This window comes from Melozone crissalis, unplaced genomic scaffold, assembly GCF_028551555.1.
Source record: "Melozone crissalis strain CALT ecotype California unplaced genomic scaffold, PUWL_Pcris_2 ptg000005l_1, whole genome shotgun sequence".
NCBI classification, from domain to species: Eukaryota; Metazoa; Chordata; class Aves; order Passeriformes; family Passerellidae; genus Melozone; species Melozone crissalis.
In genome coordinates this window covers 49,174,878-49,246,966 of record NW_026535783.1, presented here as the reverse complement: position 1 = coordinate 49,246,966, position 72,089 = coordinate 49,174,878, and the positions used below count along the sequence as shown (strand labels likewise).

General features: G+C 40.7%; 1 protein-coding gene across 1 annotated transcript; it reads left to right on the top strand.

The window, feature by feature from the left end:
• Positions 1-27,243: 27,243 nt before the first annotated feature.
• Positions 27,244-40,357, top strand: ENC1 (ectodermal-neural cortex 1). Its single transcript, XM_054287751.1, has 3 exons — positions 27,244-27,370; positions 32,014-33,827; positions 37,275-40,357. Exon 2 carries the CDS (start codon positions 32,026-32,028, stop codon positions 33,793-33,795), a length of 1,770 nt encoding a protein of 589 aa, XP_054143726.1. The 5' UTR covers positions 27,244-27,370; positions 32,014-32,025; the 3' UTR covers positions 33,796-33,827; positions 37,275-40,357.
• The last annotated feature ends 31,732 nt before the right edge of the window (positions 40,358-72,089 follow it).

Sequence of the window (72,089 nt, the reverse complement as noted above, 5' to 3'; positions counted from 1 at the left end):
TTGCCTGGTGTGATTGTCTCCTCAACTGTTGATTCAACTGTGTTGATTCAACTATGTTGATTCAACTGTTCCTGCTGCCTACCTCTGTTCATCTTTTTAGACATACTTAGAAATTATGGGTTATTTCATAGTTTCCTTTGACATGCCTTGATCAGTAAACTCTCAGGGAAGGAGAGGGTAAGGATAATTAGGTGCAGTTGAAGGGGGCCTGTAAGATACTGAACTAAATCTTCTGTTAACCAGCTTGGCCACCACTAATGTAATTCTCAGACACACTGAGTATTTTTTCTTTTAGTTGTTTTCAGTGGCTGTATTTTCTGTAGAGCAAGTCTGTTTTTTATACCAATGAAGTGCACCTATTCATTAGTCATCTAATAGATATTCACCTAATAATTTATCATAATCACCCTTTGAAATACTTATTCTGTGCACAAAATAATAATTAAATGAAGTTTGCTTTTTAATCTTCTCTGGGTAGATTTTCTGATGATGAATAAAGAGATCAGGTAGTCTTTCCTTGTGTAAGTCCATGAGTATAGTTTCTTTCTTTTACCCACTGGTATACTGGACAAAATTGTAGAAACTTGGTATCTAGGCCTCTGGCATTTAACAATTGCTGGGTGGAGTACTCAGACATAAACATGCTATCCTCATTTTCTGAGGAAACCTTGCTGTAGTGACTTTGGTTACCACAAACAATCTAAGTCTGCATTGACATTTTCAGATACTTAGGTTTGAAGTGTTATGATGTAACTCAGTTTTATGTTGCATCTTAGGACTGGTTCTAAGCTCATAGTAGAGGATAAGCAGGATGTAAAGAATTGAAGAGTATTGTACTGCAGGCTATACTTGTTCTTTTCAGGGACCAGGTGATTTCAGAGGGATTTCCACCAAACACAGCAGAACAATGAAACTGCGCAGCTAGGACTGTAATTGTTTCCAGCATTGTGCGCAAGTAAAGAAGACATCAGTGTGCTTCACGCTCTTAAAAAAAAAAAACCAACAAAAAAAGAGAGCTCCAGTATCAACTCAAAATCTTGAATGTGAAAATCCACCATACTGTATTCTTAGCCTGTTCTGTAAGTTTGATGTTGTGCTTCTGAGAGGAATGGATTTTGATCTTTATTGTTGATGTTTTGCCTATATTGTAAACTGTTAGAATGGAAATGTACTCTTATCTAGGCTTGGAAAGATTTATATGATTTTATAGGTTACACATACCCATTGAATGAGTACTAAAGTACTATTTTGCATTTTTTAGAAAAATTGAAAAGTGTCATCATGAGTTATTCTGATAATGAACTTTAAACCCCTGCTTCCATTGAAGATGTGTTTTCCATTCCCCAAGGTAAAAGTTATGTGTTGTTTAGTTGCAGACTAATCCTTTCTGTAAAGGAGAAGAAAATTGCTGCAGTAAAAAAACATGGTAAATGTAGCCGAGCTTGACTCCTACACAGAACTGTGCAGATTCTTTCATACACATTCCTGTGTTAAATAGGAATTAAAACAAAACAAAACAAAAAAGGCAGGCAGTTTTGGGCATTAGGAATCTCAAAAGTTCATCTTGCTAACCAAAATGGTGCAATTGGGCTGCACACCAGTAACTTTTACAGGACGAAGGTCTTCCATTTGTGTAGCTCATTTCTTGCAGTTATTCTGTGGCTACAGCAGTCACTACAAAGTGGCAGGAAATCTCTCAGCAGTGTTTCCTGGTGTGGCAAGAAATGTTCCATATAGTTTTGCTGTTGACTCCACGAAAGAGATGTACCATATAGTCTCTGCTGTTGATTTCTTATTTGAGAAATAGCAAGGCAGCATAGAGGAAACAGTGACTTACTGCCACTGAGTAATATTTTGTGGCCACTGTAGTCTGGTCAACATATGGGAATGTTACTACCCAGTAGACTAGGGTGTGAATTGAGACCTGACTGGGAATTGCCCATCAGTGTCTCACAAAGACATTTTTGGACTATGTTAAAGGTTCATCCATTAAATTTTAAAAGACATTCACCACTGATAGTGAAAAGTATGATTTCTCCATTATTTGGAAAGCAGGTGATATTTTATTTGCTGCATTGCCAAGCTAAGGTAAATTCTTAAGTTACCTGAAACTGACAGATCACAAGGAAGTGTTTTTTACTGTGATTGTAGTAAGTTCTGCTGTTCCACTATCTGGATAGTAGAGTAGTAAGTAGTAGTAAGTAGTATGAGTAGTAAGTAGTACATATCTTTTGTAGATGGGACTGAATCTTTCCATTCAGCTGATTACTTGCTAGGTACATAACATAGGGTATCTTATATGAAGGTCTTGTGTACAAGGGGGTGTTGTGACTGAATAAAGCAGGAAGATAATTTCATATTACGTATAGCTGCTGACAAAAATTTTGTATAGGGAAAGATTGTGAAGATTCTGCAGTTTGGAAATGAAATAAACTTCTGTTGGGGGCTGCAGTTTCGAAATGTAATGAACTTCTAGAAGGGAGTTGCTGCACTGTAAGTTCATAACCTAGCTTGCGCACAGTTTTCTGTATGGTTATTGTATGTCCACATTTTTCCAAATATATGTTCTTTTTCATCCTGGCCACTTTGTATAGATATCTTTATGGATGTCTTTTATAATACCAGGAGTATCCAGGCACTAATTACATCTAGAAGGCTGGAAACCCTGACAAGCCTAGAGATCCTGTGTGTGACCAATAAGTGCTTGAATGATGGGTTTAGACCCGTCTGACTTTATGTATGTTTGTTGGCTGAAGAGAGCTTCCAAATGGATCATAATACATGAGCTGTCTGTGAGCTACATGCTGGGAATGTTGGTATTGATGTTGACATACATAATTAGGGATAAGAACTAATGAAAACAGGATGTTTAAATGATGTAACTTCAAGGAAACTCACAGGCTGAAAATATTTCAAGCAATAGCAAGGGCAGTTTGTGAATGGATGCACATGCCAGATGTATGATTAGTGTAAGTAGGTGAACCAACTAGAAAGAAACTGTGGACACATATATGTAATACACACACATTTTTTTTGTAAAGGGGATTGTGGTTTAGGCTGCCAGCCTCATTGTGTGCTACTGTCTGACTACTTTTAGTCTTTATGTTGTTTGGATAGAAAGAAATTGGAATGAATCTAATACTGGGTCAGGTCTGTGGCTTCAACGCCTAAGCGCCTAGAAACTGTGAAAAACATGGTGGCAGAAAGTGCTAATGTATGCCAGATGCAGAAAGGTTCTAGGCTACTGGGTGGCTATAAAACTCCTCATGGTCTTTTGTTGATTTGTCTTTTTTGTTTCACAGCTGTCTGGGAATTCTGTGAAAGTGAGGTCTAGAGTAGTGCTGCCTCTGGGCTTGGGGACTTCATACTCATAGAGCCTCCTATTCTGATAGAGATCCACTGGTCACAACCACTGGTCTTTAGCTTCATCAGCACTATTTCTTTGGTCTGCAGCAATTGCAATGAGATATCAGAGGGAGAAAAAGGCTGAATAAAGCTTTTTGTACAGTCTTTTTTGAGTAATGATTTGTGCCTGTTCATTAACTGCTGATGTCTCAAAGTGCTTTGGTCCTCATAGCACAGTTTGTCAAGTAGGACATAATAGAGCTGTTCTGGATTAGAAGTGTGTGGAAAAATTCACAACACCAGAGATTTATGTCCAGAAAGGAAACAGAGGAGTTCAGTAACTTTATAGAACTTTATATAAAGGGAGAGACCATGGGGCATTCCCCTGGGATCTCTCATGTCGTTGGGGGACACAGCCCTCTATTTATCCTGAGTTCCTGGTCACGTCACTCTCTTCATTTCCCCGTTGGCTGAGGTTCTTGGAAGATATCGACTACCTGAAATCTACTCTATGCCTCCTTTTAGTATACACTCAGGTTTTTTGGTTGGTGTTTTTTTTTCTTTCTTTTATAACAGAACACTAGAAGTGTCCACACAATATCTGAGGTGCAGAGCCCTTGCAAGTTTTAAATGTTGGAGATTTCTTTAATAATCAATGAGGATAAAGTCTATACAGAGAGGATTGATTGATTGATTGATTGATTGATTGATCTCTAACTACTATGGGGAAAATGACAAAATCCTTTCCTCCCTTCTGAAGCCAGGTGTTCACCAGCAGGTGGTGCTAAGCTCTCACTGCACCGGTGTCTCTCGCTCCTGGGGCCTTCACCCTGAGAGTGCAACTGCAGGCGTGATAACAACAACAATTGGTCTCTTCTGTGCATCTCGTTAGCTGATTACAAATCATCCCAGGATTCCATGCGCATAGTTTTTTGCGGAGTTCCTCCATGCTGTGCTTATACGGCAAAATAAATATTGCTGCATTTTGTCACTGAAGAAATCCATGCAAATCAGATGCCTACTTAACAACTATTTGTATTCTGTGTATTTAACATTCAAATATAGTGATTACAGATTACAGGAAAATATGAACCCTTATTTTCCTGTACCCCCTGTGTACAGGGATAAGTCTGTCCCATTTTTAGGGACACTAGAAGAACTTTCCAATGGCAAAAAAAAAAAAAAAAAAAAAAAAAGGTGAAATCAGCTATATTTAGAGAGGCAAGAAATAAAATTATTATTTCTCAGGACCAGAGCAGATTTTATTTTGTTTCTGCTTCCTTCCTTGCTGTCACTGAAAATGTTAAACTTAGAATGAATTTAACTGTTGTGGCCTTGGAAAAGTTTTCATCTTTTTCTCCTAATTTTACTCTGAAAACTAAGTTCTGAAAACTAAGAAAACTAAATAAACAGACAGTGTTTTCAAGTGGAGACCCATTGGCCTGCTGTGATGAAATATCCAACTTAGGGACAGTACAGTTTAGTCAGAAAGGGTGACATGCCTGCAGGTACAACTTCAGAGAGGTTTTGAGAAAGTTAAGGGTTGGACTAACAGAAGGCTAATTAACTTCAGTGCCCTGTGCATCGGAACAGGCTCGTTGGCAACTTCTTCAGTGCAGCACTAAAACAAGCTCTCTGGAGAGGCAGTGGTGTTTCATCCATAGGACATTTGAGCTTGGCCAGGTAAGACTGACCTCATCTGGTGTTGCTGTTAATCCATTCTGTGCAGAAGCCCTTTCCTGCTAGTACCCCTTCAGCTGTGTTACTTTGGCTTAGTGCCAGCTGCAGTAGATCTATGCTACACACTATACTTAAATTACAAATATGCACTGATTAGTGTGGGAAATTTGTATGACATAAAAGATTCTAGGAACAGTAACCTAATGATATTGTCTTCTGTTCACTTTGGATAGTTGAAGCAATGTTCATCTGCTCTATGTCACATGGCCATGCTGTGCCTCTCTCTGCTGCATGGGAACAGAGGGACCCTACAGCTTCACTGTTGTGTGCTGAGGTAAGGTAGGGTTTACTAAAGCTTATCTGGACGTGGAACAAAGCTATGGCTGCAGTTGTGTTGTCCTGAAAGAGAAGTAAGTTTTGTAGGAGAGCAAAAGAGAAGAACAAAAGAGAGTGCATGTGTTACTCAGTGCTCCAAAGTTTCTATTGAGATAAAGTCCCATACATCAAACTCTGGCTCAAGGGCAGTGAGATCACCTAGCAAGAAAAGGGTAAGTAAAAGGTAAAAGGAAGAGGTGCTCCAAGAACGAGGTGCTTGTGTAGCTCCTTCTGTTGTAAAAGACTCTGTCCTATATGACCTTTGTCTCTAAACTGGGGAGAAATGGATTGGATGGGTGGGTCACTTGATGGATGAAGAATTGGCTGGATGGTCAGACTCAAAGGGTTGCAGTTCAATGTCCAAGTCCAGTGATGTGTGGAATTCCTCAGGGATTTGTGTTGTGACTCTCCCTGTTTAATATATTTGTTGGTGACACGGACAGTGGGATTGAGTGCAATCTCAGCAAGGCTTCCAACTCTGCACCAAGCTGTGTGTGTGGTGCAGTTCATGTATTGCAGGGCAGGGATGCTGTCCAGAGAGAGCTTGTTAGTGTTGAAAGCTGGGTCCATGTAAATCTTATGAAGTTCAACAAGGTCAAATACAAGGTCCTACATCTCATAATCCCAAGCACAAGTTACCAGGGGAGAGGAGGAAATGGGGTAGAGAATGGATTGATAATAGATTTGAGTCAAAAGACTTGGGGGTGCTGGTGGCTGAGAGGCTGGACATGCCCCAGCCATGGGCACTGCCAGCCCAGAGAGCCACACGTGTCCTGGGCTGCATCCAGAGCAGGGTGGGCAGCAGGGCAGGGAGGGGATTCTGCCCCTCTGCTCTGCTCTGCTGAGACCCCACCTGGAGCACTGGGGCCTCCAGTATAAAAAATGCATGGCCTTGGAGTTAGTCCAGATGAGGGCCATGGAGGTGATAACAAAGCAGGAACACCTCTCCTCTGTAAGACAAACTGAGAGAGTTAGGGTTGTTTGGCCTGGAAAAGAGAAGGCTCTTGGGATATCTTAGAACACCATCCAGTACATAAAGGGGGCTGACAAGAGGTATAAAGAGGGACTTTTTACAAGGGCACGTAGTGATAGGACAGGAGGGAATAGCTGTAAGATGAGAGAGTCTAGGTTTAGATTAGACATTAGAAATAAATCCTTCACTATAAGGGTGCTGAGACACTAGAACAGGTTGTCTGGACAAGTTGTGGACACCACATCCTTGGAAGTGTTCAAGGCCAGGTTGGATGGAGCTCTGGGCAACCTGGTCTAGTTGTAGGTGTCCCTTCCTGTGGCAGAGGATGTGGAACTAAATGATCGTTGAGGCCCCTTCCAGCCCAAACTATTCTTTGATCCTGTGATTTGGGATTTTTACATCCAAAAGGTCAGACAGTGTTGCTGACCAGTAGCGTGAACTAGTACATTGCCAAACTAGATCTCACGCATTGTTCACTGCTGGCAACTTGTTACTGATTTTTTAAAATTATTTTCATACAACATTATGATCCCAAAGAGCAGCAAGCTGCATGCAGTCTGTCAAGAAGAAAATAATCCAACCCTTTTTTTTTTTGCAGTGTCAAGTACACTATTCTTTGCAGATGGCATGGATGGGGAAATATGGAGGAAGGAGATATAAATTATCCTCCTTAGGCTCATTTAATTTTTAACATGAACTTTGATTACAGAAGAGTCATGCTTTATGGAGCAGTAAAGAAGTCAGTGCATACAAACTCTTCCACTGGTCCTTATAAAATGAAACAAGAACATGTGTTAGGATTACAGCATGTATGCAAACAGGACCCAGAGTTCATACAAGGAAGATGCATTTTCTAGACCAGTAAATCAAATATATATGTATATCTTTTTTTCCTTGGCCTTCATGAGAACTGTGAAAGGAATACCCTATGTTTTAGACTGTAATATAGGTAACAGTATTTTAAAACTCTCCAGAGAGGAACACTTTGAGGGTACTGGTTTGTTTTTAACAACACTTGTTTTTCTCCTGGACAATAGTGTTGCAGTGAGAGCTTGCAGATGCTTTCAATAAAAACTGATAGTAGATAAAGGTGAATGCATTACTCTAAAGGGTGAGGATGAGGCTAATTCTACCTGCCATAGATTTTGCATCTGTTATAATTTAGCTTGTGATAGTTCTGTCTCTGACTTAGTGTGGTTTTGGGTAACATGTTACGTTTAGAAAGCATTGTCCCCTTTGTGAGGTGTTTGGAGACCTCCTAACAAACAGTACTAGTAGTATTTAATATATTTGTGTTCTTAGCTTTGAAGAAAAAAATAATTTGAGCATAAATGTGTAACATAAATGTATGTAACAAGGTGCTTGTTTTGAATTTTTTTGTTATGTGTTTGTACTGCTGTAATCAGTCAATTTTAATTTCATTCTGTTGGATACATTATAGACATATTCTAAGTGACATATTTGATCCCTACAGGTGTCAGGATATTTAGCAGTGCAGATAGTCTGAGTAGTTTTTATTTTCAATAGCAGGAGTCATGCAGAATCTCAAGATTGATTTAACCAGACCTTCTTTATGGGATCCAAAAAGGAATAATTAATTTATGTTTCCAACTCAGAAACATTACAGGGAATGTAAAGGTTATTTCCTTCCAGTATTGCACAAGTGCACTGTTGCTCTCTTCTTGCTGGTGTTCATACACAGAATATTTCTGTGTACTCTGTCTTCCTTGAGCAATCCATTGTACAAGCAGTATCAGGTGTACTCTTGGTCCAGATTGTTTTCTCTTTACAATAAAAGAACAAAGAGTTTCTAAGAGAAATGCTTGGCAATTCAGCTAATACATACAGTGAGAAATATTACCTCCTTAGTCTTGTCACAGCTATCTCAATCATTATACACAAACCTTTAGACATGGGATGTAAGTAGTCTTTGGTCTGAAAACCCATTCAGATGGCTATTCACAGCAAGGCAAGTGAATAGCCAGCTTTGTGTTTACCAAGGATAATCTTATGTGCTGTGCTACTCAATCTGTAATTCTAAATGTCCTTGTCTGTAGTTGGCAGTACACTAAGCCCCAAGTTTTCTGACTGGTTTAGGGGGCCTGCTAATGCACAACACCCAGAATGCTAACCAATCAGAAAGTCACTGGAGCTGTCCTTGGAGAATAAAACTGATGGCTGCAGCAGGACAGGTCTTAACTTGAGAAGTAGGGTAAGTTATTGATCATCATCTTAGCTCAACTTCTGACAAATTATCAGTGATGGTGGATCAACCATCATATTTTTTATAGGCAGAATGATGAATGTTTTCCCATCTTTTAGCGCTGTCTAAAACCTTGGGACATCTTTGTAGTCTTTGTTAGGTTTCAGGAAAAAACAACTCACAAGGTATTCACAGGGCTGAAATGAATTATACCCTCCTAGCCATTATGTATTTCAGAAAAAATGGGGGGTTTATGTTTTTTGTGGATATAGTTATAACCCTGTTTTAAATATTGGTATTTAGTAAATTTGAAGAGAGGTAAACAAATTAATCATTAACTATGAAGTCCACCCTAGACAGTAGCCTCCAGGTTTTTCTGAGACCCTATTAGGTCTGCCTCCTTCACCTGAAATATCTGGGGTTTTTTTAATGGCTGTGCTCCTGCTTAGGACTTACAAAAAAAAGGCTTGATGTGAGAAGTAGTAGGTAATTTGAAACAGGACTCACAATGAATTGAGCAGAGGAACTTTGAGCTTTTCAGTGCCAGTATAGGAAATACTATGGGACAGAAATGACCCTGGGATTATGTTACTTTTTAGAAAAGAGAAGTTAGGAGATCTCTACATTTTGAATAAGATTGTGACGTATATTCTCTGTAGTCATTCTAAGATTGTTGTTTTTTTGTTTGTTTGTTTTCAAGGATGAAACCAAAAGTGTCACACTGATACATCAATTATTCTAAAAATGTGTGTTTTCACTTGGTAACCTTCATATCTCTGTATATCTTGTATTTCATTAAACCAAGCCCTGCATTTAATAAAATGTACTTTCATTACAAGGAAACTAGTGGTTACTGCCCAACCCCTATGTTAGTAACTCTTTTTTAGTGGCATTCTTACAATTCTTCATTTCCACTTTGCTGTGCCTAAAGTCTTTTGTGTCCTGTGTGTTCAGACATCTTGGTGAAACAACATTTTTATGACATAGTGTCTGCTGCTTTTCTTTTATATGCTCACCTACATGCCTTTTCACCCCCTTCCCTACCTCATACTTTAACTATTGCACTAGAAACCTGGCTTTTGTGAAGGACTCAAACAAGCTTTTCAGATGCCATATGGTTCTTTGAGAACTGTCACCCTAATACATTACCAAATATATTTCATAATGTATTTCTGTTCTTTAGAGATTAAAAAAACCCCCACAAACCAACACCCTCCCCAACCCAAGAAGAATCTCACATCCCAATTTTAAATTGGAGGAATCAAAAGATATTAGTTTTCAATGTCTTCAAAACTTTTAGTTAACTGCTTGATATGTTGTTGGACATGGTTACAGTTACCAGCAAATTTTGTACTAATGGATTCCATTTCATTTTTATTAGTTTCTTGCTCTGTTTTTTGTTAATATTACCTACAATTATGTGCCATTTACTGCTGGAAGAATAAGTAAGTGCATATTTAAAATGCAGTCAAGTGAAATCTTAGTCTGAAATTGAATTTTTAAGTGCATTTCTTTAAACATGATAGCACTGATAATTTAGTCACATGATTTGCCATTAACTGTATCACAAACATTTCCTGTAGCTTAACTTGCTAGCCCTGTCCCTTGCCCTCTTGAAATAAATGGACTTCGAACAACAGATTTGACAATACTCTTGTCTACAAATAACAAAACATCTGGAAATTAGGCTAGATGGATAAAACAGTTCCATGTAATAATACGTATCTGGCATTCATACAACCTTTGTATAATGCATGTTTTTTATGGGCCAGATGTGGTATTTATGTGTTATGAGGAACAGAGGCATGTTCAGTCATGCTTTTTATTGCATTTAAATGCAAGGTATATTTTAATAACTCTCAAAGGGAATTGTCTCCTATTGATTAGAAACTGTCAGTGTGTTAGACATAAACCTCAAAAAGCAAATTAATCTGTCAGAAAACTGTAGATGTAATTTAAGTTGACACTAAACTGTATACTTATTGTGAGCTGGCTTCAAAAAAAAAAAAGGAAAAGAAAGCAACTAATAAATTTTTACTTGTTCCTCCAGTGAAGGTGATCTATGAAGTCTTTGATCCAAGAGTTGTTTATTTCTTCTCTAGGACTGTGTTCTGTTAGATTTGCAGGTCTATGAAATTATTGTTCAGCCTTTCACATTTTCTCATTAGGACAACAGCTTTGCATAAAAGCCAGCTGGAAAGTCTCCATTTTACAGTCTTGCATGACATTTTCAAGTAAAGTGAACTGAACTCCTATCAAGTGGAAAAGGGATTCCACTGAATCATGCCCACCTTGCTTTTGCCATTGTTAATTTCCAAACAACTCTGAAAAGCAGGTAACTGAGCAGTTCTCTCCTCTACACCTTTTCTTTGTCTAAGGTTTTACTATTTTCACCCTGAAATATCTCAGCTTTTTCAAAATGCTACTTTGAACTTTCATTCATTTACAATCGCCATTTCTGTTGAGCACATTGAGCTTTGTTTACTTGGCATTCTGCATTTCTTATAATCCTTTGTTCCATGCCTTTTTAACACATTTATTATCTGTAGAAGAGCTGTCAATGTCAATATCCTACAGTTTCTTTAGTTTGATTTTGTATTTGTTTTTTTTTTAACTCCGCAGAATCTCCTCAAACAAATAAATCCCCTACATGTGTATTCCCAAATATGTTACAGATTGTTTAAAAGCAAGTGCATTAAGGTCAGCCTTTGTGGGATCTCAGTCTCTCAGAACTGGGGTGCAGGGTGAACAAGACCCCCCCTGGGGGGCTCGGGAGTCCTGGAATGCTGCCAGAAATGTCTGGTGGCTGGACTTTGATCCCACATGGGAGATGACATCAGTATGAGGACGGGAGGATTTCACTGGGGTGAATGGTGAAGGGACAAGTTAATTGGAGTGTGAGATACAGGGTTTAAGATCCCTGTACAGGGGGGTCTAGAGAGGCAAGATGGAGGGATTGGGGCGTGCCCTTCTCCTTCTTCTTCTTCCTCTAAGCCTCCATCTTCTGTGGTGATGTTGGCACTCCGGGATTGGACCTTACTAGGGGAACACTGGTTAATAAGGGAAGAGGGTATTGGAGAAAAATGATAAATATTGTATACGTAACTCCGGGTATAAAGATAGGTGACCGCCCCAGGGGCTTTCAGTGTGTGCCCATGGCTGACTGCTGAGCAGAACTCTGTCAGGCCAAGAGAAAATCTTTTAGATAAGCAATTAATAAACACCAAGACCAAGAACAAATCTGAAGCTTCCTCTCGTCCTTTCGAACCCGGGGGCCCAAGGCCATCTTTGGGCTTTTCCCCAGACCATCTAAACAGCCCAGAAATCCAACAAGCCTTGACAGGTGTCAGTACCAGAACCCCATCAGAACCCCTACTTCCATTAACTTTTATTGAAAGGGGGCAAAAGTCTGTAGGGATGATGGTTTGGCAGCAATGAAATATGTTTTGTTTTTTTAAACTTTGTAAGAAGACTGCAATTATTGCAATCATTTGCTTAATTATTTTCTGCAGTAGTGAAGACAGGAAATCTTGAAGCCATCCTTGAGTCTGACATGATTTCTAAACCTTCTATCCTCCTTACAGTTTGCTTGTGTGTCACTGACCTTTTCCAATCCCTACAGCTTGCCAGGCTTCTTCCTTGATTCAGCTCTGGCTCTACTCAAATTATTATTCATTCTTGAATCATTTCCCTCTCAACTTTTTCCAGCTCTTCTTTTTTTATAGTTCTTCTAAATCCCTATAATTAGACTAAATCCCTATAATAGACTTCAGGAGACACAGAATTCTGTGCTTACATTACTTTTTCATGTATATTCTCCATCTATCCCTCCAGTCAAGCATCCTTGAATTCAGGTTCAACATTAAGCTCCTGCTTTTTAGAATTCTCACTGGATTTGTATCTCATTTTCCACTTTTCAGTCTGTGATGAACAGAATGGGTATATGTGCTTCATTCAGTAACAAGATTGATGAAGGCAAAAGAAAACCATGGTGTAGAGAAAAAGGCCTGACATTCAAGTGCAAGATCCAGTGTTCCTGTTAACCCTTTCATTACAGTAACAAATAAACTGTCACATATGGATTTATTCATAGTCTAAAGCCCTGACAGAGAGGGATAGCATGTCTCAGTCTTAATGTATAGTTCAGATATGAGAGACATGGAGTGGTTTCACCAGGAAAAAATAATTCTAAGCCAAAATATTAGAATGCTCTAAAGTCCAAATTGGAACTTTTTTTTTTAAATTTGTCCATCCCTGTAGACACAACCTGCTTTGACTCAATCTTTATTGGTGACTGATATTGCACCAATATTCAAGACGTACAGCGGGCACCACAGGAAACCAGTGCGGTCAAACAGAGATCATGTGGCTGAGCTCAAACACAAGAAAGGAATGTATGAAAAGCAGAAGATGGGACCTACTGCCAAGAATAGAAACACCATATGGGGATGCAAGGATGAAATTAGCAATACCAAAGTTTGGCTGGTATTGCAAGGCATGTGAAGTGCAACGAGAAGGGCTTCTGCCATTATATTGCAGCAAAAAGAAAACCAGGGAAATCACAGACCTGGTGGTGAATCAGGTAGGTGATCTACTGGTGAAGGGCATGAAAGATGCTGACATATCTAATGCTTTACTTATTTTAGTCCTTACTAGCAGGATCTCCTGCTAAGCCTTCCAGGTTCTGCCAGTTCTGTTTGATCTTTTCATCAGTGATCTGGATGCAGGAGATGAATGCACCATTATTATGTTGATGATACTAAACTGGGAGGTGCTTTTGACTCTCTTGAGGGATGAGAGGCCTTGCAGAGGGATCCAAATAGAGCATTAGGCAATCATCAAGGGCATGGAATTCAGGAACAAATGCTGGGTTCCGTATGTGGGACAGGATAAGATTGAACACAAGTACAAATTGGAAAAGGAGTGGCAGGAGAGCAGTCCTGCAGAGAGAGATGCGGGATGCAGTTCGGCAGCAGATCAGCGTGAGTCAGCAGTGAGCCCTGGCAGCCTGGCAGGCAAACAGCATCCCAAGATGCATCAAACACTGCAATGCCAGTGCAAGAGAGGTGATCATCACTGTATTCAGCATTGGTGCAGCCTCTTCTAGAACGTTGAGTGCAGTTCTGGGCCCTGTGATTTAAAAAACCTAGAATCAGAGAAGAAGGATGTGGCAGTTCTTGAATGTGTCTCGAGGAGGGTAACAAAGCTGGTGAAAGTTCTGGGAGATGTCATTAAGGTTTTGGGCTTCTTTAGTTTAGAGAAAAGGAGGCTGAGGGGTGACCTCATTGCTCTGCGCAGGTTCCTGAGCACAGGGAGTGAGAGGAGATGTCTCCATTTCTTCTCCCTGGGACCCAATAATGGAATGTGTGGGAATGGTACAAAGCTGTGCCAGCAGAGGGTCAAACTGGACATTAGGAAGCATTTCTGTATGGACAGGGCAATCAAACACTGGAATGGGCTTCCTGGAGAGGTGATCAATGCCCTGAGCCTGTCACAGTGTTTAAGATGAATTTGAACAATGCCTTTAACAACATACTTTCACTTCTGGTTGGCCTCAGTCAGGCAGTTGGACTGGATGATCACTGTAGTCCCCTTTCAAAAGAACTGGGCTATTTTATAGTGTTCTGTTGTATATTATTGTAATTGCTCAAAGGAGGGTCGAGTTAAACGAGCTGAAGATATACGAACCCATGGAACTTTGCAACCATGGAATAAGCAGGAACAAGTTCAACAAGTGTAAAGGCTGCACTTGAGGCAGAAAACCTCCATGCACTGGTACAAGCTGGGTACTGGCTGTCACAAGACCAACTTTGCAGAAAAGGACTGGGCCTCTTGGTGAACCTGATCAGCAGCATGACCTCACAGCAATGATGGTGAATGGCATCCTGGGTGGTATAAGCAACTCTACCAGGGGGTGAAGAGAAGTCAATATTCTCCATTCTTGAATATTTTTCAAAATTTGTCTGGAGATTTTCAAAAGGGCCATAGGCAACCTGATTTAACTGCAAAAATAGCCCTCCTTTGAGCAAGAGGTTAGACTAGAGGCCTTGAAGACCTTTTCCAGCCAATTATTTATGATTTTGCCATAATACAGAAAATAATCTGATATACCTTAGTCATGATAGGAATCTCAGCTCTCAAAAGTAACTTTAATTAAGCACTTAATGGGTAAGTGCAAAGTAAATTTGATGAAATTGATGGAGTTTAAGTGCTTTGTTTATATGAAAGACTTTAGATTTGAATTATTTTAAATTTTCTATGTATGATTGAATCTTTAATATATGATCAATATAATTACTAATATGCACACCTCCCCAAGCCCCTTATCTTTACTGTGAATATTTAATTTATTATGACAGCATTTTAGGAATACAGTGTAGAGTCTGGAAATCTCAAAGAAAATATATCTAAACACTGATTTACAAGAGAAATCCAAAAAAGCAAATCCAAAGAGCTACCACAATGTAACTAAAAGGCTTCTGTAAGCAGTATTGCTCAGTATACTTAGACCTGTTGAAAAGAATTTCAAGATTTATTAGGAAATTTTTTGCAGAAAAGCATTTTTTAAGCAATAAAGAAAACCTTACAAAGTATCAAGTTTCAAAAAAAAAACCCCCAACAATACATTTAAATTGAACTGTGGATTTTAAGAGCTACAGAATGGTTTTGATTGCTGTTAAATAGTAATATTTTCTTTCTATAGACACCGGTAACAGATGTTGCTTTTTTTTTTGGCAATCCACAAGTAATCTCTTTTGTTCAATGAGCTCCAAGGTTTGCGTATTGTGTTTGCAGTTTATTTTGCCAGAAGTGGTCATATCATGTTATTTATCTCCTGCTTCTTTTGGTCCTTAGTATTTGTATGACTTGGATGCTTTGTGTAAATGTTCCTCTTAGGACTGCTATGAATAAGTGGTATCAAAACTGGACTGTACTAATCTAAAATGTCTTTTATTATTTATTTCAGCACTTTGTTTGGTCAGCTGAAGAGTGCTTAGAAAGCCAGCTTTGTTCAAGTCAACAGTGTAAATAAGGGGAATGTGCAGTCAAATGGCACATGGCACTTCGAGCTGCCGCGACTGATGCTGACAGTGCAAAATGGCTTTAAAGCAACCCCCTGGGTGGAGGAGTCTTGTGTCACTCCCATTTTGTGTTCCTTAGGTAGTGCTTGTGTACTGCCATCTTTCTGCTTTCCCTCCCCAAGGGCTATTGAATGTTTAAAGAATCTTGGGGGTGGCTTCTTGCCTTGACTGTAGCTGGAAGAGGAAAAAAGGAAACAAAGAAAGGAAGACAATTTAAGCCATATCTGTCTGCTGCTTTCAGTTCTGCCAAGAGCTGCTATGCTAACATGCCCATATTTTAAGAAGATTGCCCAATATTGTTAGGCATATGTTTTGTTATATGTAGACACTGTTTTTAAAAATAATCACACAAAAAGATACTTCAGTCAAAAATAAACACCTCTAGATAAAGAATCTGAAGTCGTAATTACACATTTTATAAAGCTCAAGTTGATTTTCTGATGAAAAACAAGATTTAGATCTATATGTTATGTTTCCTTGACTCTTTGTTCTAGTTGCGCAAAACTGTATCACTTTGATTCTTCCAATGTCTATTTTACAGTCTTTACTATTCAGGAAGAAATAGGAAAACACTTAGGTTCTGAAAGAGAGGAAAAAATGTCAGGAAATAGGCTTGCAGATATGAGCTTGATACTATATATACATGATAGTATAATGTTTTGGGTTTTTTTCCTTTCATAAGGCAGAATGGTTTGAAGTTTAGAGTTATGTCTTCCAAGAAAAGAAACATGTAGAGAATGTGGTGGTTTGCTGAAGGCGCCCAATTCTGTAGCCAGCAAAGGCAAACGGTAACTTGTCTCTACTTCATGAAAGCATGATTGGATGCCTAATAAAATGACTGTGTAATACGGTATGATTGGCAGTTCCTGCTTAGGAAGCCAAAAATAAAATAGCAGAGGTGTTGACGTTCACTGACAAATTCCCTCTGACTTCACAGGAGCTGGGTTTGAGTCCTAAATAAATAATGTTGAAAAAAATGTGCTTCAGAAAATTTTGGTAAATCTGTTGGTTCAGATCAGGGTAGAGTGGATAACTATGCCTGCAGGAATAAACAGGTCAGGCCTATCTTTTCATGGTTGTGGGATTCACTCAAATAAGTGGATCAGATAGGGCATGTGGTACCAAAACCTATCAGGGTGGAATCTGTGCAATCCTTCCAGAATCTGTCCATTCCCAGGGTGTGACTGAGTTTATTTTGGCTGTGCAATTGGCAGGCTTCTCTCTCTGCAGCTCCTTTTACCTTTATGGACAAATACTGCTAAGCTAGGAGGGCAGCTAAGAGAAATGTATGTTTTTAACTGTTAAGGCACATGATTGCACTGTGCAAAGACAAAGCAAAACAGGAACTGTGCAAAGAAGGATATATGCAGAAAAGAAAGGAAAAATGCCATCATAATGAGTTCCTTAGGAATGTGTTTATCTATAAAGAATAAGTAATTCTACCGTAAGTAATAAAAAAGGGGAAAGGAATGTATTTAAAGAGGGAAGGGTGGAGATTGTTTTACATTAGTGAGCCTAGGTAATATAAATGCATGTTCATTTCACTAAGCGTTATTGCCTAACTCTATAATAATTAGGGAGACATAACCACATCTCCAATCATCCACATACTATCTTCAACAAAGCCAGGATGTACTCATTCCTTTTTCAGATGTCTAAGTTTGGTAATGGATTGACTAAATAGTGAGTTTAACATCCCTTCTCATGAGCTTTGGGCAGCCTCGTGCCTTGCCTGGTGCCATATAGTTGTTTCCTAGTCAGGCAGGGAGGATGTTCCTGTCCTGCCCTGCCTGTGGAGGTGCTGACTTGGACAGGCCACTTCACCACAGGGAGACTGGGGAGAGATGGCTGCAGAACTCAGCCCAGATTTAACAACTATCACAGTTTAAAAAGTGGGGTCTAACTCATTATACCTAACAAGTATATGGCGGAAGATGATGTTAATTCAATGGTAGTAAGTGCTGTAACTAACAGTGGAAGAAGAATGAAGGTTTAAAAAGATTTCCTCCTTTTATAATCCTTGTTGAAGTAATACATGATTGAAGTATCTTTTTTCTTTTGGTTCCTTAAACAATGGACTGGATTTTTTTATTTTTTAGCTAATTTCTCAGACAGGAATATATTGGGACAGGTTGAAATATAAAAACATTTAGACTATAGTAAAAGGAAAAATTTGACAAGATATCTAAAGATTGCTTCCTGTTTACATTTTTTCTAAAGATCATGGACAAAATTTTATGCTTTGTATTTGGATGGGCTGGGAGTCCTGTGTTTTAAATGTATTTTCATTTCTAAACTCTGTTTATTGAGGTGCATTAGCATGAAAAAGCTAAATCACATCACATTACTTGCCACATGTTCTAGAAGTTCACACATTAATGCTATTTGGTGGAAAATGAGATGAAGAAAGTCTAGAAAATTTAAAACTGTTTTGCTCTCAGGCGATACAACTCTTTTGCAGAAACACATCTTCACTACACTGCTCAGAAAAGCAACATAAAGTAATGATATCTATTAATTTTATTAGAAACGAAATGAAATCTGCTGTGTCAATCATAAAGGAGAATTCTAAGTTGTTGCAAGTTTTTTTTGTTTGTTTTTTTAACCTATTTTTTTCTTTTGATCTGCCTATGATCTGGGGTGAACAATGGCATCTAATGAAACCATTCAAGATTTTTTTTCAGACATTTTGTACCTCTAAGATTTTTTCCCATTTAATGGAATGGAATCTCAAAGACCCTCAGCAAACAGAAAGCTTCTTCAAAAGTACTTGAGCAGAAGATAAATAGAGGCTTTTTCCGAACTATCTTAGTCACAGAAGCTCAGGTGATACTCAAACTAAGTCTTAGGATTCTGTTTGCATATGAATGCAGCTTTCATTTGCATTAACATCTGGTTGTTCTGTTAATGCTTATTGAGTTTTTCAGTTATTTTTAATCTTCATTTGAGCAGTGATCATGCAAAATTTGTTCGAGATAATTTTGATGTTAGATTTCCAAATCTGGTGAATTTTCATATAATTGATAATCCATAGATTCCTTTTTTTAGAGTTGTTTCTAAATAAGAAAATGTACAAACACAAGTTCTGGCTGGGCTTGTGCATACAATAGTTTCTATGTATGTGTGCATGTGTACCATAAATGTAGTGGCATGTGACAAGCTACTGAGATAGCTATTAAGCACTAGAAATACCTCCCTAGATACTTTAGTTAACTATTACTTTTGAACTACTAAATCCATTTACAAGTATTTGGCCACGGCTGTGTGTGTACCACAGTTTCAAGGCTGTCAGCCTCTACTCCCATCTGCTTATTGTGATATGACAAAGCTTCAACATATTTTTCTATCCAGAATACTTATGATATGTGTGGTTTATCACAATAAGCAATGAATTTCAGAGATGTCTAGAGAATATATGACTGGAAATCTATTCTTCAAGCCATCACAGCATAAGATTGTTTCCCCAGCTTAATCTACATTCAGCCTTTGAGGAAAATCCGAGATTCTTCCAATCAATTATTTTTATGTGGTGAGTCACTAGGCTTTGTTATTCTCTTTAGAGCAAAATTCTAAGTTCACATATAGATGAAAGCAGATTCTGAAAAGGAAATTGCTTGTTAACTGAAACCTTAAATAGTTTTCTTTAAGAAAGCACAAGTGATCAGTCAGCTATCTTCCAACTATGCACTTCAAGTTCTTTCTAATTTAATGTATTACCTCTTTTACATCTTAGCAAGACTTGTTACAGAAGACAGAAGTTGTCTTTTGTATTTCCAAACTACTGTCTTTTCTTTAAGCCAAAATATACATATGTTGACATGCCAAGTGGCTCTTCTAGTAGGGAAGTAAAAACATGTTCAGACATGTCCAGGAGATTGGGAAAAACGCCAGAAAATGTTTAGCTCAAGTAAAGCATCAACAGCTTCATTTTTACTACTTTCAGCAGCAATCAGATGTCTAATTAAATTCCATTAGCCTAAAATAAGGCAGAGCTTTGAAGACACAAATCAATAACCAGAGTAAATGCCACACTGACTGTGTTAAGAGGCTTTTGAAGCTTTGCCCACACTAAACATTCTTCCAAGTTTAAGCCCTCTGACTTAACTTGGCCATAACTGAATCATCTAAATGAACATTTAGAGAAGAGTAGTAATGGGCCTTTTTGGAATACTGTTCACCTAAGAAATCTGGTTTCCTCATCCTGTTGAACATGTAACTTGCAAGGCTTTGCCTGTTATGTGACATTTCTTCACTCAAAAGCTCAAAAACTTTTATTTTTAGGAAAAGGTTTTGCTGCAGACCTAAATTAATTACACTGCACCAACAGTGAATTAATCTTCTACCAAGACTTGGTCATGAAAAAGATAAAATAATTCAAATCACAACTATGAAGGATTTTAAACCTTTTTATAACATATGGGCTCTGTGGCAGAATCAAATTCACTGGTTTCCTTTGTACACAAGAACAATGAAGGGTCAAAGTACATAAACAAGTCTTTCAAAACAGACAAATGTGTCCTTTTATGTCCTTCTCATTAAACAGGCACAGCCTGATGAGGATACTGAGGCTATTTGTGCATTTAGTGCCTGAGAAACAACCCCTGCTGTAGGCAACATGTTCAAAAGTTTGATCTAAACCACAGAAATACCAACTCCATAGGACACATTTCATTTTGTTAAAGAGTTTGGAATCAGATTACTTAGTCCTCACAACCATCAAACTTCCCAGATTAAAACTAGGTGAGTGAGACTGTTTTAACCTTCTCATGTTCTGCCAAGAGCCTTCTAAAGTGTTCCTTTCTTAAGTGTTGTGAAGCATCTGCAAAAATGCTATTTAAGAACATCCAGAATTAATGCGGCCTCAAAACTACTAATAATGCTGTTCCAGATGTTTGTGGTGAATTGCTGAGCAGGAAAATTAATAAAGTCATACTTACACAAACAAGCTTGCTTTAAAATACTTGTCTGGATCTGTCCTAAACCCACTAAAATCAGAGAATTCTGTACTCTCCTTCTCCCTAAAGCAGTGGTCTCCAACAAATCATGTTAAGCTTTCTAATTTCTCATGTGTTCTTATAATCAAAATTTTAAATTTCAAACAATATACACTTTACAGTTTTCTTTGGTTCTGTGGACCACTTCCTATAACCTCATGGCCTGAAAACTTAGATTTAGGTATATGATAATGGAAAGCATGACTACAGGAGGTTTGTTTGCTCTCACTTTAATTTGGTACAGTGGATGATAATAGCATTGAGGCATAGACTATTGACAGGTGAGCAACAATCTGGACTTATAAAGTCCATATAAAAAGAAAGAGCAAAAGAAGTTTTTCTCTCGTGTTTACTCTTATTCAGCTGAATACATCTGATAAGCTCTCTCAGCTAAGTATGAGACAGAGTGAGGGCATTTCAGTCCCTATGCATTGCCTTCTTCTTCTCTGGCACCTGTCTATGTATGGCTTGTCTTCTACAGCAGACGTGAAGAAGTGAAAAGCTTGTTCCATCCTGACTTGAGGGCAAAATACCATCTAATGAGTGAAACAGTGTAACGAGTCCCTAGGTAAAATGTTTTGGGGTTTTTTTGTGTTTTGAGACATACATACATACTGTGTTTGCAGACTTCAGTGACTCAAAGTTGCAGCTCCAAAAGAGTATATGTATTCCATCTAAAATCCTTGTCAGAAATCCTTGTCCTTAAATATCTTGTATTTCAATGTGTAATGCTTGTCAGCAATATAAAACTAGCTATTTAGATGTGCATTACTATCCTTAAAATGCCAAAGCAATTGTTTGAATTAATACATTTTTGTCTTCCTGCTTTAAATACTAACATAAAAGATGAAGACAAGAAAAATGCCTCCATCATTTAGGGGTCTCTCTAGATGATATGTGTACTATTTAAGTGATATAGTTCCTTCTTAAAGACTAAACATCTTAGAGAATAATATGATACATACCTCTATTCTCAAAGCCTCATCAGTGTTGGTCAGTTCGGGGGTGAGGGGGGGGGGAAGGAGTGGTCAGAAGGAACTGGCCCGTGGTCCCTGCAGAAGTGAAAGTTGTGGGAAACTCCGAAGTCCTTATGCCAAGGTTGTTACAGGACAGAGGCTTTTCAGTGCAGCGTGGTAAAACCTGAAATAAGGAGCCAGCTTAGCTGTCACCACTGGGGGCCACTGCTACTTAGCAAGAGAGAAAAGGAAGTACTGCATGGCCTGCAGTCTGCACTACTGGAGATAGCTCCTGCAGAGAGGCAAGAAAATGACCCAGTATGGAGTCGCTTAAGAGGTGGGAATAGCTAGCAAAGGTATGCACAGGAAACTGAAATCTCCTGACAATGAACATATGACTTTTGCCAAACGTCATGATGAGTGATGGCAGAAGTGGCAGCAACCACTCACCTTTTGCAGTGGAATTCCCAGTCCTGTGCCGATCCATATATCTTTGGGGAGGGCTTGCATATCAGTAATAACTGGGACCCCTTACGAACCAAACCTGTTCAAGAATGGGTCATCATTTTCTTCTATGAGCAGGAATTACTTTTCTTGTTAAGAAGGAGAACAGACTATGGAATAGTCTTCCATAAAAATGTTTTTATGGCAGAGACTTTGCGGAGCAATTAGAGAGCAAGACAAAATGGAAAATGATAAAACAGGCAGAGGAATTACATGCAAAAGAGAAGTGAGTGGCTTCTCCTTAGAGTCTTGAGACATTTTTTTGTCTCCATATTACTTATCTTTGTAAGTACATACTGCTGAAATATGGATTCTGGACTAGAATCGATAGACTAGGCTTTACAAGGGTTTCTCCTAAGAATCAAGAAATTTCAAAAGGAAATCTTTCTCACTCCAGACATTATTCACATTTATTATGTTATTTACACCCAAAATCGTTTGTACAAAACATATTTATGGAATGGAAACCAAGGCCTGATTTTTCCTGTCTCTTTCCTATAATATGATGGCATAACTGACCAACTTCAAACAGTTTAGTGTTCATACACTTTATAAGTGGCAAGGGACTCACACATAACAATTTATCACACTGATGTTTTGGAGAGAAGCAGTTATGTGTCACATACCACAATATTTGCCCCATCATGCTGCTGATTTAGATAGCAGCAGGTATTTAGACCGAAGCTCCTTTTGGTCTGAGCTGTCATGACATGAAGGAATGACATCTAAGGGCCAGCCTAACTGAATGTAATCCTTTTGAAAACAAAAGCACACACAGAGAAAGGCAGAACTGGGCAAAGAGGGATTTCTCACCCCTGGAACTGGTGGACAAACTGGTGTAATTGCTGCTAAGAAATACTGAATGTTGACCTCCCCAAACACTTTTAGTATGTCTCTAGGACTAAACAAGCACTATAATGCATTGCGCTGTATCCACACAAATCTCTGTTTGCAGGCCAGCCTGGAGAAGCACATCAAAGGCAAATGATAAGAAAAGCAGGTGTGGGTCACTGAGGGGTGTTCCAGGCTCCATCCCCCTGGGAGAGCCCTGGCACTGGTACTGCTGTTGTACATTGTTAATTAAATCATTCTAATTAATTCATTCAAAGTGTAAATTGGGAAGGAAAGAAGATAAATTACACTAATACATTTAACCCCATGCTGTTTATTTAGCAGTTGAACAAAATAATGTGGTTAAAAAGAATCTAACAAGTCAAAAGCCCAAGACACAGCTGCTTAATAGTATTAAAAATGAGATCTCAGACTGTGCTGCAGGCACATACTGCCTGCTTGCATTTAAAAGCTTGCCAAGATAGCTGTACAGACAAACCCTACTAGTTTAGATGCAGCTGATACTAACAAAACAAAACAAAATACATATTTCCATCTCCTAAGTGAAATAATCTGCTCTGGTAAGTGGATTATTTTACCCGTACGGCTCTGCCCGTGTTAGAACTCTTGCTCGGGTAATCTGTGAGATCTTTTAGCAACATAGGTATGACTGCAAAACATTTAAGTGTCAATAAAGCCATATGATAAAGTTTGCTATACATTCAAGGTTCCAAGAACTTGTCTAAACACAGAAGCCGAACCAATTTAAATAAAGAGCAAGGTGAAATAATTTAGTTAAAACAGCAGTGTTCTTTACATAGCAAGCAAGCTGGATTTGAGTTGAATGAAGATTTTCCTGCCCCAGTGTTTTCAGAGTCAAATGTGGCACTTAATTCTTGAGATTAAAATGAAAATATTTAGAGGTTTATACTGACATACTCATATTTCAGACTTCTTATTAAAACAAACAAACAAACAAACAAACAACAAAACCAACCCTAAGAGATTATCAAGTTCACATGACTCTAGAAACTGAGGCTTTGAGAAAAGGGCCAATTATCTTTTGATTTGTGATAAAATCATGATATTTAGCAACACTGCAAAGATCCTATCTATCCTGGCATACTAATACTTGAAGAAACATGTTTCAACTAGTTCAGCGGGCATGTTAAACTATGTCCTGGAATAGGCTAGGCCAGCTTTGTTTTCAGCAATGTCAAAATACAGATTGGCCCATCTACAAAACTGGCTGAACCAGAATAGTGCTTAACTGTGATCTGACTTAGTTCTCAGACCAACGTAAACCAGGCCAAAGATTTGCTTGGACCAAGTTAATTTCTTGTGTGTTTTTCCCATGCTAGCAAAACAAGCATTCTTATTCTAAATATGCTATAAGCCATATTCAGACAAACCTATCTACTTCTAACTCTGGTGCAGAAAGGAAAAGAAACACTTCAGGTGTTTTGTCACTTAAGCATAAATGAGACCTCATTTGAGCATATGCAAAAGAACAACTGCTGTGGTTTGTAAGCATGGATTGTGGCATTCCTTTTTCTCTCATTTTCTCCCTGCTCTCACCAGTATCACTGCTTTACACACACAGAGCGATCTGTCTGGTTGTGTACTTGCTTCCCCAACAGACGACTTAAAGCTTCATCCAATCATTCTGCCCTGATTAACTTCAACAGGTTCCTAATTTCGTTAAATAAAAGGAAGATCAGTACTTCATCTGGTCATTTGTTTACAGGATTATTGCCCCATTTTTTTCATGGAGGGTACTGCCCAAATGTGCATGCTGTGGGCATCCATGTAAATGCTGTATGTTGTCCTGTGTGTGGATCTCATTTTTCACTGACCATTCCTTACAGCTGTAGTTTAGATGTTGCTAAGCAATAGATAGGTAACAGTATTCTATCATTTTAGTTTACCACCCATAGTGATAACTATGCCTGTTCAAAGTTTATCCTAACACTGTATGAAGTAATGTGTCCCGGTGTTTTCAGTTGCATAGAATGAGGTTTAGGGCAAATTTTGGAGGAAACCTCTTAATTGGGGTCCCTCAAGAAAGCAAATCCAAGTGGCCCCTCCCCCAATCAGTTTGGGAAAAGATTTCCTTGGAGAAAAGTGGAAAAAACCCTGTTTATTTAACAGGCAAGCATTCACAGCATAAAAACCAAACAATATTAAACAATAAAACTTCTTACCAATGTGAAGAGATGATAGACTCAGAAATTCCCCTTGGTGGGCTGTAGCTTGGCTCACTCGGTCTCTTACCAGTCCCTCTGGTGCTGGAAATGCCTCAGCCCAGGCCTGGCCCAGTGGCCACAGGTACGAGCTGCCCGTGCTCCGCTGGGCGCTCAGTCCAGAGCAGGTCTGAACAGCTCCAATAAAAAGAGAAACCACAGTCTAGGGAACTTCTCTGCCTCACCTAGCTAAAAACTAACTAAACAGCAGAGGAGAGCTCTGTCCCGCTGTCTGTCTGTCCGTGCTGCAGACAACACAGTCCAGGAGCAGGAGGCGGGGGAGCAGGTGCAGGTTCTGGTCACAAACCGCACGCTTCTTCTCTCTCCCTCTCCGATCTTGGAACCAGCCTTAAAGGTGCAAAACTCATTTCTGGGCTAAACAGACAAAAATGGAGATACAAGTATCATAAAGTCACCCCAGGACATTGAGATAATCTGATTTACTGACACCAGATTGTGGAAGAGTCACCACAATGGACAGGATTTGGGTGGAATCTCTTCAGATTTACTTGGGGGAAAATGTGGGAAAATAGGATCAAGGCATTTTATGGTTATGTTACAATGAAAGGAAAAACCTGGACTCATAATGTGGACAATACAACGTGCAAAAAAGGTTGAACGTTCACAGTCTAATCCAAAATCCTCTACAGGTACATGACTCAAGTGAACATTGGTGTCCATGAATACCCCTTGTGCAAGGTTGTTTACAATTTACAACAGCTTCTCACACCTAAGCAACTCTGAAACATTCTTTATTACATACAGATGTGCAACATTTTTAGACCATGCAACCTGCAGCCTTCATGTTGTAAGAAAACAATATTGTAACAAGAAATAATCTATGAAACAAATTACTCTTTAATCTGCTCCCTGTTCAGCTATGCTCTCCAGGTTTGCATATGCCCACAGGATGTCTAGAATTACAGGATGTGTCCTGCTGTACACTAAATATGTGCTAATCTGCAGAGACTGGAGTCCAGCAACACAAATATAAATAACGCTCTGCATGTTAGCAAACTGCTTGCAGGGCATTCTTTTTTTCAGCAGGAGACATTTTATTATGAAGAATGGTCAAATTCTCCAAACAATTATATTCAAAAAGAAGCTTGCTGCTGGCGCAATTGTTCTTATCTTCGTTAAAGCCTCTTTAGACTAATACCATTGCTTTAAGTGATATTAACAAATCGTAAACTAACAATATGGGCAATGTTTAGCACGGTACCTTATGTTTTTCTTATAGAGAGCCACACAATACCATTATGTAAACACTGTTGTTTTGTCTAGAAAATGTTTATTGTTGAAATCGGCCTTTTGCACAAATGCGTTTTTCACATACTTTGTTAACTGGGAAATAACTAAAGCCAGGCTTCCCTTTGTGCTGCGGGAGCACTGCACTGGGCAGCGATGAAAGGGCAGCTCTGCCAAGGCCTCCCGAGCTCCGCGGCACGGCCCGGGACGAGCAGCGCCCGGCGGCGGGCTCGGGGCCTGCGGTGCCCGGGCTCCTCCGCGCCCTCCCGGCCGCTCCCGGGGCGCCCAGGAGGAGTTTCCCACCGTCTGCCCTGCTCGGTCTGCGCAACCCGACGGGACACGCCGCGAGGACCGGCACCCCTCCCCATCCCGCGCAGCTTTTTCGGTGCCTGCTCGGAGGGGCGCACCCCTTGTACACCCGGAGCAGGAGCTCCCACAGCGAGTGCCTGCTCCGCCCGGCCCCGCGGGGCCCCCACAGGCAGGGTGGGCAAGGCAGGAAGCAGAGGCCATCCCGCAGCCCCGTCCGCGGCGACACGAGACGCCCGCCGCACCTTCCGCGCCGCCGGCCGGGACAGCAACAGCGAGCGCGCTGCCCTCGCCCTGCCGTCCCTCCCCTGCTGTCACTCACAGGCTGTGCATAAAGCCTCCCCCCGCCCCCCAGCCCATATACCCCTTCTCCGCTCCGCCGCCGGGACAGAGCTGCGGTCGGCGTGCCAGCAGCAGCTGGAGCCGCTCTTTCCCTTTCTTGCGTCCCTCTTCCCTACCTCCCGCCCTCCTTCCGCGACCCGCCTCCCGCCGGCGGCACCGGCTCCGCCCGGCGCTGCTGCTCGCCCGCCGCGTCTCCGCGGCCCCGCCGGACCGGCACAGCCCAGCTCCTCTTCCATGCGCGGCGCTGCGTCGCCCACGGACCTCCGCGCTCGCCCGGGAGCCGCTGCTGTAAGTTGGTGCCGCCGGCCCGGAGCAGCGTCCGGCACGGAGGGGAGGCGGGGTGGCAGAGCTTGCGGGGCAGAGCTTGCGGGGCAGAGCTTGCGGGGCAGAGCTGCGGGGCAGAGCTGGGGGGCAGAGCTGGGGGGCAGAGCTGCCGCCGCGCTGCCGGCGGTGCTTCTCCGGCTGGAGCCGGGCTGCCTTGTTGGTCCCCGGCACAGGCGCAGGCTGGCCCTCCTCCGCCCTGTCCGGAACGCCAGGTACCAGCGGGGCACTGGTGGGTAGACATTCGCCGTGATTTGCTATCTCCTGTACTCGGCTGCCCTCGGAAGGCGTGGGCTCCTATTACGGAGGTTGCTAGCCTCCCTGTTGGGCTTCAGCTTCCTGCTTGGGGCCCCGAGCGATCCCGAGCATCCCTCCCTCAGCGGGCGTGAGGCAGGGCAGGGAATGAGCCAGCGCCTCGCTGGTCCCGAGCTGGCTGCGGCGCTGCTCTCCCTGCGCCGGTACAGAAACTTTTGCACGTGGTTATTGCTCTATAAAGCAAACTAAATGCATTTTAGCTTCTCGCACTGGTTTTTATATCAGTCTAGGAAGAAGCTCTTTGAGTTTCTTCTCAGAGACGGAGTTATTTAGGCGTTTTGATGGGGCGAACTGAGGGGAATTTAGAGTCGCGTTTCTTTGTTTGCATGTGGTGAGCTGTAGTGCATTCCTAGCAGGAGCAGCGTGTTCTGCTTTCTGTCTCGCTGCAGGTCCTAGGCAGCCACTGAGTTTGAAGACTTTAGGCAGTGTCACGGTTTGCCTCTGCCACACTGATAGCATCGGTGCCGATTTAGCCATGGAAAGCGGTGTTAGTTACATCGACGGCATGATCAGCAGATTTCCTCTCTTTCGGTTGTTTCACTGATTCTAAAGAAAAACGCAACCACTACTGTGTAATTACACAGTCATATTTAAATGAGCGTGCATCAGGGATGTGTCAGTAATTTGAAAATACTTGATTTTTCTTTTGATTTAGGCTGAGATCTGCATGCAATAAAACTGTTAAGTAGGACAAGGAGCCTGTTGTTTAGTCTTAAAGTAGTGTTTACTACTGGGCTGCTGTGACAAGTAGCCTGTTGAAGTGTAATTATAAATCAAAGTCTTGGTTCAACCTCTGTTCCTAGATAAAATCTATATCTGTAATTTACTGACCACTTCTTGTCTTTTACATACAAATACTATTTCTAAGGAAAGAAATGCCTGAAGGGAATTGGCTAATATTATTCAAGATGAACACTTGATCACTGACAGTAAATTACCTCTGCTGAAGTATTTGAGGCTTGCATAATTTCCAACACTAAGCAGAGAAATTGGAGATGTCATTTTTGCATTTTAGTATTCTTCCAAGATTCTGGATTGACCTAATTTACAGAAACACTGCCTGTTAGTGAATGATGGTACTTGCTTCTAAGGGTGTTTGTTTAGCTAGTCTATGTGTAAACGCATCTCAGCACCACACTGGAGGAAAAAGATGTGTATAGATATATATCTTTGTTCTGTTTGGGGAAATATGTTAGCTTATCTTAATTGTGAATTGGCATATTTTGAATTCCTCTCAGTAGATGACATTGTGATGATAAAAGCAATCTTACAGGAACAGTTCAAGACCAGCATATGTGAAATCTACTTCTCACCAAGAGACTAAGGCTTCTGTAATAGTAGGGTGAAATGCTGAGTGCCTTATTCAGTAGCTGTTTGGGAGGGGTCTTTATACAAATTTTTAATTTTTTTTTTTTTTTACAGTGGTATTTGTTACCATGGCTGTGGGTGGGCTTTGGGTCACAGACAGTGATCTGTTCCTCCCCTCTGCATGTGGTCTGTAGTTCACTAGTCTGCACGGTATGCATAACTGCAGGGTGGTTATTTTATGTTTGCCTCTATTTTGTTGTGGTTATGGGCTCATTCTGAATGGTGCTGAACAAGCGTTGCTCATGGGAGTACAGAGCCTGGTGAAAGATCTAAATCCCTGCATCTGCAGCCTCTGATATGAACTTTACCTGCCCTATCCCTGAACCCTGTGTGCATGATGAAAGAGTTTTCAGTAAACTCTGAATTCCCTCAATATGTGGGGGCAAAGAAGAGAACCTGTGTTTTCATAGAGATCCTGACATGCCTAGACTGTGATGTCTACACTCACATCCAGCTGACTGGAATGGAGTGTGGGGGGCAGTGGCCGTGTTCACATACTGGTTGTTCTGTTGTCTCTGATCAGTGGGGTGTTTAGCTCCTATCCTGCTCCCTGGTAAGGAACCTTCAAAGAGTAAGTCCTCAGTGTGAGGAAAACCCACCTGCAGAGATCCAATGAATAGTGTGCCTTGCATCATAACAGCATTTAAGACAGTAAAGTACCTGGAAAAGTTTGAAAAATATGACAGTAAAGTGTTCAGCTTCTGATTTGTGTCATCAAGCTGCTTGTATACTAGTATTCCAGGCCTTGACCTTTCTGTAGTCCTTCAGTTCCAGGAGATTTCAACTTGTAAATGGTCAGTATCTTATTTTTGGCTATAGGTTAAGTGGGTTATTTTAGTCTGAGATTAGTGCTCAAGATCCTCAAATGACATCTGGGTATTTTTTTGCCAGACAATACAACTTCATTAAAGGTCATATGATTTTCCTTGTAAAAGAGTTTGTGTTTTGAAGACATACCAGCTGACTTAAGTTGTTCTGTGCTTAGTGCATTTAATAGGTTGGCCTAGGGAGCACTGGTGTGATCCCTTACTAAGCTTTTGCTTAGGTAGAGTGAGACAGATACTCTGCCTTGTAGCTCTGATGTGTAGGACTCCTCTCTGTTTTAGAGGAATTTGGATTGTGCACCATATATTGGGTAGTGTTGCTTGCTATTTTCAATCCCAGTTAAATTTCATAGGGCAAATTGTGTTTCCTATTAAAGGAAGTGGGCTATGGTAGTTTTACAGGAAGGTGTCTCTCTATTCTTTACTCTAAGTTGGGCCTTAGGTTTTTTTTTGTAACGGAAGGGAAAGGTGTAACACAGACATGCTGTTGTTCAATATGGTGAATCAATTGTATTAGCACAGAGTGTGGAGGATGGTACTGGCTGTGCTGCAGTTAGACTGCAGGTGTTGCGTGTTCCATATACACAGATTGCTTGCTCTGAAATGGAGTCTGCTGTTCAAATTAAATGTGTGGTTTTGAGTTTCTCAATATTTCTGGTCATATGAATCAAGAAAAATACATCTATTAAAAATGCTGGTTTTGAGGCTTGTAAAGCTCATGTATTATCTTGAAGCATGAAGTGTGGGAATGAAATTCTGCAATTCAGTACTGCTTAAAGATGCTTGAGTATATGGAAATGTCTGTGTGAGAGCAAAGTATATCCACATTAAAAACCTTCACAAGTGGCCCCAGGTGCTCTGACTTAGGACATAGCATGCTTTCCAGGTAGACCTTTTGGCCAGTTCTTTATTTGAAAGTGCAGTAAGAGGTACTCTGGACATGCAAATAGCTTAGTAATTAGTCAAGTTGTGTTCTTGGCTTTTGCTGAGGTTTTTCTGCAGTTTGAAGAGAGAGAAGTGAGATATTTCAGTACCAGTCACAGCCACAGCTTGCCCTGAGTTCTTTATGTTTCATCTCCTACTATTTGCACTGTGGCTTTCTGGCCATTGCCTTTATATCGCTGTCAATATTCCTCCCTTACCCTATACTCCATACCATTCTGACTTGACTCTTAGTTAAATCTGGAAACTTGCTGTAATTATACCTAGGCCTGCGCATCATGGCATGTAACAGTAACATTCACCTCTAAACAGATCTGAGTAGGGTTTTGTTTTTTAGGAATAGGGCAGGATGGAATAGTTTTATGCCTCTTCAGAAGTTCAGAATGAGCAATGGCTTAAGCTCTGAGGACCTGACGCTCCAGGTGGCTTCAGAGGCAGTGTCTCAGTGACTGGTGGTGAAAACATGTTTTTCTGCGACACTGCCTATGTATATGCTAAATCACTATAACAAACAGACACTGAATTCTGTGAAATAAAGGTGGAATCTGTAGATTTTACTAATCTTATTTTTTTTTACAGTTACACAAGTCTAAATGTATGATACCAGGGTTTTATTTTAAAGTTTGTGGTTTTTTTTTTTTTCATTTTGTGTTGTTGCATATGGAATCACTATACCAAAGGGAAGCTTCCTAATGGGATTAGTAGGTTTTTGTTCTCTATGCAGCTTTTGACATTCCTTAGGTATTCTGTCTGGTAGCTCTTCCTGCTATGATTCAGTACAGGAGAATGTTTCAAGCGTGTGCATGTGTATGTATGTAATGAATCAGCTGGTCTAGGTTGGGGAAGGGTGAGAAAATCAGTCCAGGTTCATTTTCTTTCTCCAACTTACTTGCTTACTGTATTGCTATGAAAGTTGGAGATCAGGTTTCCCAAGATAAACCTGCTCTTGGGCAACAAATTTAGGGTATGTCATTTATGAATCTCAGCTTACAAAAAAAAAAAAAATGCATGCCAAAGGGAGATGTAATTCTCTGTCCGCTCAGCTGTAAATTAAGGCTTTTTCTTCCCCATCCTGTAGTGAATAACAGACAGATTTTTTGATATGTAAAACTAAAAATGGTTTTGGCTCTTATTTATTTTAAATTTTTTCTTTGCTTACAGGTGTGAAAGAAAATGTCAGTCAGCATGCATGAAAATCGCAAGTCCAGGGCCAGTACTGGCTCCATAAACATATACTTGTTCCACAAGTCATCCTATGCTGATAGTGTCCTTACTCACCTAAACCTTCTGCGTCAGCAGCGTCTCTTTACAGATGTACTTCTCCATGCTGGAAACAGGTCATTCCCCTGCCACAGAGCAGTTCTAGCTGCTTGTAGCCGCTATTTTGAAGCAATGTTCAGCGGAGGACTGAAAGAGAGCCAGGACAGTGAAGTCAACTTTCACAACTCTATTCACCCAGAAGTCCTGGAGCTTCTTCTGGACTATGCGTATTCCTCCAGAGTTATCATCAATGAGGAAAATGCAGAGTCACTGCTGGAGGCTGGTGACATGCTGGAGTTTCAGGACATTCGGGATGCTTGTGCAGAGTTTCTGGAGAAAAACCTTCATCCCACCAACTGTCTTGGGATGCTGCTGCTGTCAGATGCTCATCAGTGTACCAAGCTGTATGAGCTCTCTTGGAGGATGTGCCTTAGCAACTTCCAGGGTATCAGTAAAAGCGAAGACTTCCTCCAGCTGCCAAAAGACATGGTAGTGCAGCTCCTTTCCAGTGAAGAATTAGAAACTGAAGATGAAAGGCTGGTATATGAATCGGCTATTAACTGGGTCAACTATGACCTGAGTAAGCGTCACTGTTACCTGCCAGAGCTACTGCAGACAGTGAGACTGGCCCTCCTGCCAGCCATATACCTTATGGAGAATGTGGCCATGGAAGAACTTATCACCAAGCAAAGGAAAAGCAAGGAGATTGTAGAAGAATCAATAAGATGCAAGTTGAAGATCTTACAGAATGATGGAGTGGTCACCAGCTTGTGTGCCAGACCCCGAAAAACTGGCCATTCACTTTTTCTTTTAGGTGGCCAAACCTTTATGTGTGACAAGCTGTACTTGGTGGATCAAAAGGCAAAGGAGATCATTCCAAAGGCTGACATTCCAAGCCCACGGAAAGAGTTCAGTGCTTGTGCCATAGGCTGTAAGGTGTATATCACTGGGGGACGAGGATCAGAAAATGGGGTCTCCAAAGACGTGTGGGTGTATGACACCCTTCATGAGGAGTGGTCGAAGGCCGCTCCCATGCTGGTGGCTAGGTTTGGCCATGGCTCTGCCGAACTTAAGCACTGTTTGTATGTAGTAGGGGGGCACACTGCAGCAACTGGTTGCCTTCCAGCTTCCCCTTCAGTATCCCTGAAGCAAGTAGAACAGTACGACCCCGTGACCAACAAATGGACCATGGTTGCCCCACTGCGGGAGGGAGTGAGCAATGCCGCTGTAGTCAGTGCGAAGCTGAAGCTGTTTGCTTTTGGTGGTACCAGCGTTAGCCATGACAAGCTGCCCAAAGTCCAGTGCTATGATCAGTGTGAAAACAGATGGACTGTACCAGCCACCTGCCCCCAGCCCTGGCGCTACACAGCTGCAGCTGTTCTGGGAAACCAGATTTTTATTATGGGTGGAGATACTGAATTCTCTGCGTGCTCTGCTTATAAATTCAATAGTGAGGCATACCAGTGGACTAAGGTGGGAGATGTGACAGCGAAGCGAATGAGCTGCCATGCAGTGGCATCTGGAAACAAATTGTATGTGGTTGGAGGCTACTTTGGCATTCAGAGGTGCAAGACATTGGACTGCTACGATCCCACGTTAGATGCGTGGAACAGCATAACAACTGTGCCCTATTCATTAATTCCCACGGCATTTGTCAGCACATGGAAGCACCTCCCCTCCTAATTGTGTATTTGTTGGCAATTACAAGTTATCAGGTAAGAAATAACACCTTTGAATTTCACTGTAATAATGCTTTTCAAAAAACATTTCAGCAGCAGCTCTGAGGAGGGGTGAGTATGTTTGATGCAGTTTTACATCGGGATCACCTGAGACACATATGTTCATGGGCTGTTGAAAGCCAGGCACCACATCTGTGACAACACCAGATCCTGGAAGTAGTTTGCCACATATCGTGCACCAGCCTTTACAAGGCCTTTTCCTCTATGATTTAGATGTAAAGGACTGAGCAAAAATAGCATTTTCAACTTGTGTGGAAATGCAGATAATCTTTTTAAAATTGGCTCTGGCTCTTAAGTACTAAATGCATGCTAAACAAAGGTTCCACTGCCAGTTGTCTGATGACAGAGACTAGGTCACTTTGCATCCAGTAGCAGTACCCAAAAAAGATACAGAAAATTCTGATCTGAAGCCTTATACTGAATTCACTTGACTTTTCATGCAGACAGCCTTCAGAGAAAGCTGCTGTCTTATGATAGGTGTTTTACAGGGAGTTCAGGCCTAATTTTCGATCTCAGCTAGACAACGTGGTTGCATCTTCATGGACTAAGGTTGCATTTTCTCCATTGTAACACTTTAAAATACAGACTTTTCAAAATACTTATGCTTATATATGTTGAACTAGGTATAGTGTCAGGAAGATATGTAATTAATATTGCAGCCTGAAATAATTACTAGTCTATAGCACACACTGTTCCAAAACAATTTAATTATACATAATGGGCCAGGTTCTTACCAGATGCAACTTCAGCATTGTATCTTCTCACAAGCAAGTCTGAATTTGGTCTTGCTTGATGGGTTGTTGTGCATTTCTTATTTTTGGGCAGAGGGGAGAAGATTTTTGCTATTCATCTGTGTATTTTGTAACAAACCTGGTAGACTCCCATTTGTGTTGTGTTGCTTTTATTCCCCATTTCCTCCTTGTGGCTTTAGTACAAAATTAGTTACTCCCAGTAACTATAACTGATAAAAATAGTGATGTCCTTGATCCTAAATAATCAGTGCCATATGAATGGTAGTTTCTTTTTGCATATGAGCAGTGTATATTGTACCCATGAAGACAGGCAGGTGATAAGAAAAAGGCAAACAAATACAGTTGCAGTAATTAAACAAGCTATTCATGTGCCTCTGGGTTACTGAAAAGTTCAGATTGAAGAGGTTCTCCAGAATATAGGAAGAAGAAGTGTGTAGAAACTTTTCTAGGTTCTTCTGTTTGGGACAGATAATTGGGAAGGTTTTTTGGTGTTTTTTGCAGCAGTAGATATTTGTCTGACTCTTGCAGTAAATGCAAGCCCCAGAGGCCTTTGAAGCAGTGTAGATAGGGCAGACAGTTACTCCTGTAGTTGTCTTTCAGTTGACTGGGACTTTTGATTGAGTAAAGAATACAAGGTTGGGCCCATGCAAAGCAGCAGCTCAGCTTTGAAATCTACGGTGAAATTGGGCAGTGTTGTGCCATGATGCTCTGCTCTCAGGTGATTGTTTGCCTTGAAAACGCTCTGCCCTCTGCCCTCTCCCCACTTTGTTTTTCCAGACTTTTCTTTGGAAAGCAGATTAAACTCTAGAGACCAGGTCGTGGTCACTGACTGTAATTGCCCCCCAAAAGCAAATGGAAGTCCTCATTTCTGTGTGTCAGCTTCCTCCCTAGCTGAGAACTACATCTCGATATCTTCAGTTAATTTGTATTATTACTGACTTTATGCAGTTCTCAGTGTTATCAGAACAGCAGTATTGAATGCCCGGACTCAGGTCTGTGCCAAGAAAAATATTGACTTACTCTTCTGAGTCTCACTTAATTGTTCTGGAGTTTACAGTGCATGAGGGAGTGTTTTATTTTGAAAAAGAGTTCTCTGAATATAACGGTGCAAAAAGCTTTCCTTTACTCTGCAGTATCTTGTTAAAGGCCATTATTTTATCTTCACTAACACACAAGATATCTGGCTTAACTAGCGCACAAGATAACTGAATGTAGCTTTAGTCTGAAATCTCTCCAGTGCTGTGTGCTCATCCAGTAAGTAGGTTGCTTTTTTTTCCTTCTGACTCCTGCTGCTTTGTCAGTGGGTGGGAGGGCCAAAAAGGAAATTACTTGTGATTACTCTGTTTTCATGGTGCTGTGTGGCCCCAGTCTGACAGCTTTCAGGAAGACTTCAGTCTGCTTTGTCTTGTTCCTCAAACTTTGGAGTTTTGGGTTCGGTTTTTTCCCTTCTGTTTTGGAATTATTTATGGCTTTTTTTAAAGTTCATCCCATGACAAGAAACACTGTTTTGACTTCCATGTTGATAGTCTGTTTTGATGGGAAGAATGTCATGCTGTACTGAATAATATCTAGAGAAGACTAATCAATACTGAGTGGACCCTTTTTTTAGACATAAAAAAAAATAGCCCACACTTGCAAAAACACTATGGACTGTTATGGAGGCTGGTTTGTTTCCTGTGAATGTTCCCTGTTGTTCTTAGACATCACGGCCTGAGAGAGATGTAGTGTGTTCAAAGGGTCTGTGAGTGCACTAGAGCTCATTTGCATTGTAATGAAGTAGGATTTGCCTTCTAAAATTGTAGCATTGCTGTCAGAATTATTGTGATGAATTGATGATGGTTTGGAAGCTGGAATTTTCATACAGCTTCAGAGTCAAAAAGCAAAGCACAATCTCAGCATCCAAAGGCTGAGTTTCTTATTGAATAATTGATTTTATAAAGGACTCTAGGATGGATTTATTGGTGGATGATATACTGCTGTTTAAAAAGAAATTAGGCAGAATTTTGCTGAAAATAAGAGTAGGTGTACTTTAAGTAAGGGAATTCTATGCCCCTCTCTGTTGTGAGTAAATTAAATTCAGAATTTGTTAAGGTGAACAGAGGTATTGGGGGCAAGACACTTTCAGCTTCCCTTCTGCTTTGCTCCAACCAGGTTGGTTTTGGTTGAGGTATAGAAAAAACTCTACACTGTGTGTTCATGTGTTTTTTTGTGAAAGAGAAGTTACAAAAAGTTGTTTGTTTAAAACAGGTCTACCAACTTAAGATTTTAGGGGAACATAAAAATGTGGAAGTATGCAGGATACAGAGTCTTATCAGTTTAAAGTGTATCAGGGCACTTTGATTTAGGTTTCAAGTGACTGAATTTATACCCAAAACATTAGTTAGTCTTTTTGCCGTCAATAGGAAAGTTTGCAGAGTATTGTTAGCAGAATAATAACATCAGAATCTGTCCTTAAATAATTATGTTCTTGACTCATTTATGTATTAGTAGTTGGTTATTGCACAAGAACCTTGAGGTTCAGGGTGGGCAGGGAAGCCCATCAACTGGGTTGTATCCTAAGCCTAGCTTTTAGATTTTCTTTGACATCTAACAAAAAACCTTATGGTGTATTGTTGCAGCAAAACCTTTTAAGTAATTTCTCCTTTCCTTCCACCTCTTCCCATGCTTTCAGTTTACTCCTTTATTTGGAGAAGATAATTGGAACCTCAGATCTGGAGAAGTTTTTATGAAGAAAATCATTCAGCGTTTCTTGCATTTGAAGAAAATCATCTGCACCTTGTAAATTATCCAACCCAGACATGAAGGAATGGGAGAAGAAACCCCTGTCTTTAGTGCTTCAACACGTGGTTTAAATATGAATGGACAAACCTTGTGCTAGTAATTGTGGATTAATGCCCATGTTAATCAGTCCTTCAAAGATGAAAAAAACAGAGACAGAATGTCTCTTAGCTGTGCACCACACATCACTAGATTTCCATGGACCCCACTGTTTTTATGTGAAATTTGAAATGGTTGTCGCCTCTCTTTGTGGTGGTTTGAAGTGCCAGCGCCAGCTGCAGGGGCAGCAGGCCAGGACTGAAACAGCAAGATGCTGCTGTGAATGAAGATACAGCAGCATTGCTGCTGAGCTCTGCTGACTGGAGTGTGCTTGCCTGTGGGCAGTGCCTGCAGCATCTGTTACACCCTGTGTTGCATTGTCCTGTGTGCAGTAAGTGACCTTCTGTTCATAAGGACCAGTCCAGTGGTGAAATGTTTTTGCAACAGTGGGGAACAAACATTACAGCCCCAAAATGCTCATTGTTCCTGTTCTTCCCTGTATTTATAATTCAGTCTGTCCCTTTCCTATTATGTTAGTTGTTGTAGATATAGTTATTTATTGTTGAATGCTTGCATGCTGAAACAATGCCTGCAATTGTCTTCATGTTGCAAGGGCTTGTGTGAATTGTATGTTTTGCACATATTGTGATTGCTGACTTGCTCTGCTGCACAAAGAAAGAAAACTATTGGGTAACAGTTGGAGGTGGGAGGGAGGAGTGGCTTCCCAGTCGGAAATGGAAGGATTACAAGACAGGATTTAAAGTTACACGTGTACTAAAGGAAGAAGCCATGGAGGTCACTTTCTCAGGCCACCAGCTCCCCAGGTTGCATGTGGTGTGTCTTGTAGATGGTGTCCTTGCAACATTTCATTTGTTGGTCATGCCTTTCAATTTCTAACCTGGAAATAGCCAAAGTCTCTTGCAACACTCACTTTGTGCAGCTTCCTGATTGCAACTCAAATACTGTGGAAGAGCTTCTGGATACCAAGCCCAGATGAAGTCATTGTCCAAACTTATTTATTTATTTATTGGGTTGGAGGAGGGTTACCTACAATATAGCCACATTGTCCTGAAGGAGTGGAGAATGGTGATTCAAGAATAAAAACAAAAAAGAAAACCTCAACATAGGTTAATGATGAAGTCTTAAAAAAAAAAAAAAGAAGAAAGAGCAGACAATTTTGCACTGACTGGATTGCCTCATCCATCTGGATTTCAGATCATCTGAGTGGCCAGATGTCAAAGACCCAAGTGCTCTAGAAAAATTCTTATGGGGATAGAAAATGAATTTCAAACCTCTTATCTTAAAAAGAAAAAAAAAGCCCTCAAACTCTGCTGCTTTTTATTTTTGTTATCCAGGTGTGTCTTTAATCACTTGGTTGCTCAGAAGCCTCAGATAATCCTGAGAAACCAAACTTTGGTTTTTAAATGAAATTGTTTCTTATTATTCTGGTCTTTGGACAGAGATGAAGCTACTCTTTTCTTAGGAATTTCAGAAGCTTGTGTTTCACAGGTACTTTCTTTGCCAGATCCTGTAATGAAGCTTGTATTGTATTGTGTTTTTTCTTAAATGTTTCTGGAGCCCACTGAAACCGGCACATTCAGTATCATGGTTGGTGTGTGCTGTGGTATAAGTAAACAGCTGCATGTGTGCATGCAAAACAAAAATAGCCACATTTGTGATGCTTGCCTTTCTCTGTGTGAAAGTGATGTATTTGTGAAAGTTTTGTCATCTGAAAGTGTTTACATTGGTCACTGGAAGTTTCTCTGCACTGCCTTATGTTTGATTTGCTGTTTGGAGTAGACTCTTTACATTTCAGAAATAAAGTATTTGGAGTTCTGTGAATACCGAGAGAACATTGATTAATAAGCAGTCATTTGCAGTTTTTAAAAGGGTGGGTTCCAACTAGATGTGATAAAATTGTAGTTCCACTGATTAAACTGATTCCTTGAAGTGGTAGATTAAAAAAGTATTTAAACCCACAGCCTCTCTACCCTTGCCCCCACGTAGACAACCTTTAGCAATAGGAAAACAGATTAGGATAGGTCTCCTTTCTATATCCCTGTACCTGCGCAGGTTGCCATGTTGAAGCAAACAGCCTTGAATTTTTGTTGGCCTTTCATCTTGGGGATCACTCACAGGAGTGAAGGGAGCCATAAAATCAGACTTCCTGTGTTTTGCATGTCCTCTCCCCAGGCACTAGCAACTACATAAGGTACCAGGAAGTAAAGAACTGGGTCCCCAGGGGCCCCTGTGTTTGAATAAGGACATGTAGCTTTGAGATATGTGTTCTCTGTCAAGCCGATCAGAGTCCAGAGGTGAAGCTGCCTTGCATCTGACTGTTTAGCTTATGAAATCTGTTTTGTAGCACCATTCAGCTTCCAAAAGTGGGATGAATTTTCTGCAGCTGTTTCCAAACTTGTGGTCTGCTTTCAAGTCCTCAATTAATTCCTGTGTGTAGGCTGAAGGAAACTGAAGTCAGGGTGGGCCTCCGGCTCTGCAGGGACTACACGAGGCTCTTGCTCTATGAATTGTTGTGGGAATCCTGGCTGACTATTTGACCATTTCAGCCCTGCAAAACACCCCAGACTTAGATAGAAGCAGTTCACAGCAGAGTGCACACAAAAACCCTGGCATAAGATGGGAAGGTTCCTCTTATTTTGCAGGCTGGTTACTGTAGAAACATGTAACAAAGGAGAGCCTTCCCCTTCTGGGGTAATTGTGCAGCCCCTTTTCTATGTGTCTGACATCTGTCTGAGTAAGAGTGATTAGAACAGAATAATGTTCCCATTCCTGGCCATTGAAGATGTGGTTCATGTGCTAAAAGCAAACTGCAAGTGAAGAAGTAAAATTGTCTATGTTGTTTGCTACTATGTCTTAAGATTTTGTAAAACTCACTTTTTTTCACAATGTGAAACTGAAGCTCAATAAATTATTAGATATTTCCTCTCCATGGAATGTTTATTTGAAGTGTTGTCTGTTCCTCCCCTCTTTCCTCACCACTAAATGCTTTGAATCCTTTATAATGCCCTTTTTATGTCCTCTTAAAAGAAGCACATCAGCAACATGCAATTAAATGCTTTGCTTTAAGCTGCTGCTTCAGCTGCACTTTCCTTTCCTTTGTTCTCTACTGCTGCTCTTACTATGATCTCTATCTCAAAGTTCAGCAGTTAAAACTCAGAGAGCCTCAAAACATTTAAGAACAGGAAATGCAAGTTTGTTAGAGCTTGCAGTACAGTTTAGTTAGTGCCTGATACCACTTGGAAGTGGAATTAGGCATCTTGAATCCTTTCTAATTATTTTCAAGTCAGAAAATCCTGGCTGCATGTAAAACATTCCAATTGTTTTATATACATGTATAGTCAAACTCTTTGACCTTTTCATCTTACTTATATTTTTGTGTGTACATTCTTAGTTTTGGGTTGGTTTTTTTGTTTGGTTGGTTGTTTGCTTAAATACCTTTTTAATGCTATTGATTTTCTACATTGGCTTAGCACCTGTCTGGCCTGAAAGAGTTTGCTGAACACTGTCCAGATATAAAGTAGCAAGTTTTCTGACATCTTCTAAATTACCTCTTTTAAAACTCTTGCAGCTGCCCTGTGAAAAGCCACAGGTTTCTTCCGGTATTTCTTTGCTCCAAAGAGTTTGGCCCATAGTATTAAGTGACTTTCTGGCTTTGGCATGGCTTGTTTAAGCTGTGTTTGAGATATTTGCCATCAGTTTTGGCTGATGGAGTAGGACACTTGGAGAATCTTTAAATATGAAGAATATCAGAAGAAAACAGCCTTTCCACAGAGCAAGGTAAGGTTAAATTAATTTCTGTGATTATTGCAAGCTCTTTGCTGGACAATAACCTGGGTTGGTTTCCTTTATTTGGATTTCACCAGGGCATGGGATGCTTGCAGCAGCACTGGGCATGAACAAACTGCTGTAGAGTGATTCAGTTAATGTCATTTTAGGGTTACTTACTCTATCTGGTCATGGATTCAAACTCCTTTGCTGAGAAGTTTTCTCATACTGGAGGTTCTGATATCTATGGTGAGAGTGTAAAAAAATGATTACTTTTAAGTTTTAAACAAGGGATGAGCTTTACAAGACATCTGCAAGACATTTGCTTTATTCATAGTAAGTGTGGCAATTAAATGCCTTGAATGATTAGAAAAAAATTAGCTCATTAGCATTGACTACAGCTTCATCAAGCGTCCTGGGGTGATCAGCCCTGACCTGTGAAAGTCTCAAAGGCCCTGTTTATGCTAGTAAATTGAATATGCCTAGGGATGATCTGGCATGGAGGCCAGCTGGCAGGAAACAGCCTTGAGCCCTTTGAGCAGGCTCTTGTCCTGGCAAGACAGGGTGGCTGCATGCAAACTGCTTGGAGTGGCTGCTGGAGTGCTCTGGCTCCTGAACCCTACCCAGGAACACTCCAGAGGAGTGCATGTTTGCATGGGCCAAAACCACACCGGGGCTCTCAAGTGACTGAGCAGAACTGACAGTCTGTTCTAGGCCTGGGAACACAACCAAGTACAGTTTGGTGTAGTGCCATTGTCCCAGCCACAGCAGTGAGCAACATCACCTTTAGGTCCTTGGTAGCTAGCTGGGCAGACTGATAACTGGTTGTACGATCCAGCTGGATCATGACCTAAATGCTGATGAAGGTGGAGGGAGGGAGGAATGCTGTCTCTGAGTGACACAGACCTTGGTAAGTGGGGAAGTTGGGTCCTGAAGAGGTGGAATCATGCAGCTTCTTCAGATGCAACGACACCTTTGGAAGTGCAGAGAGAAGAGGGTAGGAGTGTCCGTACTGTAGGTGAAAAATGTTTGGTGTGCCCAAAGCCTTCCCCATGACAGGGCCTGTGGGCTTTGCAGGAGGTGCATGGTTTCTCCTGGTCTTAAAAAAAAAAAGGAGCAGAATTCCATCAGAGCCACAGCACAAGTGTGTACATGGGAACACATACATGTGCCCATAACCCTGGCTGGCAAACGCCACACAAGTCACTTTTGTTATAAAGTGTAATTAGTCCCCAGTTTTACCCAGCGTGGCCTCGTTTTTGGCCCTTAGATGCAAAATTTACTCCTCTCTACAGTGTGAAAGGCTGTGAAATGCTCTGTCATCTGGGTGTGTGTATGCATGTAAACCATACAGAAACATAAATACTATAGAAAAGTCATATGTTTATTCAAATTTTTATGTTTGTGTGTGACATGAAGCCAAATACAAACTCACTCAGTAGTAATATATGCACATACACAATACACAAAAACCATCTGTCTTCTGTGTGTTCTTAATAATGGTCTGAATTTTTAAGTTTCACTATTTGTTAGAAACTCTACATTTAAATATGATAATTACCCTTAAAACAAAACATGGTACATAAGGCGTGACTGTGAATTAAAATAAGTGGCTAAATAAATTACAGATCTCTTTCATAATTATGTTAGGCAATGCTTCTGGCCTGACAATGCTCTGACACTCTCAGGAAACCAAACTAGACAATGTGTCCTTTTTTTTGTGTGTGTGTGTGTCTAGTTACCCTAGAAACCATAATCTGTATCTCTGAAGCAATGGGGAGCTATGAAGGAGGCAAAGCCACAGGAGTTTCTTCCAATACCCCTCCTAATCCTTCTCTTTATGTTATCAGACATTCAGTAAATTACTTAGCTCTTGGTAGCAGATGAAGTTCATTAGATATTTTGTAATCACTCTGGAATTTGTGGGTCATAGTCCATGCTCTGATTCAAAGGTAAACTTTATGACTGTGTTACTTAATTGTAATTACATATTTATATGAGCCAAAGCCACAAATACAAGCTAAGATTTTACAAACCTGCAGCCTTTTCTAGGAGATTTTAACATACCTCATCACTTTTCATCCCAACAACAGGTTCCTTTAGGAGCAAGAACGCTTAGTCCCAGCCTCAGGCTGAGAATCTTGATGCTTGCTTGATGGGGGATTGAAGGGTGCAACAGAAGTACAGGCAGAGCCTCCTCAGTTCTCCCAGCACCTTCTCCTGGAGGCATCAGGTGCACTGCACCAATCAACAAGACGTCAGGCTGCTTTGTGGGACTGGCTGTGAAAACTTGTAATCTCATTAATATTGTTAATTGGCTTGAGAAGGGTTAAACTACTTACAGAGGTGTTGTCTCCCAAAACTAACAGATCTAGGTCTAAAATAAATAGGAAGGACTGGCCATCAGATAAACACAAGCAACCTGGCTTTTTACAAAGCAGTGAGGAACAATAATTCTTTCAGGCAGATGGTTACTCTTTACCTAAAGAGCACTGATAGAAGCAGACAAGTTTAGGGAACAGCTGGTAGCAGAGTATTTACACAGACTTAAAATGTTATCCTGCTCCTTGGCATCCCTCCCAGTATGGAGAGGTACTGAGCAAAAGAGAGATGCAGATCAGACCTTTTATCTTATCTAGAGGCAATAGGCTTTCTTTCCCATTCCATGAACAGAAACATCTTGTCTTAAAACACTTGGAAAGAGTGTTTTAAAGCCTGGGGGTCCTATAAAGGGACTCAATCAATGTGGACTTCCCCCAAGGGTGATTGGCTGGCTGGAGTGGCTTGGTTCAAGGTTTGGGAAGCATCTGTGAGAGGAGACTAGTGGAAGTGTCCTTGAGTATACAGGACAGTGGTCCAACTTTCATTTTCATGTGAACATACCCTTTACTTTCCCTCACTCCATCTTTGCCCTGTGTAAATTCCTCATGGGGCTGTTGCCCCAGCCCTTATAGTTAGACAGGGAGTAGCGAATGTTGCAGAATTAGGAGGAAGGGAGGTAAAAAGCTTTTGAAGGCATTTGCTTTCATATTGCCACTGAATATGGTCCAGGAGCTATATACCATGGCCCGGTAATCCTGTGGCGTATCTGCATTTATCCTGCTCTACCTCTATGTCTCAGCCACACGGCTTGTAGCCAATAGCTGTTTGCAGCCTGTGTGGCACTGACCTGTGCTTAGCTGTTCCTGGTTAACTTGTCAAAAACTCTGGAAGTAGTTGTGTCATAAGGTAACGCCTGACGTGATGTGTTAGCCAGGGCTTTGTTGGCTATAAGCGGGTTAGTCATCAGTGCTGATGACTCTGAATGTCCTCTTCTGGCTGAAGCATGCCTTTCCTGTTTGATCCTGCAAATGGGTTTCTGGAACAGCTGGGTGGATGCAGATGCTCTCACAAGGGACTGCCTCAACTTGCTCGTGAGTCTCCAGACACTTTCCCGATTACTGGGGGTATTTTATGTCTTGATTTGTTGGCTACTTTACATTTTTAGCAAAACAATTTGAGTTGATACAAGCAATTCCCTTTCCTCCACCTCCTACACTGGTGAAAACACCTCCCTTTTGGCGGCAGTGAATCTGTCTTTCATCACCCAGTGGTTTTTTGCAGATGTATTTTCCAATCTTCTTGTGACGGACATTCAGTTTACTTGATTTTCTATACAAAGGTGACATGTGACTTGGCAGTGGTTGGGAAACCCCCCTGTGTCCTCCTGGCCACAGCATTGCAGGGTACTGGGGGATGAAGGGACATCTTCTTGGCTTAAAAGCAGCTTCTTGTGGGAGATGCTTTGGTTCTGCCCAGGGATGGGCAGAATAATGTTTTTAATAAAAGGGGTGAGAGTGTTTGTAATAAAAGGGTTGAGAGTGGCACTCTGAGAAACATAGGAACTTTCCTCCAGTTGGATAAGACCTAATAGCCTCCAAGATGCTAGAAGGAGTTTCCTAGGAACCTAGAAAAGATTTTCTGGGGTTTCTTCAGTGCTCGTGGTTGCTGGAGTTGGGCAAGACTGGATGGGGAAAAAAAAAAGAATTTTTCTGTCATGCACTTTTCCTCCACAAAAACATTTGTGGTCAAGCAACTCTACTTGGTTAACCTCACATAGTGCATTTGGGTTTCTACTTTAAGATATTTTATCTGTCAAATAAATATCTACAGTAGAATAAATGGATATCTGCAGTAGTATATTAACTTGATCAGAGCCCATAGACATCTATGGTCCATCTTGCTGTCATGAAAAGGTAGAACACACTCACCTCAAGCTTCATGCAGGGTCATGGGCTGCTACTTGGTGTTTCTTAACTGAGACCACAGGCAGCAAACGGGGAAAATGACTGGAGCTGTTTACATCCCCAGAAATTGGGGATGTGGACCTGGATCCTGACTCTACACTGAGGCTCAACTTCAGATAATTACAGGTGAAGCTGCCAATAAGCTAAGGCACATTTTCTCACTCTTTGCAGCTATTTTGGGCTTTAGAAGTACAAGTAATTTCTTTTTCCTGCTTTAGTTCATTTCCAAGTTACAAGCATTAAGCTACTGCTGTAGTTCATTTCAAAGTTACAAGCATGAAAATAGTATTTGTGGTAAAAACTAAAAACTCCTCCAAACCATTAAAAAATGTGGCATGGGTTTTATAAACTCAGAGACAAACTAGCTGGCTGTTTAGACAATTGTACAATCAAGCCCTCATAATAAGAATATTTAAATAAAAAGACATAACAGTAATATTAAACTTTGTTGGAACAGCAAATAATGGATTAATTTTGATCTCTAAAATAGACAAAACCTTTTTCCCCCCCTCAATGTTTGTTAAGCTAATCTGGTTAAAAGCTGGCCTATAAAATGCCTTAGCTTTCCCCCTGTCATCTCAAATACAGCCTTTACCCTGAAAGCATGTCTGTGTGTGCTTAACTTCACACAGCCTGAGTATTCCTTTTGAGTTCAGTGGATTAATTCAGAGACCACAATGTTAGCATGCATCACTTGCAGGATTGAGGCACACGCTAACAAGAAACAATTTTGTGATGGAGGACTGCAGACTAGTAAAATGAAGTGTTGAGAAAGAGCCAAACTGTGTATTTTTTTCCGGAGGCCATCAAAAAGATTGGTTCATGGACAAACAGATTTTATTTTCACTTAAGGGTGCTTGAGCAACACAATACGCAGAAATCAACTACAATGACTTGGGAAAGCCTATCTAAACAGCACAATTTTAATACTTTCAGATTGTCACTGTCAGAATTCATCCAGCATTATTTTCTCATTACACTGTATTAGTTTCTTTAATATGTTAGTTTCATAAAATGCAGAAACGTAAGTGTTCACTGAATATTACCCTGTCTAGACAGTGATGTGTGCATTAAAAAAAATTCTGAAATACTTTCCAGCAGTTTGCCAAGAACTGTATTGGAAGAGAAGGAGATGATGTTTCTTTTTTATTCTCTGAGTAAATAGGAGGAGACTAACTGCTTGGTGATCTTGATAGCCCAGTCTGAGAATTCACAATATTTGAGAAGAATTAGATACAAAAATCCCAAATTGATTTCCTTCTGTTCTTATGGTGATGAGAACTAGTTATCCACCCATTTTCTGCTGCTGTTGGACACCACCAGTGCCTCTGATGGAGATGTGCTCAGTGAATGTGCTGTTAGCAGTGAGCATATCCTGCAATCAAATGCTTGGACTAGGGCTACAGTCAGGTTGGGGCAGACAGTTGTCACTCTAGCTCAGCATCCTGCGTGGATCAATCACCTGATAAAATGCATCAGAGCAGTTGTGAGAAACTCTACAGCAGGAACCTGTGACACAGCTAACCTTCCTGAGGAGGTTCTCTTTGCTTTCCTGGGTATGAGAGAGTTTCCTTGAAGTCATTGAGACTGTGTGCTGCCTCTCCCAGAGCCCTCTGTGACCAGTGTCAGAGTTATTATGTCTGCCAGCAGCCACAGCTCAGGGAAATGCTCTTTCACTCTTTCATTTTTCACCTGAGCCTGCAGTAAGGGTCAGAAGATCTTGAACTGGAAAGTGGTGCACATAATAATTTTGTAGTTTTATTGGTATGAGGACTGAAAATGAGTGCCTATCCAGCATGTTCAAGCATCACACAATCATTGTATCCCAGGAGGGCTGAGATTGGAAAAGGCCTCTGGAAATGGTGCAATCAAACCTCCACCCCAGCTGTCAGCAGGGTCACTCATAGCAGGTTGCTCAAGGCAATGTTCAGTCAGGTTTGTGCATTTCCAAGAATGGATATGCTACAACTTTTCTGGACAACATGTACCAGCATTTTACTACTCTCACAGTAAAATATTTTTGCTTATGTGGAAGTGGAATTTGTTATATTTCAGTTTGTGACCATTGTTTCTTGTGCTTGCACTGGGCCCTGCTCTGGAGTCTGCATATGTATCCACTCTCACCCATCAGGTCGTATATCTCTTCAGTTTAGCCATGTTTTAAATATATACAGATGTTTTTCTTTTTAAAATTATCTGCTGAAATGGCACAATAGTAGAAAGGCTGTTTTAGTGCAGTTTGCAATGAACGTGTATGGTTTACATAACCTAGTAGAGGCTACCTCTGACCTATATAACCAAGATTTGGTACTAAATTAAGAACTACGTATTATCACGTACCTGATCAAATCACAAACTCCATATATTGTGTCTTCTTAATGGTTGGACTTGGTAATCTGAGAAGTCTTTTCCGACCTTAATCATTCTATGATTCTTTCACAAGGACTTTCACTCTATGAACCCTGAATATATTGATCATTTATACAAGATATAGTCTGCTGCCCAACCACATGCATGTTTGTATTTTCATGGTACAATAAAGAAAGGATCAATGTTTTTCTGATAAGACGCCTAAAAATCACTGTTATTTTATAGACAGGCTGTATCTTTCCAAAGGACAAGGTAGATAATCTCTGGGATGGGGGATGGTTGATTAGCAAATATTTTAAAATCTGTAAGGTTTGGAAGGAAAGTATTTCCTGCTGTTATTCAGTAAGTTACACTTTGTGCCTGTAGCTGGGTCTTGATTCTGAATCTTTTTGGTAACACAGTGCTCACAAAGAAATCAGTAGGAAAGGGGTGTGTGAAACATAGCATGACTTATGCAGACGTGTAGTCAACAAAGTACAAATCTTGCTAATAGTGCATTCTTTTGGCACTGATATATTGTAGGCAGAGAAGGTGTTGTTGAAAATTCTCAAATTGCAGTATGAGAGGCTTTTTTAGGAGGTAAAAAACTGCCTTGACTGCTGCCATTGCCCACAAGCATTCTCTCAAACAGATGCATGTGGATAAAAAATATCTCCAGAACAGGGAGAATTTTGTAAGAAGAGCCCTTGCACATTCAACTCTTAGATTTATATTGTTTCCCTTTTCCGTGAATTTCAGCTACAGTCTTTCACCTATTGTTTTTGGACCATGACAGTTTAAAAAAACATATTTTCAACCAAAAAATGGAATGTTATTTTTTCAAGATATTTTCTATTAAGAAAAATGCTTAAAATAGTTAAAATTTTCACTTCTTTCTCTTTGCATTAAAGAAGTGTGATCATAGTCCTACCGGCCTGAGCTACAAAGTGTTTCATGAGCTGTAAGACTATCAAATCAGTGCTGAATATCTGTACATGAATTTCAGTTTCAAGCCTCCCTCAGGTATTATTTAGTGTGATTCAGATATTCATATCTAATCCTGTTTCATCTAATCATACATAATCTCTCTGCAGCCTTCTTAACAGCATGCCTTTTGTTAATAAGGCTGCTAGAAGTGTTCACGAACTGAAATCTCTCTGCCTCCAATGGAAAAAATCTCAAACTTCCTGGCAACATTGACTTTGGCACTTACATTAATGTAAATTGGTATTTATTGGCTTGAGAAATTAAAAAAATCTCTGATGCTGCTATGTCTACCAAAAATATATATGTTTTTAAATCTACAGGAGTGTCTGTACCCTGTGAAAATATATCTATAAACCCATGTTCTGCAAAGCCAATGAGATTCAAGTCTAGCTGTTATTGCTAAGAATCTTACAGGAACATCTGCTTGAATAATCAAGTGAAAACTTCAATTTTGGTTTTGTAGAATAAGTGAGTGGAAGCAACAGGTTGTTCTACCACATAATGTATGAAGAATAGGAAATTGTGTCTCCCATCTGGAGGCAATCTTCCTAAATGCTGACTATGACATGCTTTGAACAGCCTTGAGTTTTGGATCCAGTTCATAACAAAGAATTGAAGAGTTTGGCCCAGAGCTGTGTACTGCATGACTGTCCCTGCTGTCAGCAAGGAAGAGATTGGGCTGCATGTGGCTGCTGCTGAGGACATTGCACAGAGGGCATGCTCTGTGCTCCTCCCTGTGAATACTGGAAGGGTGAGGTTTCGTAACTCTTTCATCACCAGAACGTGATGGGGAACTGTGATGTGCTCTAAGGGAACTTCATTAGGCACTGCTGGGAAATGTACTCTTTTGGAGAATTTGGGAGCAAAGCAAAAAAGCTTCTTTTTTCCCAGGGAAGAAACAAAGGGCTGAGAAAATGGTGGGATGTGGAAATGCTCATGAAAGGTGGCCTTTGTCAGCAACTTTCACCTCTTGATTGATGCTGGGCGTTGGAGTTACACAAACAGAACAAGCTGCATGGCATAGCACTTTGCTGACTTTAACCACAGCGGGTTTTTCCTTTTGCATGTTGTGATCAGTTTTTGGTCAGTGAATTCAGATGGATCACTCCCATTGAAAAGTATGCAATGAGGAGCTAAAAATATCCCGTTACAAGGACAGAATCTACTACTCAATCAGTAATATCTTTAAGTCAGTAAATTTAGGAGAATGTAAATTTGCCCAGGCAGAAAGTATGCCTAGACCTGTTCTAACTGTTAAGCACAACAGATTAGTGGTTTAATTTACTGGCAAACGTGTAGCCCATGGGTTCTAGTTTGCTCAGCCGTGGGAAAAGCCTTGGTTGTCAGTTCTTCTTCTTGCCAGGGCAGCAGTGATGACAGCTGAAGATTTATTTGTCTGTCACACTTCCCTCCTATGAATGAGGAAGGAGTCCAAAGGGATGATTAAATAAGCAGAATTACTTAGAGGAGATATGTGAAAGGACAGAAGAAACTGAGGTAGAGCTTTGCAAAAGCTAACCTAACTGGTGGAGAAAGAAACTTCCCAACTACACAGAGACCATGGAGCAGAGACAGAAGACTACTCCTGCTGGAACTGCAAATCACTGTGAGATAGCAAGAACTAGGAACAAAGCAGACAGCCCTCAGAAGACCAGGAGTGTAGTTTTCAGATGAATTAAGGACTGTGAACACAATACAGGGAGCACCACCACACAACTTGTCTCCTGAGTTTTTTTACGCAGCCTCTATTCCAAAACACTCAGCCAGATTTTGCCATATGCAAAAAAAAGGCACCTGTTTTCACCTCTATCTGCTAAGGTATTACAGCTATTGCAGTTGTTGAAGGCTTTCTTTGTTGAGTTGCATCATGGTGTGTGACTCTTGCATAGTGTTCTGTCAGCTCACTGAGCATCACAGGTACCTGGCTGGAGTCTGCTTCCCAAGCCCTCCCACAGGAAGGTTAAGACTACACAGGCAGGCAATGGGACTTTCTGGGAAGGGAGAGTGGGTCTGCAAGAGGAAATAAGTAAGAACAGGCTCTTTAGAATACCCTGAAATTAACCTCCTTGAATCAAAGACCCAATAAATTGCACTTTTGTTCACATTCAATTGACTTATCTAAATCAAAGCTTACCAGCATGTGTGTATATACACACATCTAAATACAGGTGTAAACATGGAAAGCACCCTTGCCCTCATACTCAGCTGTCCCTTGCAGCACCCATGTGTGCTCAGCACACTGCTTGAATTGACTCGTTTTTATGCTGATAAGGATGGAGTAAGAAGTCATACAGGGCAGAAGAGACATCTGTATTTGACTTGAATAAATCTTTCAAATCCAGGCTGTGAGCTAGAGAAGTATTATCAAATTAAATGTTTTATTATGCAGTTAAGTACTGCAAATGTTCAGAGTAGTACATTTAAAAGGAGGAGTGCAGCACAGGTTTTTTAACAACAAACTGAACAAAATTTACGGTTAGTGCTATATTCTATGGCTAGACCATAATTTTTTCTGTTCATGGCCTGGACTGACAGAAAGTTTTGTGGGGATAGACAACACTATTCCAAATCTGAGGAATTAAGCCTTGTAGAGGATCAGACTATATTAGCTGAAGCACTAGCAACTTGTTGACTGTACCCATCTGAGCCCAGTGCTACTTGTTGGCTTGGGCCAGGGAGACAACTCAATTCTGCCTGATTGAATGACACCCAGCACACAGCTCAGCACTGAATCTGAGAGAACTCTCCACAACTGATTAGATGCCTTACCAAAATGCATTTAAAATCTTGCCTTTGGGAAGTCTGATTTTGCAGTTTAACATTAGGATCAAAGAACAGCCCAAACATGCTCCCCTAACTGATATATATCTATTTTATGCCCACTGGCACAGATGGTTTCTGATGTGTTTGCTCTTACAACAAATTCGCAGTGGAAAGCTTCATGCTGCACTTTGGCAAAGAGGGACAGAATCTTGTGTGGGTGATTTTGCTGAGCAATCACTTGAGTAGAAGGAGTCACAGGGATATAACTGTGCAAACTGCAATTTTTACTGGTCTATGCTCTGATAACAAGGGGTTAAAAGAGAAGTTTGTGACGTGGGACAAAAACAAGTTCTGATTTTCTGGAGCCTTAAATAGCATGCAGACTTCTGGACCACCTTACTCTGAAAAATAATGAGCTAGATGGCTAGAACGAAACACAAGAAAATTTGTTCTAAGGGAGATATCTTAACATGCAAAGATATAACAACATACTTTTTCCCTGATCAGTTTGACAGTCATAAAGTTGTGCTAATATTGTACCACTGCTAATCAGTCCCTTACTGCCCTTCTACCTCTCTTGTACGGTACCAGCCTAGGAGTGCCCTGCAGCATTGATGCCAGAGTGACCTGCCCTGCAGTGTGACCTGCCTGCACACACGAGAGAGAACCCAGGTGTGCCACCACTGCTGGGGCTCTGGTAAGCTCTGTTGTGCCCCTGAAGCTGTTAGGACACATGTACCTTCCTTTCCAGCCTCAGCTCTATCAAGGGAAATAAGATGTTTCAAAAAGAGGCACACATGAGCAAGTGGATAAATGTAAAATCTCTTCTTTTGGTTAGAGCCTAACCAGTATTTTCAGCCCTGCATTCTTTTTCTTTCTTTCTTTCTTTTTTTTTTATTTTAATGTCTCTTCTGAAATTGCTTAAGAAAGAGTCTTTAATTAACCAGTAAATAGAGTGTCTTGCCACTAAGGAGTAGATTTAGAAGATCCCTCTAATTACTGGAACCAGATTGATTGCAAATACCAGTTTGCTCCTTGTTCAAGTGAAGCGAGGTTCTCGTAAAGTGTTACAAAAAGCTTTCATTTGCATCATCCCTCCGCTCCAACCAACATTGCTATTACATAAAGGGAGGACTTGTTTACATCCATATGCTCATGTAGTTCAGTTGTTTGAACTGGAAAGGCAGGAGAAATTGAATTCACATGACAGGTCATGAAATTTAAAGTGATATTCTCACATGATTTCTTGTCATGTGACTAATGTCTCACAGTGTGTCTTGACAGTCCAACTGAACAAATCAGACCGTGACCAAGAACCCTGTTATATTAAATGAATTCTCTAAGTCAAGGTTTATAAGTATTTTGGAGAACTTTCTTACTGACATTTTTCTAGAACTCCTACCTTGAGCTGATTTTCCTGTCTAACAGAATTACAGAATCATTTATATTAGTAAAGACCTCTGAGATCATTGAGTCCAACCTTGTCAACTAAACTACAACAGTAAGTGCCCCATCCAGTCATTTCTTGAACATGAGTCTTCCAAGTAAGCACTGAAGGCTCTCAATGTATTGCTGTTGCTTTGTCCCCATTACTTAGGTATAAAAAATTATGTTATTTTAACTTCTCTTAATGCCTGTTCTTTTTTAAATCATCTGGTTTAAATTTTGCTTACCTGCCTAGTATGAAATGAGTGTTCTCTGCCTGACTGCATGAGGAAGTCACAAGTCATTAACAGCTTGTGTTAAACTACTCAGTGGGAATATACAATCTGCCTACAATGATATGTTTTGCTAAGGTGCGAAAAAATGTACTGAATACTAAACTAAGAATGATGATTGATCTAGGGACATAGCTGAAGGACTTTGCCCTCTCCCAAAAATCATTTACAGTTGCCTGGAGAAAGTCCAAACTAATGTAAAATACTTCCATTTGAAACATCAGCTCCCCTTCAGCAGCAGCTTCACAGGAGCTGCTTGCTCTCAAAGCCAGAAGGTGTTGTTAGAACAGGTTTGACCAGTTACTGCAATTCAGAGAACTCTTTAAATAGTTATATACTAGTGTAGCTGGATTAATTTGTGTGAAAATACCCCTATTGCTTCAGTCTCTAGCCGGAGTGTTCTAAGATGAACCTTTACCTCTGATCCAAGAATTACTGAGCACCACTGGTGCCTGGGTTTAGCCCAAACACTGTGGCAGCAGCAGCAGTGTCCAAATTCCCAGCTCTACAGGCATGGGATTGAGAAGAACTAAGGGAGTGGGAAGAAAATGTTTAACTGAAACAGCTATGGAAAAATACAATGAGATCCTGTGGCTCTTTATGTAGGAGACGCTCTCCTGCTCTTTCTCTCTGTATTGCTTCAGTGTGTGCATCAGTCAGCTCTGCTTTTGGATGTAATTTCAAAACAGCTAGTAAATATTGAGCTGTGGAGGAGAAAGCTTTCAGCTCATAGTAATGACCAAATTATAGAAGGTAAGGACACAGAGGATCAATGGCTATTGATTGGGAACAATTCACAGACAGGGAAGGGAACAGAGTGGAGCATTCAGTACTAGGTGGAGAAAACATGAACAGAAAAGATCCAGGTCTGCTGGGGTATCTCTATTATTAAATACAACAAAAGCAAAGTGTAATCTGTTATTGTTGTAATACCATATGTCAATGTATCTCACCTCACAGCATGCAGATGTTTCAACCTACACCCAGAACAAGATGTCCAGCCTAAGAAACACGAAAACAACAAGTGTTTTCAGATGTTAGAGCATAAGGAAACAGTGGAAAGATAAGTGGAGATACATTTTGGAGGCTCTGCTTTTATAGTGGTCTGGAGGAATTACAGACATCAGTCTATCACTATGGATTTTTAAGTGCTTATTGATGTCTACTGATGCATTTCTGGCTCTTTTATTTCTCTTTACAGGAGAATATGATGGAAATGTTCTATTTTCCTTCTTTCTCCAAAATCTGCTCAGAATCAGATAGACTGAAATCAGATCACTGGACACATCAGACTCTTATTTGGCTTACCAGCTGGGTATTGGCAATGATGTCTGTCACTGATTTTATCTCACAGATCTCTTCAACAAGCACTTGAGGTCCTAATATATTATTCCAGACTTCATATTGCAAATATTGATGTGCACTTTAGTCTCAAAGGAATTATGATCAAGTTTTCACTAGAGGAAGGAAAAGGCTAACAGCTGAAACTGATTTTCTTAGATAAAAAAATAGCAGGAAGGTTAGTGGCTTAGTGTCTGGGCTCATAAATCTCTAGTTAGAATTGACTGAATTCTTGTTTCTCATATGTGAACTGAAAACGGATTTTCCAGCAGTGTGGTGTTACTACAGCAGAACTGCTTGACAGTTCTGCAACAGTGGACGTGTGAAGACGTCACTGAAGATAACAGGCTCCTGTACACCCTCTGAGCTGCAGGTTCCCACGCCTGCTCCTCCTCCATGGTCAGGGTGAGCTAGTTTGAAATTGTGTGGCCTTTGATGAAAAATGGATGAACCAGTTTTCATTTGCCCCGTGATACTGTGAGATGAAAACGTCCACAAAGGGGCAGTTACTGTGGGAAAAAATTGACTACTAGCTTACTATCCAATGGCTACATGTTATGTGTTCTTCTCCTCAGAATCATCCCCTGGCTTAATGCCTGTGGCAGCTGTGCCGTGTTGCATTTCTGCCTCATGTGCAGTGGTCCCTAGCAGTGGATAGTGCTTCAGATACATTCTCTCTTGACCAGTGGAAAAATGTGTACTTCTGGGGCTATTGTCCCGGCTGACTTTGAGGAGATCACAAGAACAGCAGCCACCACAATGCTTGCTCTGTCTCATTTAGTATATTGGCTGCCAATGGTCTTTAAGCATATACTCCATAGAAAGGAAAGCACAAAGAATTCCTCAGCTCTTTGAATCTTTTAAAATACTGCAACTATTTCCATCTTATGAATTTTTTCTTGCTTAGTCCTATCCTAATTGTGATCAGGCTGGCTAGATAAGCTATTGGCCTTTCATCTATATAATATGCTTTTGGCCTGAGGCAAAACTAGAGTTGCTCAGTAATGTCAGAGGAACCAAACTAAAATAAACATCCACTTCTGATGTAATTTCTCCAAGGCTTTCCTTTGTGTGTAAAATATTCAATCTAGCTGAAAGCTGCGGTAACTTCTTCAGGCAGTGGCTTTTGCTTTCCTTTAGAAGAAGACTATTACCAGGATTATCAGTTGAAGTGACAAGGTGCTTACTCTGCTCTCATTTCCACCAGCCTGGATCAGGACTAATTCTATTGACTTCAAGGATTTAGTTGCTGTGAGAGAAGAATGTGGGTGAAAAGGTGCTCATAAAGCTGCAGCAGCATTTTGATGCTGATTAGCACTGTTAAGCACTAGCAATCTGCTGTTGCCAGCCAGTGGCTTTCTAGAATTAGCGAGAGTGCTCTGAGCACACCAGCAATCAAGAGTTCACTTGCATGAAGGCAGTGCTTTTAAAGGGGTATTTGATAAAATTCACACCAGAGTAATTCCCTCTATTTGTTTGGCCTTTTGAAAATCCACTTCTTCTGTTCTGTTTTGTTTATATGTTTCTCAAGCATTGATCTTTACAATGGAGTTTAACATTTCACTTCCTATCTTACTTCCATCCTGTCAAATAAAGTTTCAAATAACTGGAACCACTTGTCTTTCATGATCAAAGTGATAGAGAGACTTGTGTTCTCAAGCATTCTTGGCAACATGTCAAGAACAAACCCTTCTTGTGCATAATATATCATAATATGGTTTGTTGCATGGATGTACTTGTTTGAAGAAGTGGTAGCTGCATAGATTTTAGACGGACCATGAGAAAAATAATTTGAGAAATGTAATTTAGGAAATACAAGAAAAAGTAAAATCAGACATAGACGACTTAGTTTTGCTATAGGGAAACAACTATGATTAATGGACTGTAAGATCAGATAGGACCTTATGATCTCTAATTTGACTGGCTGTATAATTTAGGCTAAAGAATGTTTTTTAGTATTTCTTGCAGTGGGATTAGTTGTGTCCTTCATAAGCTTTTCCAGTTAGTGATACTGATTAGTAATTTATTTAAACTCAATTGCAATAATAAAATGCAGAGTAAATTTACCAGATATTTTCCTGATTTTGTATGCTATGGAGTCAGTGACCTGCAAAACCTTTATGATCCCTGTGTTGTGAGAAGAACTCGAGGGCTGAAGTCATGGTGCCCTCTGAGTCTCAAGAAAATCTACAGGTCAATAACCTTTTATTTCTGACCTTTTAACTGGCTCTAGTGGGCCATGAACACCGAAATGCCAGTTCTTTCAGCTTCCTGGGAAGCTTCAAGCCTCTTGAATCTAATGCTGTCTGAGAGTTTTGCTTTCATATATCCAGGTCACTGATATTGCAAAAGCAACTTGCAGCCATGTGCAAGGGGGAAAATCTGGGGCATGCTGAGTTGGGTAACTGGTGCTGCACAGCGAGCTCAAGGCAGTCGTGCAACTCGGGAACCACTCTTCTGACTGAGAGTACTCAGTGCTTGATCTCACCTAACCATGCCTTTCCAGGGAGAAGAGGGAGATGCAGATCCCTCATGCGTTTTATTTGGATGAGGCCAGTCAATTCACTGGTCTCAGAGTAGCTTCTCTCCCACTCTGCTATGTTCTCCACTATAAACTCCACTACTTCCATTTTAGTCATCTTATCTTTTCCTTTCTTTGTAAGAATTGCTTGTCTAACTATGCTAAAATCAGCTGTCTATTCTCCTGACTTTTCTCCTAATGTCTATTTTGCAGGCATTCAAACGTTATAAATTGTCTCTGGACTGTTTTGAAGACAATTTCAAGATATGTTGACTTTAAGAGATTGAGGGGTGAAACTCTAACTTTGTTCAACACCTCCAACATGCAACCACTCTACTGGTGGAGAGAAAGGCCATTTTTTCCTGCTTTTTGTCTTACTCCCCACCTGAAAATCATCTTGAAATCAAATATGATCCATGTTTTAGGATCACTTCCACTCCATCTAGAAGAATGAAAATCAGTGGTTGTAGCAAAGGCTGAAACCAGGAGCTGACCTCCTCGGGAGACTTATCTCTTGTTCACTTTTTCAACAGGTGCATGCAGGATGTACACATACATCCATGCTGAATGGGGAAATACTGTCATGCAGAGTCATATTCTTTTAATCTGCTTTTCTTTCACTGTCCGTTGCAGAAACTGTCAATATTGTCATTTGCAGGGTGATGGTGTCCCTCCTGTCTCAGAAAGAAGTGAAGATCCCACAGAAATGGCAACACCAGCCTACATTGATTGCTCCCAAGCAAAAGTATGTAGTATGAAAGTCTTATTAGAGACCTCTCTCAAAACCCAATCCTCTCAGGCACTGAGGCTGAAACCTTGCTGGTGCTGCAGCTGAAGAATGTTCTGCAGAGCACAGAGGGCCAATTCACTTATGTGCACTCAGGTGGATCACAGGTACTTTGTAAGTGCCTGCAGCAGCATTAGTGAAGCAGGAATAGCATTCCAGAGTTATGGCTGTAATTTCAGAACAGATCAACGACTGACCTACACTCCTTTCTTGGCTGTTCTTTAAGGCTTCCTTCTTTTTCAATATAAACTTGTGAAAAAGACTGTGCTGTCATACCTGTATCTATGAAGCTTTCCTTAAAACTGAGAAGTTGAATCCTATTTACAATTTAAAAATTTACTTCCCCTTCATCTTTGTATTTTGAGATAACTGGAACATGTACTGAGCTGAGTTGTGGAAGATTAGGAAAAGTTATTTTTGCCATTTAAGAGACTGTGGGATTCCCTGAGTGCTGGCCAGCCCTACGGTGCTCTGTGGGACACTGTGGGACTCTGTGCTCAATGCTGCTCTGGCAGCAGGTACATTCAGCATAGTTACTGCCTTCAGCACAGTCATTCCTGATGGCTTGTAAGGAAAAAGACAGCTGGCTTCACTAGAGCTGTCAGGAGCCTGGGGTCAGAATTGCTATACACATCCTCCAAAATTGCCTGCTGTGGCTGTTTGGGGACTTGATCATGGCAAGGCTCAAGCAGACCAAGTTTCTATAGTTGCAGTTCTGGGTTGTGGGTCACTGGAGAATGCTGTAAGGGTAATTAATGGATCTGCTCAAGTTTGGCTATCTGGGTCACTGAAAACCGGTTCATTCATAGGGAGTGTTTCAGTGCTAAGGGATTATAAAACATACATAGCCCTTTTCTGATGCACTAAATGCCTGGAGGAGTCTCATCTATGATAGATCAGCGCTATGTTTCCTTCCTTTTCTGAATCGTGGGCGTGCTGGAACAGGCTGGTGAGGGCAGCAGTCTGTCCTCTGTCCACACTTATGGTTGCAGTTCTTGAACCAACTCCAGGACTGAAGCGTGACAGGACACTTTCCATCCCTGTACACCACCTCCTTATGGGTACACAGAGCATCACAGTTCCACTGAGGAACAAATCTGTTTTCTTTTCAAAGTTGTATCAAGAACAGGATCTTCTTTGGAATGCTCTTAAAATAATCTAGATCTCTTCAAGAGAGCCACACAACAGTCAAAGTAGGATAATCTCAAGGTATGACCTGGTTTTGAGTTCTAACATGCTGGGATTTTTTTAATGGAGATAGATATTCCTTTTACTGGCCCAGCATTCTCTTTATGCAGATAGAGTCTAAACCAGAGCCTCCTGAGACACATCACAGCTTTTCCATGGACTTTGGTGGGGTGCCAGGAACATTGCTGCCTGAGACAAAGAGCTACTACATAGGAAAAAGTCAAGGCTTAAACTTCAAGGACTTGTAGACAGTCAGGGAGACTATTTGCATGACAAGCTCAATGGTATCAGCAAAATGTAAGGATAAACTTCTGCTTGCCTCCTTTGTAAGAGAAAATTCTTGAAAAGATTGAGTCGGAAAATTTTTCTATAATGAGAAACATTATCACAAAATTCTGATTTATTGAAAAGGAATCTTTCTTTATAAACATAGAAACTACATTGAAGACATAGCTAGCAAAAGCTTCTCACAAAGGATTGGAACTTCATGAGTGGGGCCAGAGAAAAGGCGGAGGAAGAAATAGAGAAGCATATACATCTGACTCTACTGAATCACATCAAAGAACCTATTTTTTGTCAGGTTGAATCTAGATGCCGATGGAAAGAGGTTAAGAACATAGAATTCATATGGTGAGCCTTCTTTGCATATTCCCTGTTGAAAGGCAATGTGAAGAGAGGGAAGATGAGCACATTCAAGTCAGATAGCAGCCCCGGGGTAAGGGCTCTGTCCATCAGGTCCTAAGCCTGGCCTCAGGTCAGGTATAACAAAAGCTTCAGTCTGGGCTTCCCAGCAAGTGAGCTTCATGAAGAGTGTCACTGACAGTGTGTGTGTGCATCTTTAGCCTTTCATGAAACATTAATTGAGATTTGAAAAGAAAGCGTTTTCCAAAACTGCTCAGCTCCCCAGGATGTAGCATTTGCATCGTGTGGCCAGTTCTGGGCTTGTTCCGCCACAACTCTTCCATACAATCATGCTAGAGACAGAAATACCTTTCCCACTCTGGTGGCAGGGAGCTTGGTACAGGAGCCCTGTCTGGATCACCTCCTTTGCTCCTCCCATCAGATCATCAGATAAATTTCTTCCTCATGCTCTTGGGTGTGGTGGTACTGTATCAAAGAAGAGCATTAGCACCTTTGATACAAAGGCAGTGCAGAAGTGTGATCTACATGGCTAAGAGAACAGTACCTATTAATAATGAGTAAATATTAAGTGCAACATCTGTCACAGTCTGAGCAAATGATTTGCACAGCTCTTTTACAAGTGGGAACATACAAGGACTGGGAAATCTGGATTTCTCCTGCAGGCTGTGAGGCACGTCCACTTGTGTTGCTATCTATTTTCACTGCTGGACCACCACACTGTTTCTCACCTCAGAGCTTGACCCTTTCCCCAGTGATTCAGGTAAGACATTTCATTGGCCTGAAGACATATGCTGAGTGTAACAGCAAGAAATCAAAGATTTTGGAACAAAGAATTCATATGAAGTTATAGCAGTATAATTTTACAATGGTGGGCTACTTTGATGATATCTTCAAGTATGTATTTTCCTCTATAATACTTTTGTGCTACATTTTATATAAGTAAAAGACACAATCAGAAAATATGTATCCCTTTTTCCATTTTCCCCCCATGTACCACTTTTTTTGGTGCTAATTTGCCTTAAATTCTGATGTGTATTCAGCAGTAGAAAAACAGTTTGGAGTGCAAAACTAAAAAGTGATATGTTGCTAATCATGCAACAGCATGAATCTAAATGTCTTTAATTTCTAGCGGACTTTCTAGTGACATTGTGAACCACAATATTGTTGGGCCTACAGTTAATATATATAGTCTATAGTTAATATAGATTGACTATAAACAGTCCCCAAATGCAATGATTTTCCTGATTTCAAACAATATGATAGAGTACTATAATGGGAAAGGTTGCACTCAAAGGTATCCTTGATGTGTTTGTGCACATTTATCTTCTTGGTAAAATACTTTCACTTCTGAGGAGACTTCTTCCTTGCTGCCCAACAGTAATACTCAGGTTTAGCAGAAAGTGACAGGCAGAGTGTCCTGATGGAAACACATCATCAGGACAGGAAAAGCCATGAGGAATGCACGTTCCTATGTTAGAAGTCTCACGTGTGACGTACATCTCCACATTGCATGGGTGACTTGTCAAAGCAATGCAGGCCTAGAGAAGGCAGAGGGGCAGAGGAGAGGTTGAAACAAGTTGGAGAGAGCTGCTGCCTGCGTGTGGTGCTTTGGTGGTTTATCATGACAAGGTCAGGAATTTAATACCAACTGAAGTCCCACAAACGAAGTTTGCCACTTTAGGTCCAAATGAGACTGGGAAAAGAATATGCATGGAAGGAGGTGATGTGGAGTAGCAGAAAAGGAAACTAATTGCTAAGGTTTCTGAGCAATGGCTCCTGCCTGCTCGGGCTGCAGTGGTTAAGCAGATTACTGCTCTTGCCTTTCCAGCCAACCTCTTGCCAAAGGGTACCACATTGCACAGCCCTGACCACTCATTTGAACTACTGTTGAATCACTTGTTGGGCTCAACTTGTTGGGCAATCTTTTTTGTGATTTTCTGCCTCCTTAAAAGTGATAAAATTTGAGTGAGGCTCATGGAGAATTGAAGTTTTAGTCTATCCTAACCACAGCCATTGAAACCAACAGGAAATGAAAATAAAAGCCTAAGACCCTGAAGCTATCAAAAACTTAAAGCTTCCACTTTTCCAATAAAAAAAAAAAAAAAGACCAGGACAGCATAATTTTCCTCATAGCACTGAGTAATCAACATTGGCACCCAGGAGGTCAACACATTTCTGAACTGTTTTATTCTGCATGGGTAAACTTGAGAAATTCAAGCCAAATTACTTACTGACAGACTCTCCTGCAAGACTTACACTGTAGAGTCAGCAGAAGTGACTTTGAATGACCAATTATTTCTGTTGTTCTTGTGAAAAGCCAGTATTTTACACAGCTTGCCATTCTTCCAGATTGCCTAGTATTGTTTAATGTCACTCTGAAAACTTACTTTTTGTAGCAAAGGTAGTATCTTGTTATTATTGGTGGATTGCAGGAGTGCAATGACTAGTCCTTTAGTCAGTTATTCCCCTGCACATTCTGTAAATCTGTAACAATTTCACATAATGTAATTCTTACCAGGACAAATGTGGCTGAGAGATAAGCTCTGGGAAGAAGGTAAAGTGGCTGAACAATTTTGAATGAACAGATGAACCCATACACGCTGCCTCTTACTCACAGTTTTTCTGATTCGTATATTGAAATTCATATATTAGATCCCATTTTCTTAAGACATGAGAAATTAAAGAAATGAAAAAGTCATTTGTTCCCTATACTCATACTTTTAAGTGGGTACTGCTGCTCAGTGAAACCAATTTTCTTTGACAGATTGCTCTGCTACTGTATTCGATTTAATTTCCCACAGAACAGCACCAAGTGAAATTTGCTACGGTTAACTTGGAACATAACTTTTCCTGCACTGTCCTCATATCAAGCATCTTGAGCCTTTTTTTCCTTTTTTAGATAAATGTTTAAAAATGAAATGAATACAGGGCCAATATTTACACAGGTCAAACCCAAGCAAGTGCCCTTCTGCCCTCCATAAGCAACAAGAGGAAATGGAAACTAAGCATTATAACAATTCCAGCATAGGGATCCAACTTTTTTTGTGTATGGTAGAGGTACCCTGCTTGATCCCAGTGAAAACTTAGTGAATCCCCTGATGGCAATTATCTCATTGTAACTGATGTCCTGAGGTCATCCTACATTTAAAGGAGAAACCTATGTCTGGAGGAACCTGTAGATTGCTGGACTTTTTGCTCATTCTCTTCCAACTTGGGAATCCAACGTGCATCAGTAGGGAGGAAGTTCAGATAAATTTTTACTTGTAGGAAGCAGCAGGAAACTATCTCCATTTCTGAGAACCCTAGCTACTAGTAAGGCTCATTTTCTCTCAGATCCAGGGGGGCAGAAATGAGTGATCACGTGAGGATCGTCTTGGCTGATGCCTGCTTTGTTCCACTGATAAATGGATAGGATAGGATAAATGGATAGGAATGGATAGGAGAGATCTGGGAGGTGAGTGTGGTGGAGCCATCCTTGCAGACTTCCTTAGGGTGCAGGATGAGAACAAAACTAGAAGGAAACACATAAATATGTAGTCACCAGATGACACAGTGAAAAAATGTCAATCAAAATTTCAGAGTTAGGAATATGATATTTTTCCGAGCTCAGATGAGCTCTTAATTGCTGCAGATCACCAAGATAATCCTGGGAAGGGTTATCTTCCCACAACCAACATGATGCCTCTCTGCTTGTCCTCTGATTTCTGGTGGCCAGACTGGGCTTTCTTCTCTCCTGGGCTATGTAAGAAGTGCTTATGAATGTTCTCATGTTCATATTAGTAGATATCTTCCCTGAGAGAAGGAAATATCTCTTTAAATGGGTATACAAATGCAGAGGGCTCTAGAGGTAGGGTTTTCTCATATCCTGGGTCAATATTGTTGCAGTTGGGCTAGTCATTTGACATTTCATTGAACAGTATTTAGACTTCCAAAATTTGCCTCAAAGTAAGTTCACAAGCTTACTGAAGAAAATTATTAAATACCTCTTGTTATTTGGTGGCAATCACACTGATGGTCTGGTTTTTTTCTTGGTAGAACACTTTATTATTTCAAAGTCTCTTAAAAAGATAAGGCAGAACAAAAGACCATTAGTGCTTTGGTTGTGGGTTTGTTTTGGGTTTTTAAAGGGATTTTGCTCCCCATTTTTCCTCAACCTTTTCCTATGATGGACTTTGAAATTATTTGTCTACGAAACATTGTAAAGCTACTACTGGGACCTTTTAAAATGTTTTCCTCAAGTGGCGTTTCTCCTCAGCAGTCATTACCTTCAGCCATGGTTTGTTTCTTTAGTCTTTCCACCGTCATATATTTTTATTTTACTGTACCTTGCCTGACCATTGTTGGTATAATGGTTGCTTACTATGGAAGGGACTGCTGGCTATATTTTATTTAGAATGAGTTAATATAAAACTTATGTTCCACAATTCTTTTGTTCCTCTTCTGGCCATGTCTCTTCATTGCCATGTTTTTTTCCTGAATATTTGTTTCATCCACATAGTTGCTTTCCCTGAAACTTTGTTGAAAGAACTTGTTCAGTCTATCCTTCTTTTTTTTTATCCTGCAGTTTTATAATTTAAATGAGAGTACCTTTCTTCCTTGTTTTGATCTTGTAAATATCTTGTATCTTGTTTTGATCTTGTAAATGTCTTGAGATATGCCTTTTCTCACTTGTGCAGTTTGTGTACAAGCAGGCACACTCATTCATTAATTCATAATAATCTTGGTTCTACATAGAGCTAATTGAGAGCCAAAGGTTTACAACAATTGTGCTCTCACTGTGCTACTTCAGCTCCTTTTGATGTCTAACAGATCTGTTGAAATGTCCCCATCAATTCTTGCCACAATAGAAGAGGCTTACTGGGCATTTTTTACATCATGAATGGTGTTTTTGTTGTTCTGGGTTTTTTTTTGGTTTTGATTTTCAATGCAGCCTTTTTGTACTTACATATTCTACATCAGTAAGCATGTGATTTGGCAGGATTATGGGTTATGCAAGTAAAAGAAGAATAAATTTATCCTAATATAATAATAATTTTCTTCTGTTTTTCTGATATATAAATTATGTATATAAGTTCTGTAATCCATGGTTTTTGTGCACAGAAAAAACACTAAATCTTTGATAGTTATTAAATTTACAATGCTATTCTGTTTAATTCTGTTCTATCCTTAGACTGTCTATTATGATATTAGACTATCCTCAGACTGTCTAATGTGATATTATATTATCACATAATATTTGGTCAAAACAGAGTCTAAAGAAGACCAAACTGGTTTTGATTACTGGATTGCATCTGGGCTCCATTAGAATCAACAGGAGCTTTGCCACTAGAATTAACAGAGCTGTCTACTCAATGGTAATGTAGCTGATCAAAATATAGCCGTTTTCCTGAAGGATGACAAAATCAGTTTTATTCTCTTCCTACATGTTTTGCTTTCTCCAGTAACCAGATCAAGAGATCACAGTACTTAGAAAACAATACTAGATCATGTCAACTCTGCCACCCCCACATTCTCTTGCTGGCCCATGTTTGTAACTTGGCATCGTTCCTTCTTCTAGAAAACATGAAACTACCTGCAAACAACCAGACTAGAAGAATGAATCAATGCCCATGACTAGAGGAATGAATAGATGTGGTCAAACAGAGGCAGCACATTGTGTGGTTGCACTGAAGTTGAACAGTTTGTGCCTTTCGATCGGTTTTTCTTTAGCAGTGGATGGGGCTGGGAGAAAGCTGGGGCAGAGGCATTTTCACGTGATCCATATTTCTGTGTAATAGCTCCAGGTAGGGACACTGGGACACCTGAATCTGCCATTGGTATTGCACACACTCTGCACAATTGGTTAATGCAAGCACAGTGAATTTAATTTGTTTAGGAGGTGGGAATTATGCACATACCCAAATGTACTGCACAACACATCTGCTAGAGTCCCAGTGGCTTCTGGATGTGCTGGAGAGTCTTATGTATATAAACTGCATATTCAAATAGACTTTGATGTGGGACTTTGGGGCATGGGCTGAGGAATGTGTAATGATTCTGGTCAGAGGCACTGTACCTGTTCTTCAACCTGGTTTAGGTGGCCACTAGCTGATTCTGAATTAATCTGGTGATAGCACCTAAGTGGGTTCTGTTGTGTTGGTACAATTTCTTTGTGCAGAACACCACTGATGTATCATCAGGGTGTGACTTTAGAATACAGTTTGAAAGTAGGTGCAAAAACTCTCTGTCTCAAAAAGTCAGTGTTCAAATTACATGCTCAGCAATGTTACTCTGGAGAAGCTGTATAATCTCCCTTCTTACCAAACAGATTTCCTAAGAACCTATCTGATCTAAGGCCTCTCACAGCAGCTAAACTGATTATTCTGTGATATCTTACATGTTTGTGTAGCTGTGCTGGCTCATGTTATGGATATGGGAGGGATGATAATTGGCAGGAGGACAGATTAGAAAAATCTTTTCCATCTGAGGATGTCATTCCATGGTTTCTTCAACAACAAAGTCAGCTTGGGAAATCTCTCTTCGTCCTCAGCTCTTCATTCAGTCATTCTTTCCCACCGTCCTTTGCAGCCACCACCCTTCCAGTGGTGGTGATAGAGGTGCTCATGGAACATGCTGCAAACCAGCTTGCAGACAGGACTGCATAGCATTACCAAGGGCATGCAAGGCTGGGGCATGGCAAAGAAAAATGCAGCTCTTGGAGGAACTGGAGCTTCTAAACCATCTTTGCCAAGAAAAGAAAATGTGTTGTGAACTGCATCCTTCAACACTGCTAATATAGCCTTTCTCACATGTACTTGACTGCATGAGCCATGAAAACAGTTGCCTGAGAAGTGCACAGTATACAAGAGAGATATTTTGAATGTACAAGAGAACAAAGCAATATGCACATGGCCTTGGAGAATGTGGCAAGGCAGAGCATTGGTTAGTTCTGTTTGTTTGGCATGGCTACAGCTTGGGATTTATGTGGGGGACAAAAGGAGGACTTGTGAATCACTTGATTAATTAGAAAGCCATTTTTGGTGTCTTGCCTATACTTAGGCACCAGGATTGAAAGGACTCACTGAATTGGCATGATAGGAGAGATAAGGGAGCTGTTGTGGTCAATCAGGCAGCATTAATCAGTACACATGTGACTTGCTATGAAACAGGTGCTGTACTGAAAACCATCAAGATCCTAAAATATTTGCATGATAAGATGCAAAAACCAATGCAGATGTGGTGGGTTACAGGAATTCTCAAAGGTGACAAGTATAAGGAGAACTGTGCACTGATGGCTAACCCAATAACAAAGTATTTACCCTAATGAATTCACTTTAAATACCTCCTCTTCAGAGTTCACATGCAAGCCTCCGAGGTGTGTGTTGCTTGTCCCTCAGCTGTTAGAGTTAAATTGGGCAATAGGTTCTCCAGCTTACTGTTTGGCAGGTAAACTTTTCTCATGGGTACCTGAACTACTTTTAGGTAATGCAGCTGGCACCTTTCTAAGGGTCTGATAATGGCTTAGGATGCTGATCTCAAGCATGTGCATTCATTCCTTCTTCAAGGCAAGCAAAACTGTCAGCTAGGAGATGGGATCAGCTAGGGATCAGCTAGGAGATTTATGAGCCTTGATGGAAGCAGTGGGTTTTCCTGGCATTGCATTCAGCAGGAGCAGTGGGTGTAGAAAGCGACATGCTCTCTGCTTACATGAGCCCTGTGGGGAAAACTTTTGCAGATAGTGACTATGGGAACCAGTTCTTTAGTTCTTGCTTGGCAATGCAATATTAAATATCCCTCTGGAATGTACCTGCAGACTGTTCCTGGGGATTTAGAAGTGTATAAAACGATAACAGGAAATAAAAGAAGCCATCTCATTTTGTCAAGAACAGCCTGAATTCACCTTTGTGAAGACGAAAGGGTTTCTCCACATGCCCTATTGGAAGCTTTGAACCAAGACTATTTGTCAATAGCTGGAAAAAGGGCTCACCCCCCAATGTCATCAAATGGCCTTTCTTCATTGCAAGCAATTCTCCCAAAGGAAGCGCAAATTTTCAGTTGAATTTATGACAGCAAAGCCTCTCCTTTCTAATTTCAGGTATTTTGTTTGTAAACAAAATGTCTGGTAAGACTTTGCTGGATTGCTAATGACCCTCTTTTGGTCACTGTGATCCTGGGCAGGAGAGCAGGATATGTTTGATGCTGTACAGGATGAAAAGATAGTTGCTGTCCCCATAAAGCTTGTGCACTCTGGATGCTAGAGAGATAGCAGAGCCATGTAGATAAGCAAACGAGCACAGTGTCTTGTGGAAGAACATTCAGAATGACAAGGATCTCATGTTCCCTGCATCCCAACCCCCAGGCTCTGACTTTAGTTTACATCCTGACAAGGAAGACTGTGGCTGCGGGCAGGCTACAGAAGACTTCTCTAAAGGCATTGAGGAAGGAGCTCTGTGGCTGTGCTTGGTGTGCCTTCCAAGGACAAGGGCACAGAGGAGAGCTGGGAGGTGCAGTCAGATTATAGGCATGCTATGCAAAGGTAACATCACAGGAAAGGGAGGCTGGCACCCATTCTGTTCTTCTGGATCCAATCCCACTTTCCATGCAAGCAGCTGGCAACACTCCTGGTGCACTGAATGGGGCCTGTCAGAAGCAGCAGAGCCTGGGATGCCATCCTTGGTGCCATCGGTTGCCTCTGCCAATCTGCAGGTATCTGGTAGGCAGTGTGTCACACTGAGAGGAGCCAGGCTTGCTGGTGCACACCTTGTTCTCCGAATCCCTGGAATCCTGGGTGGTCAGGCCCATTGCCACATGCATACCAGCTAGTGCCTGGCTGGCTCCACACCAACTGTGGTGCAGGCAGACTGCTCCCTGGCAAATATCAGTGTGCAGCTGAGGCTGGGCTTGTGGGATAGTGTGGAGGGATGTTGGAGATCCTGTAGGGAACAGAGGAGAGAGAGGGATGGCTGAGACTATCCCTGCAGGAGACTGGGGACATGGGGAAGAACTGAGGGAGTTCGTTGTGGTCTAGCTAAGGAAACTGGGGGAGCCTGGAATTCCTAAGTGGCAATGTAGGTAAGGCAGATTAACTGCAGGCTGAGTGTGACCCATATTTGAGATCTGTGCTGTTGACTAGGAAAACTCCATAAAGCAAGGACATTGGAACAAAGTGGAAAGGGACATAAGCAAAATCTTTATAAAAAGGTGGGGAGATGATGATGAATATGGATATGAGAACACTCTAGTGTGTAGGGGGGAAGGAGGGAAAAGCACATTTTATGAAAGAATCACATATTGGGAAACAATGCTCTTTTTGGCCTAATGTTTATTCTGAATTCTGGAATTCTTCAAACATTGTCCATACAGACTATATCCAGCCTAGCACCGGATACTGTCCTTAAAATAAAATAGGGTTTCTTTCCTTATTCTGAAATAGCAATAGGCAGACTAATAGCCATGTTATAAGCCACAGGCTTTTAGAGATTGGATGAAGCATGCCAGTCAGAACAAATCCAATAATAATTTAATTTTTAAAGATTTGTTTTAATTTACCATATGGTATAAATTACAGGGAATTTACATCTCTATCATTTTTCACTTGTCTTTTACCAGAAATGCTGAATTACTATGATGGCAGCTGGAAGTGCTAGGACACTTGAAAGAATACAGCCTGTCCTTACAGATTTTCAGTTGCAGATTTCTGGGCATAACTCTCTGAAAAGATAATTATTTTTTAGTATTTTGTAATTTTAATTAGGTTAGTACTTTTAGAGGAAGTGTGGTTTGAGAGACTGAGTTTCTTCTTCAGCTGAGAAATTGAACAGTGACTAGAAGATCACAGAGGGATAGTTTCCTGAGATATCTGCCATGCCTGTGACTGTGGTGTCTAAGTGACACATACTGCAACAGCACTACAAAAAATCTGAATGTATTATTAGTGGCTTTGCATCTGGTTATGCCTTTGTTTACTGCTGACTTTCACCAGATTTTTGCTCCAGATTGATTTAGGAGATATCAGCAATTAAAACGAAGGATTTTTTTTTAACAAACAAGCATAGTTCTGGTTAAGACTGAAAGTCCTGTGAAGAAGTGTGAGAATAGGGTCTGGCTGAAGCGTGTGTTTGATTCTGAACAGACCACAAACAAGGACTGTTTTCTCAGAAACTTTGTGAGTGGCACTAAACTACTGTTTACTCTCTTTGAGCCTTTTTTCCCTGCCTCAGCCTCAAACTCCTACCTTTCTGTATGCCCTGGCAGGACGAACCTACTGCGGGCTGCCAGCAGCCATAAAACATATGGTTCCCTTGGATTGTTTTTATCAATTAGGGCAAATCAATCAAAGTAGTAGAAGTCTTACTACCAGAAGCCCTTTTCCTCAGCAAAGGAAACTATCTGATTCTAAGCCTCAGACATGACTAAAATTCTTTGCTAACTTTGACTTTGACACAGTTAAAACAGCAAAAAACTTGTCTCGGTCATTTTCATTCTTCTCCAGGTAATCATATAGTTTTAATTCCCTTCCTTGCATCTTCATGCTGTAATATGAGCTGTGGGCTTCAAACACATACCATGAAGTACCCAGATGAGAAAAAAGTGCTGTGATTGACTTTTGCAAACACATAACGTGCAAGAGGATGTTTATGTAAGATACAGTAGAGACCCATTTTCCCAGCTAAGAACTGCACTTTGAAAACAAAGGTTTTTAACTTCAGCTGGTCACCTGTCATAGCAAGAATTTTACTCTTTTTTACTGCCCAGACTCATTGCTAAACCTACATAATCCTGAAATGTAGCTTTTAAGTGTGATTTATGGTTATGATTAGATTTTTAGTATCAAGTTGCTCTTGTAAACCCCCTTGTTTTCCTAGGAAGGTGGGGCTATAAATATCCAGGGAGCAGGACCACTGGGATGATATTTTATTCTAAAAGCTTTATTGTTGGCTTTTTTCCCTTTTAAAACACAAAACCCCCACCCCAAATCAAACTCTGAAACAAAAAGAAGTCCCAATCTAACAACTATCACACAATAAATTTACATGTAATGTTTAATTATCTAATGGGATTAGATTTAAAAATCCCCCCAAAAACCTAAACAAAAACACGGAAAAATTAGTTGAGAACAAACCATCTTGTAGGAGCTAGAAAACGAAGGCGTAGATTCAAACTCTAACTATGAAGACAAAAACATGGTCAGAGCAACTGTCAGCTTCCCCAGGGGTAAAATGCAAAGGCTCTAAATTGTGACATCACTGGGAAATCGGACAGATTTTTTACCCTCCCCTCACTCACAGGGGCCATTGTGACAAAATGAGAATACTGCATATATTTTGGAATATAAATTTATCAGTGCCTCAGACTGTAGCTTGCAGCTGCCAGGGGTCTGGAATGTATTCAGGAGAATCTAGAAAGTCATGCAAAACAAACATGAAAAAGAAAAACAAAGTTTTCTCTGACATAAACCCTTGTAGTGGCGTTTTTATTTCAGGACTGCCATTTCACTCTACCCTGGGTTAGCTGTTTGCAATGCATATGTTTAACAACTCACAAAGGCCTTTACTGATAGAAAAGTATCAGTACCTGATCTTGGTTTGGATATATGAGATCATTGCTCGCAGCATAGCAAAAAGAAATATTTCCTTTCCTTCAGCCTGGATCCTGTACATAGATCATCCTCTTCCCATCACTCTTGCGGAACACTGCTTCCTATCTCACAGCCAATATTCCCCTTCTGAATTCCCATCCTTGGGAGGCAGTTTGAAGTACGTCATGGTGATAGAATTTTTCGGCTCATCCACAGACTTCGTGGGATTTTCCATGCAGCAGAGCGCTGTGGTGGCATTGCACAGTATGGGACATCTACCAAGACAATTTGAGGAATTCAGGTGTATCTTGCTTCTCTAGAGGAGAGACAGGAAGGGCAGCCTTTGGCTGGGAGGAAGGGCTGTCATTGGGGACCAAACCCTCTCCACGTGGGCTGGGCATGGCGGACAGGCTCTCAGCAGGAAGGCTGTGCAGGTCTTCAGGAGTGAAGTGCTCTTGCAGGGATGTACCTTGACAGCAATTGTGCCACAGTAAATGTGCATCCCTATACACCAGGAGGAACTGGGAGTTCAGTCAGGGTTCAAGAGCTGTCCTCAGTGAGCCAGGGTTGGCTCTCCTGGTGTTTTCAGCAGGACTTTTGAAGTGTTTGACTCTGAAGTGCTGTAATCACAGGAAGAGGATGTAAGGAAACTCACCTCGGGAGAGCTGGTCAGTGGGAAGAGCTGGCTGAGCAGAAATGAGTAAAATTTTTTAATTGCCTGTGAAAATACCAAATGAAAAAGTG

Coding starts and splice junctions, on each gene's coding strand:
- ENC1 (XM_054287751.1), top strand. CDS start 32,026: ATGTCAGTCAGCATGCATGAAAATCGCAAGTCCAGGGCCAGTACTGGC.